Here is a 72,089-nt window from a genome sequence, read left to right on the forward strand (position 1 = left end):
TGTGGCTCTTTCCCCTTGAGACACGGGGTCGGGTCAGTCGGGTCAGCGGAGAGAAGCTCAGGATTTCCCGGAGGCCTCCTGTGGGCAGGTGGGAGAGAATGTCTGGGCCTATAGGATCAAAGGCCTCCTCTGCTCACAGGGGCGGCTTCTGAGTTTACTAGAAACAAAGGGAAGACTATTCTCATTTATTTTTGCTGAAGGGGAGAATGCAAATATCGGCTACTCTGTTAGCTTTACTTACAGTCGGATGTTGAAGTTCATTTCTTGGCTGAATTGTGAAAATTCCAAACAAACACATCTCTCTTCCCTTGACAAAAGGGGAAGAAGTGAGTCTATGTTTTGCTAGTTAGAGACATTTATGTCAGAGTTGAGCGCGTTCTGCTGATTTATGGGGGAAATTGTAGCCAAGGGGCAGACAGCGCATGCTTCGGTTTTTGTCACATTAAATGTGGAGTTGGGACCCTCCCAGATCGTGTACTCGAAGCTCTTTACCTTGATTTCCTCTACCTTCATCACCGTCCTGGGAAGCAGGTGAATGTCTCGGAACCTTCCACACTTCCGGTCCTCAGAGCCCATCTGTCCTGGGATGTCTCGGATCACTCACCATCCTGTATCTGGGTTCTTGCCCATAGATTAAAGCTCATGATCTAGCGTTCGAAAATAAGAGAGATGAGAGAAAATGGAGGATGCAGATGTGTTTTTCTATAAAAATCGTCACCACAGGGAAAACGCTATATTGCTATAAGATTCATTCTAAATTCAATGTGTACTTTGCTTAAAGGACCAAATTCTCCATTGACTTAAAAAATATATTGAAGTGTCATGACAAAGAAACTCAAAGATCCAAGTCAAATTGTATTCCCTGAGTACCTAGTAAATTTTAATATTTATCGCTGTTACATGGAATGCCTAACCCAGGTGATACCATTTAGATGTTACTACTGTGTTTATATTTTTGTTTGCTTTTAGTTGTTTTTAAAAAATTTTATTTAAATTCTTTTCGTTAACATACAGTGCAGTATTGGCTTCATACTATGGCATTTATTTATATATTTATTATTATTATTACTATTTGCTTGGAGCTAAGCATGGGATTCTGGCATTCACTGCACCTCTGTGCGTTACCAATTGATGGTCAACTGGAGAGGCTAGCCTTCAGGAAAAAGTGACTTGCGCTCTTTGCAATGCCCCGATGACCTCAGCGGTTTGAGCGCCGTGTGCCTTAGTCTCCCCTTCAATTCAGTGAAAGGAAGGCCAGGCTCACTATGGGACCTTCCTCTCCCATCACTGCTTTCATGATTACCCTCTTCCTGACATGGTATTATTATTGTTGTCATCATTGTTATATGCCGTTGAGGCTGGAAAACAACACCGTAGCGTGGAGGTGACCGGATCACTTGGTCTTGTGGACCAAGACCCCGGGGGACTGATTCTCAGTTGCACTGCCTGGATCAGCTGGGAGACTCTGGGCAAATTATTCAACCTCAGCTTATTCGTCTGTAAAGCTGGGACACTAAGAAGTCCTACTTCGCAGCTGTGTGGTGGGGACTACATAGTTACCATTTTGTAGAGTGACAAAGAATCCTTGCCTACTTGTCTGTAGACTCTAGAAGCTGAAGGTCCATCTGTTTTTTCACCCTTGAAAAATCACTGTCCCCTGTAACTCATCCTTTGGTTTTCTAACACATTAACGTTTCCAGTAAATGCCTTTCATTATTCCTTTCTCTTGCTCACCGCATGGACTGACCTCACAGTGAATGGACAATAAACCAAATTTCTTTGATTGCCAATAAAGCGCTCCACAGCCTGACCCCTCTCACAGGCTCCAAGTCTTCCTTTTAGAGGAAAAATGAGATCACTTGGGTGGTTTTTTTCAGTTCAGTGTCAGGGACAGCAGCGCCATCTACTGGAAAGTTTTTATTTATTTTTATTTTTATTTTTTAAGATTTTTATTGATTTATTTGACAGACAGAGATCACAAGTAAGCAGAGGCAGGAAGAGAGAGGAGGAAGCAAGCTCCCTGCTGAGCAGAGAGCCAGATGCAGGGCTCGATCCCAGGACCCTGAGACCAGGACCTGAGCCGAAGGCAGATGCTTAACCCACTGAGCCACCCCGGGCCCTGACAGTTTTTATTCTAAATAAAACTGAGCATCAACCTGTCTAGATTTGGGGGTACTTAAAGTATTATTAGATACCCGTGTAAGGCAGTGTTTCCCCATCCCAGCCACACGTCAGAATCACTCTGAGAGCCTGATGTAGATTCCTGGGCTCTACCCCAGCCCCACCTGGGAGTCAAGTGGGCAGTTAGCCGTAGAATCTATTAGAATTCTTCCTAAAGTTGTTCTGAAGCCATTATTCAGGCTTTTCCTGGCTGTTCATAGCCTCCTTCTGGAGCCTCCCCTGACCCATGTAGCACCTTGTGGTACGATGTCTCCTTCCTCTCTACCCTTTAGCAAAATGGCTTTCTCCATGTCTCCTTCCCTTTTAGAAAGCTGTACAGTTCGAAAGTAATATGTTAAAATAAGTAGTTTGAAAAAAATCCTCAATTTTAAATGGCAAGGTTTGAAATTAATTTATAGAATTTGAAATACATGATCATGAAAACAGAATCCATCAAGACAGAAGTGTATGAAAATCCAAAGCGAAGCTCCTTTCTTTTCCGCTCCCTGGTGTCCAACCCAACTCTCTATTCCCACAGCCACTGTCAACAGCTGGAATGCATCTCTTAGATGTTCTGTCTGTATTGAACACCAACCCATCCTCTATCAAAAATACCTTGGATGAGGGGCACCTGGGTGGCTCAGTGGGTTAAGCTGCTGCCTTCGGCTCAGGTCATGATCTCAGGGTCCTGGGATCGAGCCCTGCATTAGGCTCTTTGCTCAGCAGGGAGCCTGCTTCCTCCTCTCTCTGCCTGCCTCTCTGTCTACTTGTGATCTCTCTCTGTCAAATAAATAAATAAATAAAATCTTAAAAAAAAATACCTTGAATGAGATGTCCTTAGCACAGAATAAACAGCACATATTTAAAATGCATAATTTGATAGGTTTTGACAAATGCCCACACCTGTGACACCATCGTCACACAGATATCTCCCATCCCCCAACATTTAAAACAGGAACACCAGCTAGGGACCTCTAGCTCCGTGGAGATGGAACACATTTGACCCGTTTTTCAGTGCTTTTAAGAACAAGACATGCAGAATATTTCCAAATCCAAATTCCACTTCGCATACTTGTTGAGTTGAGTGTGTAAGTATTTTCTGTGTGCACTCTGCATTCCGTGGGTTTAGCATAAGGGAAGTCACGTTGGAACACCCAGCTGCTGGTGGACCATTGGAATTTAAGAGGTTGTCCTGCACCCTGACCATGCCTGAGACATCAGCATTTTTTTTTTTTTTAAACAAGGGTGGAGCTTTTAGTTTATTCATTTATTCTAAGAACCCATTTCGGCTGACAGAAAACAGCTATAAGACTGTGGATGAGAGGGTGCCTGGGTGGCTCAGTGGGTTAAGCCGCTGCCTTCGGCTCAGGTCATGATCCCAGGGTCCTGGGATCGAGTCCCGCATAGGGCTCTCTGCTCAGCAGGGAGCCTGCTTCCCTCTCTCTGTGCCTGCCTCTCTGCCTACTTGTGATTTCTCTCTGTCAAATAAATAAATAAAATCTTAAAAAAAAAAAAAAGACTGTGGATGAGACATGGAGATGTCATGGAGAGTAACCATTATTTCATTTTGAAAATCTTTGAAATCGTGGTTCTAGAACACACAGCTTAGATGAGACCAGTAGTGACGATGGGGTCCAGCTGTGTGTTTACGCATCACTTCCTAGTTCTTCAAGACCCCCCACATGGTCTTATTTGACCTTCAAGATAACCTTCAAATAAAGGCATTGTCATCCCTCACCTCCACTTCAAAGACAAGGAGACTGAGGCACAGTGAGGTTAAATTAGGTGCTTTGGCTTTAAAATCAGGACTTATGACTCCTCGTCCAGGGTACGTCCCATTATACTATACTTACCTACTCCAAACTCTCATTTTGCCCTTGAGAAAACTGGGTCGCAACAAGGCTAAGCAGGGTGCCTCAAATCTCGTGGTGAGTCAAGAGCCATATCCCGACAGGAGAGCAAGCCTCCCGACCTCCAACCCAACACGGGGACCCTAGCCCCTCTCTCACTCTGCCCAAACCCCAGCAACGCTGGCCTCGCTGATGAACGTGGCTGATGAAACTCCTGTTGGAATCTCCGCTCTGCATTGTGAAAGCGGGCAGGTGAAACCTGAAATGCTTTGCAGGTGATTCTGATACCTGCCAAGAGCAAGACCAGCCCCAGGCGGGGCCTGACCTTGAGGCTGAAGAAAGAGGCGGGGAGAGGAGGAGGCACCACTTGGAAACCTCAGGCCGACTCCCCGCATATTCCTGGGGTTGGCTCTGGCCCACATTCTCAGTCCCTCAGGACTCCCGGCCGAGGGAGCCACTCCAGTAAGGCTGTTTCACACCTGCCTTCTGACCTCCGGGCAGACCCTCTCTCCTTACTGCAGGAAGTAGGGAAACCGCGGTGGGAGCTATGGGTTTTATAACACTCCCTCTGCCAGGACTGAGACCTGCTTCCCGAGCAGCTCTTCTGATTTGAGCCCTGGTGCTCAACACCTTGGTGCGGCGAGTATGTCTTATTTCCTGGTCTCAATTCCTACTTCTGGGAGTTTTAATGAAGACCTGATCATTCTCTGGGGCTGAATCTTGGCACAGGAGCTTCCTGGAAATATAAAAATGTCACCTGGGCTTGCTTGCACTTAGGTAACCCTTGTTGGAGCAACTTAGTTTGAAAGAAACCAGGAGACCCTTCTAGTCCAAATATTTCAAACCATTTAATTCTCAACCTTGCACAAACTATTATGGCTCTTTTGCAGTTGATTAAATTTTCTAGGACCACAATTCCTGGAGCTTGTATTGCTTTATAAAACGTACTTAAAAGTGAGTGTTCATCTAGACTCCAAATTTAGCACTTTGCATTTTCCCTGCATTCTGTGACTGCCAGGAAATACTGGAAGTTTTCCTTGTTGGGTGGAAAAGTAGAGTTTTAAAATTACATTGTACGATTTTCTCTGCCTTTCTTATGTAAAGGGAAAACATTTTTTGCTGCATAAACATCAGTTCCAAATTTCAAAATCTGCATCATAGAGGATGGAGCTCAGCTGACAACCCCTCCGTCTGCATCCTTCAAGATGGCGCCTTGAGGAACGGCAAGGCCACGCTGTGGAGGAAGGCATGGCGGGAAGGTGAACATGCAATCCATAAATGAGGGTCAAGGAAGACATCAAGGGTAAGAGAAAATTAGTAGAAGGTCAATGTGTTCCATCCCATTTATAGTATTTGCCCTTAGGGCACCAAAGGGGCCTTAGGGGGAAGCAGCTGAGATGATCAAACTAGCAAACTTGCTGGGTTCATTGACTTAGAAAACAATGGGCTTTGTGCATGGACACTCTTGACCTCTTTGGAAGTCATTGTCCAGGGTGGCCAGTTGGGTACCAGAAAGTTGAACGGAAACGTGTTTGAAATCCAAGGAATATTGAAAAAATGGTTTAAATCTTCATGGAAATTTCTAGAAGAGGTACAGAAACAAGGGTTACATTGTTTGACATAGCAAAGCACCCTCAATTTTTCCTCAGTGATTTATCCACCACAACCTTATCCTCAAGGCAGGGTGACCAGATTAGCTATTGTTCAATTTGGGACACTTGTGAAAGTGAAAGGGGTCCTGTGAATGATGACACTGGAGTAATAGGCATAGGGCAGGCCTGTCCTTAGCACACTGGGATGAATGGTCATCATGGCTCCTGTCACGGATCCATCTTCCATTTCTCTCCAGTTCTGCCCTCCTCTGGGTCATCTGTCTTCACTGTCCCTCACAGCTAACTAATCTGTGGGATTTATTTTGTTTCCCAAGAGGAACCAGAGGGCAAGTCACTGGTCTGCCCATTACTGGGATCAGCACAACAAAAACCTGGTGACTGTTGGTCACATCTCTTGCCCTCATTCCTCTCTTTTATTTATATTTTAAAGGAAAGGCTTTTGGACTAGAAGGAGTGACACTCCAGGAGGGGAAGCACAGAGAGCACCCAGATCTTGTCTTCGAAGTACTATTCTCCTATAAAATGAATAAGACTTCCTTGGAGAAATGGCTGATTCTGGGGGTAGAGCGGGGAAAATATAAGATTTACCTGGAAAATCTTGTAGTGGCAGGAGATAGAGAAGTGCTCAAAAAGCAAAAGGATGGAGGCTTGTCAAAGGGACATAAACACCAACCCGAAAGAGCTCCCGATGGCCAAAGCTGGAACGATTTAAATAATTAAAAACTGCATAGAGTATTGAATTGTAACCCAAAGTATGAAAAACTACGCATGAGTGCATCCTGTTAGACATAATTGGACAAATCAATCAATCAATCAGTGGAGGAGATAAATCTTCCTTACAGAATACCACATAATATATGTGGTATTTCTATCCCCTGGGAAATGGAACTTAAACTTCTTACTCCCTTGTACCTCCCAATCAAGTGTGGGTTGGACGTACTGACTCATTTTCAATGCAGAGAATATAGAAAAGGAAAAATAGTAACTTTGTCATAGAGAAACCTTAATCAAAATAATCAAGGTGAGGGGCGCCTGGGTGGCTTAGTGGGTTAAAGCCTCTGCCTTTGGCTCAGGTCATGATCCCAGGGTCCTGGGATCGAGCCCCATGTCAGGCTCTCTGCTCAGCAGGGATCCTGCTTCTCCATCTCTCTCTGCCTGCCTCTCTGCCTACTTGTAATCTCTGTCTGTCAAATAAATAAATAAAATCTTTAAAAAAAATGATCAAAGTGAAAACCCCTGGTGAGGTCATATTGCCATCGTATACCCCTTGTGTAATGAAAAAGGGACTTCATTTCTGGGGATTCCCCAAATCCCATAACGCCATGCCTAACTAGGATTAAAACATCCAAGGATCCCATATTGAGGTATATTCTAAAAATTACCTGACCAGTACTCCTCAAAACTGCTGAGGTATGAAAGACATGGAATAACTGAGCAATTGGCAGAGTGGAGAGGCATTCAAGAACTTCTCAGAGCATTCAAGAACTTCTATGGCTATAGATTCAGTCTTTACAAAGGTAGTACTTACTCTTCCCCTCCACGTTGTTTCAATGTGATACAACTACTTGATGTTCTTTTTTTTAAAAAAAGATTTTATTTTGAAGTAATCTCTGCACTCAATGTGGGGCTCAAATGTATAACCCGGAGATCAAGAGTCACATGCTCTACCAAGTGAGCCAACCAGATGCCCCAACTACTTGATTTTCTTGATAAGGGAGGGCCAAGGCTCATTACTTTTCTTCTATTGGTATTTCCCAAAGTAGGATTTGTATACTATTGTTGGTATGAGTGATGTTGATGGCATATGTAGAAATGCTTTTATTTTGATATACATGGATTTTAATGTATATTAGAAAATGATATCATTAAACCTAGGATTTCATGAATATTACTATTGATACAAGTTTTGTTAAAACCGTGGATCAGTTTAAAGTCAATATAAAGAAAAATATCATATATGATATTATATGGTAATATAACTAGGAGATGGCCAAAACTGTGAAGGTGTTCCACGGAACCTGAAGTTTGGGAAACACTGTACGCTAAGAGTGTAATTAAAAAAAAAAAAAAAAACCACCTTTTTATTATGGTAAAATTCCCAATACACTAGAAGTACCCGGAAGGTACCTATCATTCAGCTTCAGCTACAATAGAGCAGGTTGCTTAGATCTGCCCTCTGGTCCACCACAATCCACTCCAGCTTAGTGAACCAGAAGCCCCCGTAGGGATTCAGTGCCCAAAGTCTCTGTTTCAAAACAAGAGGCTTTGATACCCACCAAGGAATTTGCACTTCATTTTATCTTTGGAAATGGGATGTCAGTGAGATTATCTGGATAGAGAAGTAGGGCTATGGTGGAGGGTTACCTTTCAGTGTAGGAAGGATTTATTTAGTAAGTAATGAAGTAGTATTCTAAGGCGCAACAGCTGGGATGGTTTTTATAAATCTGGGATCTATATACTTTTAATAGTACTGATTATTAAGGACTGTATCTTTTTAGTTGTATTGAGAGATCATTGCCGTGCATCACGGTGTAAGTTTGAAGCATACAGTGTGAAGGCTGATTTCCATATGTTGTGATATGATTATTGTAATAGCTTGAGTTGATATCCATCATCTCCTACAGGTACAATACAAAGAAAGGAAGAAGGAAATTGAAAGAATTCATTCTCCTCTTGATGAGAACTCTTGGGATTTACTCCAACAGCTTCCCATGGACCATGCGTCGGTGTCAGCTGTGGACATGGTGTTGTACATTCCCTCCCTAGTGCTTATTTATCTTATAACTGGAAGTCTGTACCTTTTGATCACCTTCCTCCAGTTCTCCTCCCCGCCATGTTCCCCCTCTGGTAACCACAAGGCTGATTTCTTTTTCTATGAGTTTGGTCTTATTTTTTTTTAGATTCCACATATAAGTGAGATCATACAGTATCTGTCTTTCTCGGTCTGACTGATTTCACTTAGCATAGTGCCTTCCAGGTCATCCCATGCTGTTGCAGATGGTGGGGTTCTCTCATTTGTTGTAGCCAAATAACATCCTCTAGTATGTATATGCCACAACTTCTTTATCCGTTCACCTGTCGACGGACACTTAGGTTATTTCCATGTCTTAACTATTGTAAATCATGTCGCTATGCACATGGGGAGGCAGATAGCTTTTGAGTTCGTGTTTTAATTTGCTTTGGAAATATTTCCAGAAGTGGAATCGCTGGATCATATAATAGCTCTATTTTTAATTTATGGAGGAGCCTCCACGGTGGAAATTTACAATCCTACAATGGTGCACAAGGGTTCCCTTTTCTCTTGCAACTATGCCAGCATTTGTTAACTCTTGGAGGCCATTCATTGTGGTCATGTAGCCATGGCTCCAATGAGATCTTAGCCGGGGAGATGTTCACGTCCTCTCTAGTATGATAGACACACTGGAATGAGCGGTGGGTGTGGTCCAGCAGCTTCAGGCCTGCCAGCCGGCAGCTCCATAATTTGCCTCTTTCTAGCTATAATGGGGAAGTCCTCTTAGTGCTGAGCTTTTCTTTTATTTAAGCATGGTGTTTTCTATACAGATCTAATAAGATCATGATGGCTGTAGTTATGACACCAGTCCAGAAACATCTGCTCACTTTAGACAACTGTTTTGGTTATTTGGCATTCCATTACAATGGCTTACCCCACCCGGGCCACCCCTCCATCCCTAACCCTCAGCCCCAAGTGAATAAATAACAGCAATTTGAAACTTTGGCCTGCAAGCCTCTTGCTCCAAGAGAATCAGCCGGTTATTCTCTGTTGGTTCCTGTGATGATGTGGAAATAAATCTTGATCGAGGGAGGGGATGCTATTGGTGAAGTTCCTTCCTTTGGCTGGCAGAAGGAAGAAAGGGCTGAAATGTGGAGCAGTAATTCCCCTGGCCTGCTTCTTGCAGAGGAGCAGTGGGACCTTGTTGGAAATAGTTACGCCTTTGGAAAGAGAGAATTTCTTCAACAAGAGAACATAAAACAGTAATGAGAATAAGCATTCGGTAAATTCAGGAAATCAGCTTCAGCTTGGGAATCCCAAAAGGGAGGATGTTTGATAGGATAGGGAGCAATTTTCCAGGGCTGACCCTTGGTGAAAGGAAACTTCTGATTTTAAGTTTTAAAGCTCCAAAGGACTAATTCAGAGTGGAGGAGGGAAAATGATTTCCATGGGGATGTCTGCTAAGACATTTGCGTACTGTAAACCAATCGCTTGTTGGCCGATGGGGTTTGAAATTTCGGGCCTGCACACTTTTTACATTTCCACCACCGAGTACAATTATTCCCTAAATCCACTCCTTTGGAATGGATTTGTAATGAAATCAATGTAGGCCAGTTTGAACCTCCTGGATGATTTGTAATGAAATCAATGTAGGCCAGTTTGAACCTCCTGGATGAAACCTTCATAATATTTCAGAGGAGGAGATCCTATAGTTAACGAGTAACGAAAAACATTTTCTTTCTCACTACATTGAAAATAGCACAGCAAGGATTTGCCAAGATCTGCACTCAGTAAAGAGTTCTCCTTCCTGTTTATATTCTGGTGCCTTCAGGAGGCTCACGTACAACACTTGGTTGGAAATTACTCTCAACATAAGCAACATTGCTAGGGTAACCAATTGGCCTGATTCATCAGAAATTGCCTTAATTTAAACACGACACATCAAGTAGGTTTTGCAGGTTCTAGAATCCATGGAGCTAAATGAAGGGGGGCAGAGAATGGGAATTTGACTCGATACCTTTGGAAAAGCATAGCTGGAAAGGATTCTACCCTTGAGCAGGTGCATTCCAATTTGTAGCACTCTGTTCAAATCCCTATTCTGGCTGCTCACTCCCGAGCACCTACCAATCTCCCTATCACATCCGGACCTTTCAGTGACTCTCCAGGGATTTCAGTTTGAGTCAAGTGAAGCCCTTTTGTGTGGCCCACCACTCCCTTCCCCTACCCAGGCTGCCTCTTAACCTGGTTCCCATTGCTCCTGGCCTTGAACTTGACTCTCCAGGAGACCAAATGATTGGTGCTTCTGGGCACACAGCATGACCTCAGACTCACGCCGTGCCTCCTGCAGCAGGCACCCTTCTCTCGTCCCTTCCTTCCAAGTGTTAACATGTTAATTCCCCTTCATCTTTCAAGACAAAGCTGTCATTCTGCAGGAAGACCTCCCCTGCCTGTTCGGCTGTCCTCTTATTCTTTTATATGATCTTGGGCCACCTGGAGTGATTACTTTTACTGTGTTATAATGAAATTATCTGTTGATTGTCACCTCCCCTCATCCTCCACCTGCTAACTTTAGATTGTAAACTCTTTTTTTTTTTTTAAGATTTTATTTATTTATTTGACAGAGACAGATCACAAGCAGGCAGAGAGGCAGGCAGAGAGAGAGAGAGGAGGAAGGAGGCTCCCTGCTGAGCAGAGAGCCTGATGCGGGGCTTGATCCCAGGACCCTGAGACCATGACCTGAGCCGAAAGCAGAGGCTTTAACCCACTGAGCCACCCAGGCGCCCCAGATTGTAAGCTCTTTGAGGGCAGGAACCACACCTTATTCGTTTTTTTATTCCAGGATCTTGACTATGGAAGTAATTTTTGATGGATTTTTGAAGCCAAGTTGGATCTTGTTCTCAAGCGGCTCAGGGTCTGGGAGGAGACAAGGAACAAGGAACAATGACAACACAGGGTCACAGTGACACGTGGATGGGGACATGTTGGAACACAGAAACTGGGCCCCTCCTCAGTGGAGCTGACTTTGACCTCAGTATGCTGGCATATGGCCAGCTTTTAGGTGAGACTTTTATTATTGCTACCATTGAATTATTTTGTTTTGCTTTGGTTTTATTTATCTTTCTCCATTTTTATTTTTAAAGATTTGGTAAATTATTTGGTTATTTATGGGGGAGGGATAGAGAGAGAAAGAGAAAGATTCTTTTTTTTTTTTAAATTCAACAAAGCTATTTATTTATTTAGTTATTTATTTTAAAATTTTAAATTTATTATTATTATTTTTTATAAACATATAATGTATTTTTATCCCCAGGGGTACAGGTCTGTGAATTGCCAGGTTTACAAACTTCACAGCACTCACCATAGCACATACCCTCCCCAATGTCCATCACCCCACCCCCCTCTCCCGACCCCCCTCCCCCCAGCAAACCTCAGCCTGTTTTGTGAGATTAAGAGTCTCTTATGGTTTGTCTCCCTCCCGATCCCATCTTGTTTCATTTACTCTTCTCCTACCCCCGCAAACCAACCCCATGTTGCATCTCCACTTCCTCATATCAGGGAGATCATGTGATAGTTGTCTTAAGAAAGAGATTCTTGGGGCTCCTGGGTGGCTCAGTGGTTAAGCCTCTGCCTTCGGCTCAGGTCATGGTCTCAGGGTCGTGGGATCGAGCCCCACATCGGGCTCTCTGCTCAGCAGGGAGCCTGCTTCCCTTCCTCTCTCTCTCTCTGCCTGCCTCTCTGCCTACTTGTGATCTCTGTCTGTCAAATAAATAAAATATTAAAAAAAAAAAAAAAGAAAGAGATTCTTAAGCAGACTCTGTGCTGAGTGTGGAGCCTGATGTAGGGCTCGATCTCCTGACTCTGAGATCATGACCTCAGCCAAAATCAAGAGTTGGACGCTCAACCGGCTGAGCCACCCACGGGCCCCTATCCTTTTTGTTCCTTATGTTTTCTTCTCTCTAATGTCCTATGAGGTTTTGGAACAAAAAGCTTCACTTATTGAAGGCTTCAGTTTCCTCATGTGTGAAATAAGAGCGAGTTTGTAGCTGATGAATGAAGTTCCTTCTAGACACAACTTTCACAACTTCGTGACTCTCCAAAGGCTGCAAAGTGGAGAGACCCATGGATCCAGGAAGTCTGTGGGAGGGGATATTAACACGGGACTCTGCGTCTAGCTTAGCCAATGCCCAGAGCTGGTGAAGGTTTCATAGATGGCACACCACTCCCATGGGACTTGTGAAGGACTGTTAACATGATTCTGTTACCTTTCACTCATCACCTACCTCAAGGTTATGGAAGTTGCTGGAGGTTGTTCCGAGAGAGACTAGAGGGTATGGATTCCTCTGGTGAGGGTTGTTGCCTGTTCCTATTCCTCCTCAGAGGCGTGGGAGCGGGAGTCCCTGCGACAGCCTCGGGGTTGAGTAAATGTTCCCAGGAGCTTGGGAAATACAGGCTCTGGTGTTTGATGCCCTCCTGTGTAAAATATAGTGTATTAACAGAAAATGTGAGATCTGGTAAGGCCAACAGATCAGGAGACTCTTGTCATTAAAAAGGCAGGCTGTTCCTTACAGTTCGCAAGAGGGACGGGGCGTGCCACACCATGGGGGTGGGTGGGTGCACACAGCGAAGCACCAGGACAGTCAGTGGGCAGAGGGACAAACCGTGGGTAAGAGGCTTTATTCTGGTTTCTGCACGCAGGAATGGGAACACAGAGTCAGCAGATTGGGAATTAGCCAATAGGAATAGTTTTAGTGGGCTCTGGGCCTAGGGGCTATCCTTCCTTGATTAGTACTGGCCCTGGAATGATTAGGGCAGTGGTCTGAGGCCCGATAGAGGTGTGTGGGCTCTAGATGTGTTGGTTCGCGTGTGACAGGTGCCCTCACAGGTGAACTGTTTATGATCTCTAGGAACTGGCTCACCCTAGGAGGCGCACCCAGTCAGGAAGTACTGGGATGTCCAAGCATCAGACAACAGAAAATGAAAGGCAAGGTTAATACCCCTCCTGGGGTGTCTGAATTCAGCAGGCGGGGGCTGGATCTGCACCTGTTTGGGGGGAGACAGAGATGTGTCGGGAATAGCTTCTGTTTGCACAAACACAGGGAAAATGGGCAGGTTTTCTGGGGCCCAGGGTGCGGCCAATGCAAGAAACTTTTCCTATAGGTATCCCTCCCAGGAGAACCTCCTGCAGGGGCATGGGAACTGCACAGAGGGGTTGAGGGCTAGCAACCCCATGCCTGTGGGCCTGTCACTGTGGGCCTGTCCTGGGGACAGCAGGAGGAGAAGCATTGCCCTTACTAAGGAGAGACCTTTAAAGAACCCATAAATGGGTACCTGGGTAGCTCAGTCTGTTAAGCATCTGGTTTCTGCTCAGGTCACGATCTGAGGGTCGTGAGATCAAGCCCTGCATTGGGCTCTGTGCTCTAGGTGAAGTGTGCTCAAGATTCTCTCCCCCTCTCCCTTTGTCCCTGTTCCTGCCCATGCGCTTGCTCGTAATTTCTCTTTCTCTCAATAAAATAAACAAAATCTTTTTTTAAAAAAAAAGAACCCACAAAAAATCTATGAAAAAGAGTATGCTAAGTGGCAAATATATAACTGTGCCTGTCAAAAGTGACTGTTTTGTACCATTTCTTTTCTGACTTCTTCCTGCGCCGGATAGCAGAGGAACAGCAGGGACCAGACTGGAGCGGACATAGATCGACAATGGGAAGCACCACCTCCTCCCGGATGGCCTCAGTGATTGTTTGTGCCTGAGCTGTGGGGAACAAATTTCCCATTGCTTAGGAGTGTGGATGTAATTTTTTTTTTTTTAAGAGAGAGCACAAGTAGGCAGAGAGGCAGGCAGAGAGAGAGGAGGAAGCAGGCTTCCCGCTAAGCAGAGAGCCCTATGTGGGGCTCGATCCCAGGACCCTGAGATCATGACCTGAGCTGAAGGCAGAGGCTTAACCCACTGAGCCACCCAGGTGCCCCAGGAGTGTGGATGGAATTTTAATCTGGACTGGTGTTGGCCGCTTATCAGTTATATGCTTTATTTTCTGAGCTGCTTGGGAAAGTTGCGGGAGCTCCCCGAGGTATCCTCTGGGGACGGAGAAAGGGCTTGGTCATAGGGCAGGTTTGTGGAGGCAATAGAGTGAGAGGATAAAACCAGGCTTTGGTTACGTCCGCGTGTGCCAACTCATTTGATGCACCTGTCCTATGAGCAGAAAGGATGAAGGTCAGTTTGACAAAGATTTTTTTTTTTTCCAAGCCCCCTGTGCCGCGGAGCAGATCCTGGGTGGGGGATGATAATTAAGTAGTCAGGACATCTGTCCTCAAAGTGTTAACAGCATTTTAAAAAAAAAGATTATTTATTTATTTGTTTATTTATTAGAGAGAGAGAGAGAGAGAGCGTGTGCACATGCATGATGGGGGGAGCGGCAGAAGGAGAGGGAGAAGCAGACGCCCGGCTGAGCAGGGAGCCTGACGCGGGACTCCATCCCAGGGCCCTGAGATCATGAGCTGAGCCGAAGGCAGATGCTTCACAGAATGAGCACCCAGGGGCCCCGAAGTGTTCATGTTTCAGCGGGAGGGAGAAACAGGCAGGTCCCTTGTAGCCGCCTGCCTCTTACAGGTCTCCCTGTCACTGGTTTCTCCCCACGTCCGTCCCCCTTGTCCCGCTGGGAGGGTTAGGAGCTCAGAGGTGGTGACTGCCTGCTTGAAGACCCTGGCACCATCCGCAGTCCGCGAGCTGCTCGCTGGGCTCCGGGCACCCATGCGCAGGTGGCCTGAGTCAGGGCAAGAGATCCCAGCCACGTTGTGAATGGTCCACGGTGCTCTCGGTCAGTTACTCCACGGTCCAGCCTGGACGGACCTGAACTCTGTGCCTCGGACTGGGATGACATGCGATGTTTGTTGGGTGTTGGCCAGAGTGCCTTCAGACCAAAACACTTTCCAAGGAGAGCAACTGTCATTAGCCTCCGTGTCCCTCCTCCCCTTCTCTGGCCGTGTCCCTCGGGTACCTGAAACCCCCTGCGTGAGTTCCAGATCGCTGCAGCCTGAAGACTGCCTTATGGCTAGATGCATCTATGGGAAAAGAAGTGTAGAATTTTTTTTTTTTTTTTTTTTTTTGGTAAAGAAAGGAAGGAGTAGGGCATGACATCATTCTTAATAAAACAGAGTGAAGCAGTCCAACTGGAAAGGTTGATGACTTTGTAGTAACTTCTTGTGTGTGAGTGTACCAGTGAGATTAGGTGTGCTGGACACGTTTATATTTTGCAGAAGGGAGTGATTTAACTTGCCTTTGTATACGCTGTCCACGAAGCAATTATACCTGGGATTTATAACAGCTGATCCATTTAGTGAAATGGGAAAGTACTTGAAAGAAATTAAAAAGCAAAAATGTGGTTGTCACTCCTTCAGCAGGTGACTTCCACTGCCCCTTGCCGACCTAGTGTAGGAAAATCGATTTTCCCAGAGGGCAGTCTGATGCTCTGAAGGCTGTTGCCTTGTTTTCTAGTGTGATTAAGGAACATCTTGTCTCTGACAGAGTGTCTGGGTCTTTAGGACAAGGATTGTCTCCCTCTATTTTTTTTTTTATATTGTTGTTTTCCCTCTATTCTTTGGTAATTAGATCACTTCATAACTATTCATTTCCTTTGTCTTGTAAGTGACTCTTGAATCATCAAAATTGGTTTAAAATAAGTCTGTGGTATTTTTAATGTTAATCTTTTTTCCACATCATCCTTTGAACATAACTATTTGAAAACTGGCCATCCTTGTATTTATTTATTAGCCAGAACAGTTCATTCTCAAATCCTCGCCCATACAACGGGGAGTTCCCTGCCTTCTTTTTATTGTTATGGCCCATAGGAGACCCGATGAGTAAATGGGCTCCGTCCTCAGACACATCTCGGCATTTGGAGTCACACAGATTCTGAAATTCAGAATTGGTAATTAATTTTAAGGTCTGATGTGGAAATATAGGCCCACTGAGAATTCTCCTGAGCTTGTTTATAGAAAATAAATATTAATTTTGTGAAATTGAATGCATTTGCGTTTTATTTCCACAAATCACCCCTCTAGCTTGCCCAACAAAAGGCACAGAGCGGCAGATGCTTCTCGATGAGCAACTTTGTTATTCCTCTCGGGGATGTTTTGTACAGAAACGTGTGTGTGTTTGATACATACTTATAAATTTGGGGAGGTATGAGTTTATACCGTCCATTGAAACGAGAGCTTTCTTCTTTGAGCATAATCCTTCCTGGTTCACTTTCATTACGTTGTCCGAGTAGGGGGAGCGGATGGGACAGTTGGTCGGACACGCAGGAGACGCGCTGTCAGGCCAAGGCTGGGCCGATGGGGCTGGTGAGGAGGAAACAGCCACCTTCAGGTTCAGACCATCTATTCCGTACCTGTCCGACAGGAGGAACAACAGGTGTGCAGCTCCCTGGGGTCCTTATCCCTCACACGGGAAGGGGCAACACAGACAAAGGGGTTGGGTCCCCGCACACGACGCGGGGACTCCCCATTGCCGAAGAGCCAATGCTCAATGGCAGCTGTGGGGATTTCCAGTTTGCACTTCTGCCGTGGGGGAGGCCCGGCGAGGACCCTGTACCTCGTCAGAACCTGGGAGGCGAGGCCGAGCTGTCTTAGGACAGCCTCCCAGGGGAGGCGGGGACGCGAGCCGGGGCCGGCCTCACGGCAGCTCCCGCGGGGGCCCATGCACTTGCCTTCGGGGGGAAGCAGGAGAGGTTTTGACATGACTCAGGTGCACGCTTTGCCTGCATGGCCTAGGGGACATGTGGAAGGTTGCTGGGACACCATGGTGGCACTTGCCCCCTCACCACCTTTTGGGAAACTGCCCCCTGCCGTGGACGTGTGAGAAGGACAGTAGCAGGGTTTTCGGTTTCATTCCGAAGCTCTGGCTTGTCCTGCTTGCCCAGTTTTCTCAAAGCTGGTTGGAATCCTTCGCAGAGTTTCCTGTGGCCAGATCTCAGTTACCGGCTAGGGGAGTGTCAGTCTCAGATGCTTGACCTCCAGAGGATGCCTGATGTATTAAGCAAGTCGAAGACTCTCCGAATGTTTTGCTACAGATTTTGCTGTACTCAGGTTTAGTCGGTAAGCACAGCCTGGTGGTGACCGGCTTAGATGCGGCAGCTGGAAGGTTCTGCCATTGACTTGCAGGGTGAGCTTCAGCACACTGCCTAGACTCTGTCGGTCTGCATTTTCTCATCTACAGAATGGGGACAATAGCACGAGAAGCTTGTATGAAGTAGTACGGGTAACATGCTTAGAATGGTATCCTAGGCACGGTGAGCACCCCATAAAAGTAACCCCCAAATTATCGAGAACAGATTGTGGTGTTGCCCTCTCTACCAAGCACTTGGGATAGGGGAGGAAGACAAGGAAAGAAAAGCCCTAAGATTTGTTAATTTACCATGTAGTTGGATTAACTGAGCATGGACCAACGGTCATAAAGCTGCCCGTCAATGAGCACTGACAATGGCTATAGAGCGGACTTTGCAAAAGGCAGGTCAATGGTCGTAGGAGTCATCTTTCGACCGGACTGTATTTATTGACGTCCTCGAATCGGCCCGGTGATGTGGCTACAGGTGGCGAGCAGCAGGTCCCCCAGTAAAGGCTTCCCTCGAGGAGTGCCTCTCCCAAACTCTTTGTGCATCATGGTCTTGGCCTGGGACCGTCTACACACCTCTCTTTGCCTTTCGTTGTCCAGCCTGAGGGATGCCTGCACAACCTGTTTGATCATTTTGACTGAAATGACTGGTCATTTCACATCCTACGGGATGTTTGCGGAGGACATTAAACACAGGTGTGTGCGGATCGAGGGTGAAGGCGCCACCATTTTCCAATTAGGGCTCTTGGTTCCCTGAAACCCAATCACATGGAGTGAACCAGACGCCCCTGTCTGGAGCTCTGTATTCAACCTAGGATCCAACTCTCAGTGGAAAATTAAAAACAAAGTCATTATTATATATTAGATTTATTAAAAATGCAACTATTACCAAGAGCCTGTGGGCATGTGTGGAAAATGCTGTAATTAAATTAAATTAAATTAAATCCAGCAGCTAGAAGTAACATTTTCCACTAAGAAGGAGGAGGAGAAAGAAAAAATAAGCCCATAAGAGAATTCCAGAGCAGAAAAGTGCAAGAAGTGGCCAGGATTCTTCCAGGAGAAGGAAGATGTTGTAACTGTTAGCGTTATTATTATTGCTGCCCTGAGATAATGGAAAAGTAATATGTAAATTTGGAACAAGATTGGAACTTTCCAGGCATTGGGAAATGATGTTTATTTGGAAGAAGGTGAATAACATTAAAGCCAGAAGGGGAATAGCTACTATTGTAGAGAGAGAGTTTATTTGTGGTGATTATCTAGAGTAATTGTTCAGAGTGACTCTCGGATCAGTGGGAAAGTGATGCTCTTTCCACAGGCTGCCAAGGTCAGGGCAGAGCAAAGTTGCTGGCAGAGTCAACTGTCATGCTTCATTTCGGGGAGAATTAGGGTAGGGTTAAGATGATAGGTGATGGGTAAGACTGGAGCTTTTGCTTTTTCTTGAGGAAAGTCCATGCTTCTTGTTTTCATCTGCGTGTGGTAGGAGAGAGTTGATGGAGAGAAACGGGCTGAGGGTCAGCAGGTTGAACCTGAGATGTATTTACATCTTGTTGCTCCTTTTTTGAGATTTGTTGTACAAAGAGGTTGGATGGTCCCCCACAAAGGCCCCGAGGCATATTGCCATGTCCCTTAGCACTTAGAAGCCCAGGAAGGCTTTCCAGGGGCTGAAGGAGCTCCCAGGTCCTTGTGTGTCTGGACCGGAAACGCGTGTGGCCAGATTTGCTGGCTTCTCCGGCAACATCGACACTGGTCACTACCATGCTGCTTTTTCTGAAATGAGGATGGTTCTGGGGTTTTTTTAACAAGGGAAGTGGTCCAGGCAGCCCGAGGGTGAGGTCAGAGGACAGTCAGTACAGAAAGGGACAGCAGCTCCTGAAATACAGAACCCAAGGGATCCCTGGGCAGCACAGCCGGAGTGACCGCTGGTCTTGAGGTCCGTGGGTTCGGGCTGTCTGGCTACCAGAGACGCTCCATTAGTTTTGCAGAAGAAACTGTTTTTGTCCCAAACCCGAGAAACTTGTTATCCTCCTGAATCCCACCAGGGATGTGTCTTTGCTGTCAGTCGACTCGTGCTGAGTTGGTCGAACTGACCGATCCGGTGAGAACATCAGCTTGGACTGATTTATTCCTTGGCCACATAATCTAACTTGAGTCCATCAAAATAATGGAACCAGTGGCCTGATGGTAACTCCAGATCATTACCAAGCCGCTCAGGGGTCGTGATCAAAAGTTCTGAGGCCCAGAAAGCACCCTAATTCTCTCAACGTGGCAATCGTGGGGCATTCTGCACAAGGACAAGATTCACTCTGCTCAGGGAGAAGCCCATGAGGACTTGTAATGAATTTTTGGATGTTCCTGATGGCGACCTCCTAAACTGTGGTTCTGAGGCTCTTTGGGGACAGGGAACCCTGTCTATAGTCACCAAGGCTCTTCGGTTCTGTAGTAGGGTTGCCTTTGTCTCTGGCTGTGAATGAAAAGGTCCTCAGTTTGTATTAAAGGGGCTCACTCATCCCCTGTGACCCTCCGTGGGAAGATTTGGAGGAATCAGGGGTCATTTAACATAATGTAATTTAAAGGAACACTCTCTACTCCTTTTATATCCAGAGAGCTCTAGGGCCAAATGCTGAGCTTTGAGTTGATTTGTTTTTATTCCTGTGCAAGTTTTTCCCTTGTTATTGGAGGCGTGAGGTCATTAGGCTGGTCACCTTGATCCAAGCCCCGGTTGCACAGTAAGTTTGTCATTTGTTTCTTTAATCATGGCAAAGCAGCCGAACTCCTGTTGGAGTATAAAGGGAATCCTACGTATAGTCACTTTTATCTACCTGGCTCAGATCTGTGAAACTACTCGAAAAACCAACAAGACATCCAACCTGCCACATGGCATGGGGAGAAGAATTGGTTTTACTTAAAAAAAAAAAAATCTTATTTAGCGGCATCTGGGTGGCTCAGTTTTTAAGACTCTGCCTTTGGCTCAGGTCGTGATCCCAGAGTCCTGGGATTGAGTCCTGCATCAGGCTCCTTGCTTGGTGGGGAGCCTACTTCTCCTTCTCACACTCCCCCTGCTTGTGTTCCCTTTCTTGCTGTCTCTCTCTCTCTCTGCCAATTAAATAAATAAAGAAAATCTTAAAAAAAAAACCCCAAAACCTTATTTATTTGAGGTGGGGGGTGATGGGGAGAAGGAGAGGGAAAGCAGACTTTCTGCTGAGCAGGGAGCCTGATGCAGAGCTCGATCCCAGAGCCCAGAGATCATGACCTGAGCCAAAGACAGATGCTTAACCGACTGAGCCACCCAGGCACCCTGAATTGGTTTTACATCTATGGCAGTCCGTATCATTCGCCAGTTGCGACTAGATAATTTCAAACGATGCTCAGAAATTTCTTTGTAGTATATCCCTATGTAGTTATGTTTCTCTCCACAAAAAAGGAGAAAAGAGAAGAAGATAATATCAGGAAAAAGAAATCACATTTCCTTCAAATACTTTTCTACCTATATTCTAATGCCAGTACTAGACATGCTGAGGAAGAATCCCAAGTACGGCTTGGTGGTTTTGAATGTTGGGTTTGCTCCATGATGCTCTCCTGAAGTCAGATCTCCAGACACAAACTGGGGAGACAGACACGGAAGTGTGGGGGCAGAGACAGGGATGTTAGGGAATTCGGTGCTATTTCCAAGGATGGGTATGATTTACAAAAGACACCGTGAAGGCTTTGGAACGCATGTTTCCATGTCCACCGTGGCACATGTGGGTGAGTTCAGGGGATCTGTGAATGCACAGCTTGAACACGGGGGCATCCAGTTTCTCTAAATATTATGAACCAGTTCTCATCTCAAATCTGATTTATGCAGAATGGATTGAAGGGTGGAAAACAGGGCTGATCTCTGCAAGTGGGAGCTTAGTCTAGGATGATTATATGTATGCCTTTCATAGTGGGTCTTTTGTCAACAGGTCTGACCATAGCTTTGAACAAGACCTCTTGTTTTGTTTTATTTCTTAGTTCTGTTAAAGGGAGACAACATGTGGTTGAGAGCATGCCCTCGAATCAACAGATCTAGATTTGAATCCCCAATCTACTGCTTTTTTGGCTCTTAGGTCCTGAGCATGTTGCTCAACGTTTTTTTTTTTTCTTTTTAACTCCCCTTCATTTACCCATTTTCTTATCTTCAAACCGAAGATAGGACGGTTCGTATCTGATATGGAGTTGTCAGGATTAAGTGATAGGATGATTTGAAAGCACTGTCCATTTTTTCAACTATAATCTGCTGTAGGAAATACATTCTTTTGTTGTTTGTTTGTTTTACTGGTTGGCATACCTACATAGATGCAGAGAGAAAGACACATCACTTTAACAAGATTTCATGAAGCCATGGTTCTCCTTCCTGTGTGTGGTACACTGATTATTACTGTCCTATGCTATTTCATATTTTTAAAATTTCTGGTCATGACCCATTAAATTAATGTCACAGTGCATCAGTAGGTCGTGATCCTCAGTTTGAAAAACACAGATCTAGGACTTCACACAGTGACAGGCACACGGGCTTTGGCCCGGAAGGAATAAGCACTTGTACTTGGGAAGGGGTGATGTCATGCGGTCAGCAGTTGGGGCCCCATTCTGTGGTAAGAGGAAGTTGTAATAAAACACTGAGATTTCTTAAAGCGAGTAGAATGAAGGTTGTCAGTAAGATAAAAGCACTAACTTGTTGGCCTGCTGCGTTCCTCTTCTGGAGACTTTTAGAACGAATCTGCCTCCAGACTCATTCAGGTTGCTGACTCAATTCGGTTCCTTGTGGTTGTAGGACTGAGTTCCCTGTTTCCTCGCGGGCTGTTCCCTGGGCTCTTAGAGGCTGCCGACCCGCCTTCTCGTGCTTTCTGTGTGGCTCAGCCATGGGTCTTTCCCTGTAGCCCAGTCCCCCTCACCTTTTAAAATCTCCCTGATTTCTCCTTCTGCCACGTTTCAGCTGAGGACATCTCTCTGCTTTTAAGGGCTCATGTAATTAGATTGGGCAAACCTGCATAATTCAGGATAATCTCTCTATCTTAAGGTCTGTAAGATGAATTATCTCTGTAAAGTCTATTGTATCATGGAATGTAACATATTCACGGGATCCAGGGAGTAGGGCATAGGGCACGGACATCTTGGCAGTGGGGGTGGTGGTGGTGTGTTATTATTCAGCCTACCACACTTGGTTTGGAAATTACTGTCTTTTTCAAGAAGAGCTTCTATTGTAAGATTTTTTCATGACTTTTAAATACCTAGAGTTTAAAACTTATAAAAATTTAAGATTCCTAAGGTTCAAGTTCTTCATTTTACAGACGATGAAATGAAACAGAGGTTGGTGGGAAGGTCAGCGGTGCATCCTGTGTTTCGTGATTTCTGATCCTTCTTCATGGCTTGCCGCAGATTATGTTACTGGGGTGGTGGGTCTTTAGGAGGAAATAAACGAGAAGCCCTAGCTGGGGGCCAACCACACTTTTTATTTCTTCCCTCTCCCAGCCCGACTTCTAGGAAGCATTTCTAAGGCAGAATTCGGACGGTAATTTGAGGGTTATTTATACCATCTCAGCATGCCAGCCACGTTTGAAAACTTTTTGGACAAGTCTCAGTTCTTAAAAACACCAGGGATATTTACCACATTTCTCATTCAGACATTTTCGATAAAAATAAGGAGAGTATTTTGTTTTTTCTTCTTCCTAGTATAGTGTCAGTATCCTTGGATCTGGGGTTAGTAACGCCCGAGAGAAGGAGGAAAACGTGGATGTGAGAGGATGAGGGAGAATGAAAACAACCGTTTCCAGGGGGTCTTCAGCAAAGCTCTCACTGTCGCGTCGGTGCCTTCTCGGGCTGAGGTGAACGTGCCAGACTAGTGGTGGTTTATTCTTGTGGACGTCAGTGCGAGCTGGAAAGAGGACCTATTGTCTATCTGTCTGTCTGTCTATTTATCTATTATCCATCAATCAGCTATCAATCCGTCATTTGTCTATTTGTCCATCCAACCATTAATTAATCTCCCGATCCCACTTCATTCAGTCCATACCTCCAGAGGACCTGTTACAGGCCCGGTGCCAGGCTAAGGGCTGGGATATACTGAGAGATCACACATGGCCTCTGTCTTGTAGGAGCACAGAGTTCATTAGGGGAGACAGATACAGGAACAGCTGCTATCCCAGAATTGTGACTAAAACCCCAGTCTGAAAGGAAGGGGCTCCAAGACGCCTACTTTTTAGGAAGAGGTTAAGAGAGGGAAGCCAAGAGGCACCTCCCTCCAGGGCCTCCTAGGAGGTGGCAGAATGTGTCGACCCTCATGCCACCCCATCCACACGGGAGGAGACGAGAGCAAGGGGGATGCTGTCAGCTTATAAAAGGGGCTCAGAGACAGGGAATTTTTAGTCATTAGCCTAGTGAGGAGTACAGTGTTTATGTTCAAAGGGGATTGCTACCTCCCCAGAGAGAGAACAAGGGCACTTTTCCTTCCCTCCAGTGCATCAGTAGGTCGTGATCCTCAGTTTGAAAAACACAGATCTAGGACTTCACACAGTGACAGGCACACAGGCTTTGGCCTGGAAGGAACAAGCACTTGTACTTGGGAAGGGGTGATGCCATGCGGTCGGCAGTTGGGGCCCCATTCTGTGGTAAGAGGAAGTTGTAATAAAACACTGAGATTTCTTAAAGCGAGTAGAATGAAGGTTGTCAGTAAGATAAAAGCACTAACTTGTTGGCCTCCTGCGTTCCTCAGACAATCATTTGTAAGGCTGGGGTGTGTGTGTTGCAAGGCAGGGAGATTGGCCTCCCTGGTCATCAGACTTGCTGATCGGCCCCTGAGCACCTGAGAAAGGGGGAAGCATTGGAGGGAGACTACAGGGTGTGTGTGGGGGCAGCGCTGCAGTGCCCCAGCCTACCGAGCACTGGTTCTGGGAGGGGGCCTGGGGTCTCTAGTGGGTTGAGTGTACGGGTGGGAGCTGAGCCCTTTTGGGGAAACTCCACATAAGTGGGCTACCCAATGGTGTGGGGACCCCATGGGCCAAAGCTGTTGGATGGACCTCTACTGGCAGGACTTGGGAAGATAGGAGAGATGGAGTTAGAGTAGGGCCCCACATCAGGGGATCCATGTGCTATAGCCCATATAGGGAGGAGAAGCCTCTGGTATCTTCCAGCCCATTTACTCATGAACCCCATAGAAGATTCCACTTGGGCTCTTGCCTCACAAGCCTCGTCTTACTGGCCAGTCAGTGTCGGGCAGAGAGACAGGTCTGGTGACTCCAGTGAAATGGGAAGCATTTGTCTTTCACTGATTCCTCCCCCCGCATCGCCCTTCCCCAAAGGATCTGGAGTCCGAGCCTGGAGGCGTGGCCCTAAAAGCATGTCTTCCTTCCCACTCCAGTCTGAGCTGCCGGTCTGACTTGCAAGGAGGGAGAGGGCAAGTTCTGAATCAGATATGAGCCCAGACTTGTTACAGGATGGGACCGAGTTTTAATGACTGCAAATAACTGGGGAGTTATGGGGCCTGCCCAAGGTGTGAAAGGATTTATGATCAAGCAGGGAAGAAAGATTTGACAGAGTGCGAATAAAAACAGGGATTAAAAAAGTTTTTGTTTATTTCCCACTGATTTGAAATTCCAATTCCTCAATATACTGGTTACAAAATAAATGCAAAACAGAGCGACTGGTAGCAGATACAAGTATTTTTCCTTTCTTGCACAATGTTTTGTTTTTGCTAGACTTAATGAAATTTTTTGTTAGGTTTCTATTTACATATAACCAATTCAATCCCAACCATTTACCCCAGTTGTCAAAACCTCTCAGTATGTTGAAGTACATAAAGTATTCTTTCATATTTACCTTGTTGAAAACATTTTTTTTAGAACCCCTTCTGACCAAGTATAAAATGGGAAGAGTATAAAAGTGGTTTAGAGATTTTAGGTGAGAGTTGATTTAATTGATAGGAAGTTCATTGTACCTCCTTTAGTGTAATGGTGGACACTAAAAACCCTAATGAATTTTTAAGGGCTTATTAATAAAGGCATAACGTTTACAGTGAAGGAGGTGATGACTTATTCTCTTTTGTGAAGCCATATTAACATATTAACTCATTTAACCCACACTTTGTGATGAAAAAAAGAAGACACAGGAAAGTTTAAGTTCTTGCCCAAGGTTGCACAGATGATAACTTTTAAAAATACCTTCAAATCTTTGAATAACTATTAAGATAAAGAAGAATTAGGTTGTTTCTCTCTGGCTCCAAGGACAAAGCTCGGACCAATGATTAGCAGCTATAGTGAGGCAGACTTCAGCTAAAGATGCAGAAGTCCCCTCTCCAGACCAGCTTTTCAAAGACTGCTTGAATTGTCTTGAAAAGAACTAGTTCCTTGGCATTAGAAGTATTTAAGAAGGAGCCTGAGTACTATTGCTAGAATTCAAACATCACTCAGGGGGTTGTATTAGAGGACCATTAATATTTAAAATCTTGAGATGCTAGGATTTTATTCATCAGGCAAAATGCTTCTATTTTGAGAAGGATCCCTAAATTCCTTTGATTTTGGAATAGAAGGTCATCTGAAAAGGTCATTGTAGTCATTCCCTTGGAGGCAAGTACATCTCTGTCCAAACCAATGGAAACAGTTTAAAATATTTCTCTCCTCCCTGCCCCCACTGCCTGCCTCTTTTGACAGTCTCCAAAGGGAAGCGTTAGGCTTATGAACATTTAGGATTGAATGGACAATTAGAGACTGCTGAGTGTGACACTCTCTTTGCAGAGGAGTCCTCCAGTAACAGGACTCTCCAAAGGTCACCCTGCTGGTTTGTGGCAGGGTGGGAACTAACATCCAGCCCTGTAGATTTTGAGTTCAGTTTTCTTTGCAAGTACTACACTGCCTTTCGCGTTCCCTTTGGAAATGTCTTCCTTGCTTCTGATGTAAATTGTTCACTGTGCGCTGCAATTCGGGTTTCCTACCCTGTTTTCTAGGAAAGGTGAGGGTTGGCCATTTTTCCTGGAGATAAAGGGTCTTTTGTCTTGAATAATGGACCGCTCCCTGTTAGATGCGTGTCCTATTCTCCCGGGCTGGGCTGGGGCCATGAGCATCTCACAGCAGCTGAAATCAGCAAGGATTCTGAAGAATGAAAGGCAAACTAGTAGTTACTGCTGTTTGCAGGCATTTCTCAGATACTGGAGACCAAGGATGAGGTCTGTTTCTCACATGCAGGGGGTGGGGTAGGGGGAGGTTGGTGCAGATGTCCCCTCCCCCGGGGGTCAGGCTGTTGACTCTTTCAGCACTGACTGAAGACATTGTTTCTAACTGGCAAAATCGTAGTGAGGTAGACAAGTCAGTGCTGGTCCAGAACTCAAAATAATAGCTTTGTGGAGAGCAATCATCTCCCTACTACTTCATTCCTGAATTTTCATGATACCTTGACATGCGGTTCCTCTTGAGCTGGGCTTTCTAAATAGGCATGCACCACCTCCTTGCCTCTTGGTCTATAAATATCATTTACTATACCCCTGCTTCCTTTCCTTTCCCCTCTTCCCCATCCGTATTAGAGCCCGGTTCACCGTGAGAAAAGCCAGGTGGCTATAACACCATAGAACCACCAGGGGGCAGGAGAGGCTAAAGAATGAAAAGAAAAGGCCCTTGAAGACAAACTCCCCTTTGTTCACCTGGAGGCCAAATCATCAAAGGATCTGCAAAACCTGGCAACTTTTTTTTTTTTTTTTAAAAGATTGTATTTACTTGTCAGAGAGAGAGAGAGAGAGAGAGACAGTCTGTGCACAAGCAGGCAGAGGGAGAAGGAGAAGCCAGGCTTCCCGCCGAGCAAGGAACCCACGATGCAGGACTTGATCCCACAACTCTGGGATCACGACCTGAGCCAAAGGCAGTCGCTTAACCAGGCATCCCAAAACCTGGCAGCTTTTAAGGATGCCAGAGAGGTGTTAATGCATCAAGTGGTCAGCTTGCTAGCTAGACCATCCGCTGGAAAGCGCAGGGGTTTGGGGCTTGTGGTTTACAAGCTTTGTCTTTGGCAAATCAGGTAACCCTCCTGAAAGGTCTCGGTTTTCTCCTCTGTAAAAATAGGCCTGATACGGCCCATCCCCAGGCTCACTGTGGGACTTAAAGAGCACGGAAAAGCACCTCCGCTGGCTTCCTTCCAGCCTTCCTCAGCAGCTGGTCCCCTGGTTCCTTGTCGCCAGCCACCGCTGCTCTGAGAAGCCTTCCCGATTCCCTGATCCTGGTCTCATACTGCTTCGTGTCTGTCTCCCTGGTAGTCTTTCTCACGCTGCGTTCTAATTATTTATTTCTGAATCCGTTTTTCTCCTTTGATCAGGGCTATTACAGGGCAGCTGACATGTATCTCTCCACCGGGGACTCAAGGCACCGAGGGGGTTTCAGCATCGCCCCCTCTTTCTCGCCTTCCCCTCCTGCCTTTCCTCATTCACTTAAAAGTTTATCGAGCCCAGCAGTATGTGGTCCCTGCAGACATGGATTTACAAGTTAGATAAGGTTTTCAGTAAAATTACTAGCAATGAAAGGGTCTGCCGGAGAGCCACACGATTCATCATGGGTCCTACCAAACTAGGCGGATGTCAGCCGGACGCGAAGGGGCGAGGGAAGGTCTGTCTCATCTGGCACATGCTGGGAGTCCCACGGTTGGTGGCTGTAGACAGGAAGACAGCTTTTAGGAAGACATACCGAGAATATGCGCGAGGAGGTTGGTTAGTCCTTTAATTGGGAATGAGCAGGTGAAAGAGGTCTCAAAGTCAGAGTGACAGTCAGGAAGGGGGTCAGAGAGGAGAGAACGGTGCTAACTGAACTCTTGCCAAGGGCAGGATGGTAGAGCAGAGAGAGGTCCGGGGCTGGGCTTTGGGGTCGGGCGGGGCCAGCTTCTTCATTTATCTGTGTTGGAGGGCCGGCAACGTACTTCACCTTCCCAAGCTCTGGCTTCCTGGTTGAAAAACAAAGGTTTCTGTGAGTGTTAGAGGGAGACGGTGGGGTCCATATCTGGCCCAGAAGACGGCCCTGGGAATAATCGTCCTCCTTTTTTGGTGCGTTTCATTTCATCTTGTTCAAGTCCAGTAACTTCCCACGGGGAGCACGAGTCTTGGGATAGGTGCCGGGATATCCCGGGAATGGCAGTGCGTTTCCCAGGGATGCAGGCTTGTTTTGAGCCCCTGACAGTGCGGCTCCGGGAGTCCTAGCCCCGTGCCGTCCTGTGTCTGAGGCCGAAGCTAGAGGATCAGAGGTGGGGGAGGGGAGTGGCCTGTTGGCCACCAGGACTGGGGGCCGTCCTCCTCACTAATTTTTGTTAAAAATTCATGATGAGTCTGCCGTTCTTTACATTATCCGAGCAGATTAGCTCTTATTTAAAATTTGGTCTTGGGAGGTGGCGGAGTCCCTTAAGCGGTTTCACTGGTTCAACAGTGGTCAGTTGGAACATGGGAGACAAAGGAAGCAATGATTTTCAGGTTGAAGGATAGATTTTAATCCCACTTCCCAGACAGAAATGCAACCAATAAGCTGGCCGTTAGCCATAACCATTATCACGGGATGTATTTGCAAGAGTCTCTACTAGAATGATAGGAACCCAGGAGCTCCCGGAGGTTAAATACAACTTCCAAGTTCTAGACTCTCCCTCCTCCATGTGGCTGATGGGCCCTTAGGGGTGGGGGGGGGGCTTTCCAGGCAGGGGAGGGCACGTGGGCCAGGTGCTGAAGTTTTCATGCCCATTCGCACAAAGTGTTCATGCTTCGTGTGGTTGTGGACTATGCCAGGGTGAGACCTTCCAGGAGGACATTTCCAGGTGAAAGCTGTGTAGCCCTGGCCATGACAGGAGTTATTCTGGATGATTCTGAAGAAGCAGAGAAAACATCCTTGCTCCTCTTACTGGGATTTTCCAACATAGGGTGGAGTTGGGTTTTGCTTTCATCTTCAGTAAAGAACCAGCTCTTCCTTGGCCAGAAGGTCTTGTCTGGGAGAGGCCGAAAGCCTTGTCTCTTGGGGAAGACTGATTTAGCTGCCAGAATGAGGAATCAGGCTATGGTGTCTCTACCGGATGGTGTGTCTGGGGAGGAAGGGGGGAGAGAGAGAGAGAGAGAGAGAGAGAGGAGGCCCAGACAGTAGCAAAGATAACTTCCTATTTACTCCTGAGTCTTGAGTTTAAATTTATCATCGGGTGATGTGTTTGTGCCAAGTGACAGGCATATGACATCTCAAAAAACTATAAAAGCAGGCTTTGTAATAATCTGAATAGAAGAAGGGGTACAGTCCTGAGATACGAAAAGAACCAGGACTGAAAATTCATCTGTGATTTCTTTTCAGCAAAATGACATTACTGGGCGCATGACATTAATGTAACTGATTTCAAATTCATTGCTTTTTAGTTTTATTTATATGTAACCAAGTTTATTTTAGTTTAGAGTTATGTATCAGGACTTATACACATTGGGTCAGCATTTGTATATGGTTAGGTCATAATAAAAAGAATTTTTCAGCAATAGGGAACTGCAAATTTTTTTTTAAGAGTTTATACAACACTCGTGTTTCAGAAATACTGGATTAAAGGAGATTTAAAAATGCTTTTCTGTATCAGGGTTCAGGTATGGAAGGAGAGCTGCCAGCAGGGAGATGGAATAAGGAGTTATTTTTTCCAGGGACTTGACCTTCACCTGTGGGAGCTGGTGAAGAAGTCCATAGAAGGCTGTTGTCTCTGTGCCTGGTCTGAGGGCCAGCCTGTAGCTCTGCAGACCTGGAATATAGGGAAGAGAGCTGGGCATGAAATAGCACAGTAGAAAAGGGCAAATGCACCTCACAAGGAAAATCTGGAACCCACGGCGGTCTCCTACCACTTCCAAATTTGAACACACAAGGGTGACCTATGGAAGAGAGCTGGACTCTTCACCCGTACTGCATATAGGACATGTGAATTCTGGAAGATTTGCAGATGGTCCACTGCCCCAGGCCAGCAGGATGAGTGAAGAGCTCGGCGACATCTGTATTTTGTGCCACACCCTACCCTTAAGGTCACCCCTAACCTGCAGCATGGAGAGGCAGGAATTCTGGGAATCTCAGCTCCCCGCTAGCTAAGTGGATACAGTGCATGGCCATCGCAGCAGTGAAGTTTCGGTTATTCTTGACATCAACGCATACGCGGAAGCTACCACATCGTGTATACTTTGACTTATTTCACTTAGTATAATGCTTTCATGTCCCACCCATGCTGTCACAATGGCAATGCTTCATTCCTTTTTATGACTGAATAATATTCCACCGTGTGTATGTCTATTATCTAGTGACAACTATGTAGCAGTCTATATAGATAGGTGTAGGAATTCATGCTGAGTACCTATCTGTTCATGTATCTGCTGGCCAACTATACGCCTTCTTTGGGAAAAATGTCCATTCAGATCCTTTGCCCATTTTAAATTCAAAAATTTTTTTTTTTGCTATTGAATCGTATGAGTTCTTTATAGAGTCTTTATATATGTTGGATATTAACCTATTAACCCCTTATCAAATATGTGACTTGCCAGTATTTCCTCCCATTGCCTTTCGTTCATTTCATAGGTTGCCTTTTGATGTTGTTTTTGGTTTCCTTTGCTCTGTAGAAGCTTTTCAGTTTGCTGTGGTCCCACTTGCTTATTTTTTCTTTTGTGGGTTTTACTTTTGGTATCAAATCCAAAAAATCATCACCAAGACTGATGTAAAGGAGCTTCCTATCTGTGTTTTCTTCTAGAAGTTTCAGTGAATTATTATTGAATGAATAAATGATTTAAGAATAATACAGAGCTTTAGCCTGTAACTTGGTGATCTCAGCTTGGCAGTTTAACACAGGGTTTGGAACAAGGTTGGTGTTCAGTGAGTATTTATTGGATGAGTTACTGAATGGTATGGTAGGAGGGACAAAGGGCTGCCAATCAGGAAGCTTTGGGGTGGTCACTGTTCTGCTACTAGTTAGCTGTGGGGGGACAGGGTTAATCCCTTCAGATCTATGACATCCGTTTGATGTCGGGGGTCAGATAAAATAATCCCTGTGTAAGTTTTTTGCTTAGAAATCTTGCAGTTCTAGGAGTTGATCAGATTGTCTTCCAAACCAGGTTCCTGAGAATCCCAGAGTGTGAGTGGTCGTTATGAAAAAGCAGTGGTGGCTGAGGTCCCGGGGCTGAGAGTCCTGGAATCCAGCAGGTTGCCCGAGGACCGGCTTGGAGGATGGTTGATGGAAGAGAAAAGGCAGGTGCAAAAAGGGGGATCACAAGAGCGCCTCTGGCCAGCTTCACCTGCTTGCAAATCATGCCTCATGCTGGCTCTGACTCAGTTGGTCTGGTTTCTCAGTCACGTCCGTTTTTCTGCCGAGCAAATTCTCCTCTATGACAAGGTTCTTTGTTGCATAGTGAGAGGCAGTGTTGTCTTAGATCGAAGGCTCTCTGGGACACAGACTCGTGCCTTGAAGAGACTTCTCTCTCCTTAGGCACCGATTTCTTAAAACCATCTCATTCCTGCCAGGTCTTCTCACATACAGGCTCTTTGTACCGAGCTCGGCTGGTGCCTGTAATTTTGAGAGCTTGATGAAAACAGGGTGGGAAGATCTATGTTAAAATTTCTGGTGCCCTTTCCTGAAGCAGCTGTTCTTTTCCTTCTAACGGTGTAAGATGTCATTGGTAGTCTTTGAGCACCAGACAAGAAGAATCTCTAGCGTAGGCCATAGTAAATGGCAACAACCAGGCACCCTCAATTCTGTGTCAGAGGAAACAATCATTTGCCCGTGCACATCACACCCTCGTTGCATCCCAAGACCTTAGCGCTTTGAGGTCCAATTCACGCTCAATCTTATAGTTCACCTAGAGCTTGATGTCAGCCCTCAACTGTTTAGTGAGTAGCTACTGTGCTGTGGGGCTAAAACGGTGCTCGGGGAATCCCGAAGTATAACCAGCCATGAGACTTTTCAATAATGAATCATATTTGGAACTAGAACAAACACTTGAACAATGAGGAAACTAAGATCTGTGATAGGTGGCTTATAATCCCGGCAGCGCTCAGGAAAGAGCTGTGCAAATCGATGTGATTTTCAGAGACATTTTCTTGTGGGTGTTGAGTGCAAAATTGGACTTTTAGCATTTGCCAGAAAAGAGGACTAGCAGTCTGGGCATGGGAGCGCTGGGTGTGGGGCCGCGGGGAGGGAGTGGTGGTGGGAACAGCCCCAGGAGACTACAGCGAGTCAAGTAAAGAAAAAGTCACAGGATTGCTGGGCAGCTGGCCTGTAGGACCTCTGTATGTTTTCAAACTCATCTTTCCCTGATACTTCTAGACCCTTCGAAGGCAAGATGCTGGACTGGAGTGTAAGAGCTCCCCAGCACAATCTCAGTCTTTGGGATACGAGTCTCTGTTCTTGGGAAATATTTTTAAAGAATTATGGTCTGAGATAACCCGTTTGGATTCCTGGGCCTAGGGCCACATTCCTACAGCCTTTCCTATTGTCATGGTGCAGACTCTCTCATCTGGCTTCTTTCCCTTCTAGCATTTCAGCTTCTGTCGGTTGTGACTCTGAAAGGACTTTGCAGGTGGCAGGACCAAAAAAATAAAATAAAAATAAAAATAAAAAAATAAATGCCTCCCCCCCAGCCCACAAAATACCTCTTTAATTTATGTCTTTCCATCATCTTGGATAGCTTTCCAAAAAATGAAACACATACATAAAGACAAATTACACCCCGTATGCCAAGCATGCCAGCGGGGAGACGAGCCTCTTGATCATTAACCGAGGCTCGGTGGAGGAATTAAGTTGTTTGATTCCTCGCTCCGGGCCTGGTGAAATAGGTAGGATTTCATTTCAATCCTTTGTGGGCTTCAGGCTGCCAATATCTGGGCTTTGAAGTGGTTTCGACCTCTGTGATGTAACGGGATCCCCAGAGCTGGGCCCGAAGAGGCCGTTTCTCACAGTCCCTTGTGCCTGCACTAGTCACTGGTGCTCTGCCAGCCCGTGAACCCGACCCGACGGCCCCTCTGGTTTCCAGCCATTCTCCCCGAGGTCCAGATTTCCTGCACTGGAGACTCTGCGGGATGGAGACCGCAGTGCATTCCGCCTGAATGGGGAGGGGGTGCCTGTGCATCTGAAGGGGCAGGTGCTGGGCAGCTTCAAGTGCTGTGAATGTCAGCTGGTCAGTTTCACTCTGATTTCACAGGGACCGCACTGACCCCTTCCTTTTTGTTGGGAGGGGATTGTTTCTCCATAACGACCTATTTGGGGCTCATTTGGCTCTTTAATTTCAGTTGAGAACAGTAGCCCTACACTCGTTTCCTGGTTGATTATTGAAGGAAATCAGTATTGCATTAATCAGAATCACAGACTGTCTGCACTCCAAGGGTTTTCCAGAAGTTCTAAAACCTGAACTCGCTCTGTCCAGTCTTTTTCCATGGCCAGCTGTGAGAACCAGTTTTTCGTTTCTTTAATTTTTTTTTTTTTTACAGAGCGAAATTTTTACAGAGCGAAAAAAAAAATTTTTTTTTTTTTCTCTTTTTTACAGAGAGCAAGAGTGGTGGGGGACGTGGGGGGAAGGGAGAGATTCCCCAGCACGTTCCATCACGCTCAGTGCACAGCTGGCTGCGGGGCTGATGTCGTGACCCGGAGAGGATGACCTGAGCGGGACGCTTCACTGACTGAACCGCCAGGGCACCCTGGGAAGGTATTTATTGAAGATTTTTGGAAAGAGAGAATTAGGCTTTCCACACCTCTCCTTACCTCTGAGTAAAACCATGTTACCAGAAGGCCATGGGCTGGGGACGTGTTTGGGTCCCTTGCAATAGAAGCTTGCACTGAATTTCACCCTGAGGTTGTCTCCAGACTCTGCAGACAGGTGATACAGGGACAGCTGTGTAACATATTATATTTATTGTAAGGAACTTTTGGAAAACATTATCTTACATCACACAGTGCCCGTTTTATCAGGATAATGACAACCGTACAAACACGTATAGCGCTTCTCTCCTGTGTCAGCATTAGGGAGAACAGGCTTCTCCTGAGCGGTGGTTCCTCAGCAGAAACAATTTCTTAGTAGATATAAATACAATCTCCTTGGATTGGTCCCTGCTGAGTTGAAATTATCTCGTAGTTCGTGCACGTGACTTTGATCTCCAAGTGACTGTGGAGTATCCTGGAACTTAGGCTTGTGGCACATGGTTTCATAATACATTGTCAAAAACCTTTCAGCTGGTTTCAAATCATGGCCTCGACCTTCTGCATCTGACCCATACATGCTCACTTGTATAGTTTCTGAAAGAGTCCAGGGGAAGTAGATGGTATTTACTTGAAAATGTGAAAATGTCTTGCAATTTGGAGATTACATTGGGTTTCTTCGGCTAGCCACCCAAATTATTTTTTCCTAGCTCTCTTCACACTAGGTGGCAGAAGTGGCTCATAAAGGAGCTTAATGCCCTAGGCAAGGACTCTGATGGCCTCTGGGGGTGGTGTAGGGGGGCTGGGAGGCAGGTTTTATACTGGACTCTGCCAGGTGAAGTGAGGGAGTGTGTGGCTTGGGGGGGGTGGTCTTATTCTAAGCCTATGGCCCCACACATGTGCTTTCTGTCCCTATTTTTGTGCCAGAGGGAGACAGAAAAAGAGATGGGGTGGAGGGTTGAAGAGAGAGGGAGATAGAGAGAGAAAGAGGGAGGGAAGGAGAGAGAGAGAGAGAAGGAAGGAGGGAAGTGGGAGCAGGGAGAGAGGAAGGCCAGCTTCCTTTTTCCTTTTATGAAAGTAACGAGAATCTCATTTGACAAATAACAAGGCAGATGAGAAGTCCCAGCCTGCATGTGAAGAACTGCATAAGCCCATGGTCTCTGTCACTGCTGATGTCCCTCTCCACCACGCTGAGAGGTGCCGTGTCATCCGCACTCCTGCTGGGAATACTGCTCAAGTATGGCCTTTGGATCATTTCAGTTTATTCAGTCAATGTGGGGAGGCGGCTCGAGAAATGGACAGAGGGTCCCAGAGCCTCCTTCTTAGACTTGGCTTGGTCTTGGGCAAGTCACTTAATCTCCTTAATGCTGTTTCCTCATCAGTGAAATGGGGATAATAATAGTCCTTGTTTCATCATGTGGTTTTGAGAATTAAAGGGAAATAATACCAGGGAAGTGTTTGGCATCTGGGAAGCGTACAAGATATGTTAGCTGTCATTTTTTTTTTTTTTTTCATCTTGGACAAGTCAAAGACTGTGAGCTTCAGTTTAATGACCCACAAAATGATAGCTTTGAATATTATGACTTCCAAAGTTTTTTGTAGCCTCTGAAGTCGGACACTTTGTACACTGTGTGTGCAACGTTTCTGTCGTTCCTAATGTCTCTATGGTTGTGCACACAATAGTTAGTTGTGTGTTTATTGAATGATTTTTGAATTATAACTGAATAGAAAGTATACTCTTTTAATGTGATTTATTTTATAGATAAGTAGATGATTAAGGCATAAATAATACATTCTATTTTTTCCCTTTTGTTGAATCATTTAATCATTCCTTTTAAAGATTTTATTTATTTAGTTATCTGAGGGACAGAGAGAGAGAGAGAGTATGCATAAGTGGGGGCTGGGGGCAGCAGACGGAGAGGGAGAAACAAGGTTCCCACTGAACAGGGAGCCAGATGTGGGACTCGATCCCAGGACCCTGGGATCCCAACCTGAGCCAAAGGCAGAATCTTAACTGAGCCACCGGGGCACCCCTCATTTAATCATTACTTTTAAAATAATGCACATTTATGAACCAAATCCTTACTACACACAGGAACTGAGTGAGAAGTTGTGAGGGATAGAAAGCTAGGATAGAACCCAAGTCCTGTCCTCAGAGACCTGAGCTCTGAGTGAGGAGGCAGACTCTTACAGAAGCACTGAACCACAAGACTGCAGTGTGCATGGGGTTCCCACCTGCCCGTTACAGCTGGGACTCGCAAGCAGTTTGGTGTAGCTGGTACATGGAGGGCTTGTGGAGAGTGTAGGAGACGGGGCTACCTGAAAACATTTCCTAGGTCTGCAGTGTGCCTAGGCTGTCGGAACAGCCACGTGTGAAGCTTAAATGTGAGTAAAATGCTGCATCTTCAATCGTTGGAAATATAATACCGGCTTTATTTTAACAATTTGTTCTAAAAATTCCCTCTCATAGAAATGATAATGGGAATAATTGTATTATATATTACAGTTTATAAAGCTTTGACATCAACGTATTGGTGAATCCTAAGAACAGTTTCTTGCATTTAATGAGCCCAAATTATTTACCAGGTACTGCATTTGGCCCCTGACATTGTTACCTCCTTTATTCCCAGTTAGAACCTTTTGTATCAGGAACCCAAGTTTACCACTAGGGGGTGCTAAGATGAGGGAGAATCGGATTTAAGCTCTGTGAGGTCAAAGAACCTTTCTTTTTCTTTTCTTTTTTTTTTTTTTAAAGATTTTATTTATTTATTTGACAGGCAGAGATCGCAAGTAGGCAGAGAGGCAGGCAGAGAGAGAGGAGGAAGCAGGCTCTCCACTGAGCAGAGAGCCCGATGTGGGGCTTGATCCCAGTACGCTGGGATCATGACCTAAGCCAAAGGCAGAGGCTTTAACCCACTGAGCCACCCAGGCGCCCCTCAAAGAACCTTTCTATACATCTGTCCATTATAGCCCTTGCCTCTGGCCTGGTGCCTGGCACATAGCAGGAATTTAAGTGGTATTTGCTAAGTAACTAAATGAAAGGACTTGTCCAGGGTGGTAAAACTAGTAAGTAGTGGAGTCAAGTACAAAAGTACTGGATTTTGACAATTTAGATAGGAAATAATCATGGCTAGAGAAGGTCTATTTTCTGTAACGTGGGAAGCAAATCCAGCTCCGTGTATGTCCTTTTGGCCTAGAGCCTTGCTGGAAAGGAATACACTCTCAATAGTCATTGGGTTTCCATTCATCAAGGATGTTGACTCCTCGGTGAGATGGTCTTGAGTTGTTAAGATGTTAAGTTATGATGGCTGAGTAGGAAGCTCCAAAAGTAGAAATAAGCATATTGTGTTTCTAAGAAATCTTCTCATTTTTAATCAAACAACCTCTAGTTAAAGACAGTCTATTATTTCTTCAGCTTCTGGTCTTGGAAGTCATTTTGATGGAGTCATTTTGGGCGTCATTTCCCAAAATTTGGGAAAATGTGCAGATCTAAAGGATATTTTTTGAGACTTTTCAGCTCACTCTCTTTAAAAATAGTAATTTTCTCCTTAATGAACTGGACTGAATAATTGAGCAAATAATTATTGACTGTTTACTAAATGCTAGGTCCTGTGTTAGGTGCTGGGACTACAAAGATGATAAGACACAACTCTTGCTTTCCAGGATGAAGTGGGAGATGGGCTTGGAGGCAGATCGTTGTTGTACTTGCTGGGCGCTCCCCTCAGTGGGGGAGCATGCAAGTGCCTATGGATATACAGGAAAGTTGGAAAAAGAGGCCCTAGAGAGCTTCCCATCATTGGCGACTTGAGGCCAGGAGAGTGCTCCAGACTGAATTTGTTCCCAGAGTTTGTATTTTGAAATCCTAATGTCTAATGTAATGGGATTACGAAGTGGGAACTTTGGTAAGGAGGGTAGGTTCTGGTAAGGGCAGAGCCCTCATGAACAGGATTAATGCCCTTCTAAAAGACACCCCACAGGGCTCTCTTCCTCCTTCCCGCACATGAGAATACACAGGAAGCCAGCAGTCTACAACCCAGAGAAGGGCCCTCACCAGAACTCGACCATGCTAGCGCGCTGGTTTTGGATTTCCCCACCTCCAGAACTATGAGAAATAAATTTCTGTTGTTTATAAGCCACCCAGTGGGACTGCCTTATAGGAGCCTGCAGGAGAGGGAAGACCTTCTGGAAGGGGCAAAATCACAGGGGGAATATTAAGGGGTGAGGAGTTTCCCACCCCACTGGCAGCAATCTCATATCTCTACCTCATCGCTTTGATGACCAGCAGCTCCCAGATTTTAGAACCAGATGTAATACTGTATTATTATGGTTTGTTTCATATTTACCAGCTGAAAAAGGCTGAATGGAATTGACCCAGATGGTTCTCATGTGGAGAAGTTGAAGCTGAAGCTTTCGTCTTCTTCTCCCACTGATGTGGGCACCTTCCATGTTCTCCTCAGATGGGGCTCTGAGGGGCTGATTTCTCTCTGGCCATTTATCTAGAGTCTGTGATCTCCACTGCTTCTGCAGCCTCTTCTTCCCTTTATTCTCTCCTGGTTTCTATTCTGTTGTTAGTCCCATACTGCGATGATCCCGTTTTTCTTCTAAGAAATGTGGCACAAAGGTTAACGCAAGCCTAAGCACAAAGACTTTCAGGCAGAACTTTTGAGTATCTCCATCTACTGTTAGAGATGGAAGGTTTTCTGGAGTAACACGTTCAGTAATCTGACCAACTCCATGCCCTTGAGTTCCGATTTCAGCTTAGTTTACTAGATGGGATCCATGACCATCAACACACCAGACCAATGTTAAGCCTGACAATGGCAGTATAACAGTGCGTCTCATGATTAGACACGAAGGGCAGGTAGCAGTCATTCAGAAACCCTGAAATGGCAAAGTTAGGGAATTGGGTTTTGAAAATGAGTCACCCAAACATTTTCTTTCCAAACATCTGCAGGTTGTTAGTCTGATTTATTTTGAATTAAAAAATCTTTTTGAGCTGGCTGACAGCTTATTTTAATTCCCAGCTGTTAAAATGTTTCAGCAATTGGAATTAGGGGCTGTGCCATGACTTTTGATGTGGTGGGAACGAGTTCAGCACTCAGGTACACCTGGGGGACCTGTCCCTTCTCATCATGGTCCTTCAGTTTTATTCCTTCTGTTTAAGAGCTTGGTGCTTTGAGCTCTTTGTTTACGATCTATTTGCCTTGGTCTTATAGCACTGGTGGCCAAGGGAGTTTAGCTCATATTCCAGGATGTGGTGGCTTTTATCCAGCACCTAGCACTTTGTGGCTGTCTTAGATTCTTTCTGGAACAAGTTTGGGGAATAAACAAATACATAAATAGGATTATGTTTAATTGATATTGCCTCCTCCTCTCCCAAAATATCCCCAAATAATTTTTCTACTCACAGCTGTGGTTCTTGTAAATGTTTTTAAGATTTCTCTGTAGATTATTAGCTTGGTAAGGGCTTTTGACTTGTCCTTCACTTTTCTCTGGTTGTGGGTGAGCACCTCTTGTTTTTGCTGAGATTTTGGACAAGAAATCTGGCGACTCAGTCTCTTCTCTCCTGATCCCAGCCACCACAAATAGTAGCCCCCCCACCTCCGTCTCCTACTTCCAATGCCACCTGCAACTACCACCACCACCAAGGAGTTATTCCTTGGCATTCCTAATTCCCTTAGCCTAGCATCCTAGTATTCAAGTATTCATATTACTTTTATTGTCCAACTTCCCCAAAGAATTATCTGTACTAGCTATTTTCACCTCTTTTGCTCATCTTTATGCCTCATTTTTTTCCCCCCACATCCACTGTGGCTCACTCTCACCACTCTGTTGAGGCTGGTCTGTCATACATCATCCGTTGCTGTTTAATTGAGATTCAGTCCTCGTGTTACCTGACTTCTTCACTTGTTCCCTGACCTCTGTGTATCTGTGTTAAGGGAAACTTTGAGACCAAACATGGGAATGACAGAGTGGGACATTAAATGCTAGGATAAGGACATAAGGGTTTATACTATAGGCACTGGGGGACCAATCCTGTTTTTAATCTGTATTCAACTAAGGAGTAACTAGATTAACCCAAAGATGAAGAAATGGTTGAAAGGTTGTCCCAATAGTCTAGGTGGAGAAAAGTACTGAGGGTATAAATTAAAACAATGATAAAGAGAATGACATGTCAAGCAAAGACTGGAGAGATATTGAAGACTCGACTAGAAGATAAGAGGGTTGGTAAAATAGGTGGAGGGAAAGTGGCTAGAGTGCCATGACCTCCCTTAATCTTGTCCCTCATCTTTGACCTTCGTGTTTTGACTTACAGTCTCCCTTTTTGTAATGTCCTTTCTTGGCCATCTATGTTCAGTTTCATGGTTCTTATCAGGACTCTTTAAAAATATTGTTTTTATGAACTCTTTTTTGATCACCCCGTAGATATTACCTCTAATTTCTAAGGATTCTGTAGTACTCTTTCTATCTTCACTTTCTCTTGATCTTAGGACCATAATCTCCTCACTCTGGTTTTAGGTGGGTGGCACGTTGTTAAGGGTGTGAGGAAGACATAGGAATGAGGAAGATGGAAGAGACCGTTGATAAGGAAAGGGTTTTATGGCCAAGGCGGAATTACAAACTTCATTTCATGGGTGGTGTGAATTTGGATTTCTACATGTTTTTACTCGTTTTATTGTAACGTGATGAAGTTGAAAGCTAAGTTCTCAAGAACTCTCGTTAGAATAAATGGGAAGCGCTTACCCTTTAGTAAATATGGCACACACTTCCCACATCTCTCAATGAACTGGAAGAGGGTGCTGATTCTTTTTCCTGGAAATTAAAAAAGTTTTCTGCTTGCAATTTTAAGTTAAACAACTTGCTACTATTATCTCCTGACCATCTTTCTGAAGAATTGATCTTGTGTGGCTGAGTGCAGCATAGTTAGTTTTCTAGAAATATGTGTTCAGACCCAACCCAACAATATTATTTCCCCAGTAAGCTTTTTCTTTTTCTTTTTTTTCTTTTTCTTTTTCTTTTGCAAAAGTAAGGATTTTCTTTTGCTAAAGAACTTCATGTTTAGACCCTTAAAAAAGAAAAAAAATAGGTAGTATTGAGTTTTTAAGTAATATATTGAGGCAAATGAATATTTTCTGCTTCTACCCTTTTATTTTAAATGTGACTAAACTTTGAGACTCATTTTAGAAGCATAGGGTAATATTTCTAATTGGATTCTCCCAGAGGCAGTTGAGTCGGGAATGAGTTACATGGGTGCTTTTTAAATGACACATTATGACACATCTGCACATTAAGAAGATGACTGGCTTTCTGTTTTTCCTCTCTCTCCATTAATACGTAAGCTCCTTTGCCTCTTTTCAGTGGTGAGTATAATGCTTTGTCTCATCACTTTTTTTTTTAACATTACAAATAGGATTTCACATTTAGAATTTATGAAAGATGCAAATTTTTGTGCAAAATGTTAATTTCAGAACTGTCTTCAAAGATTCTATTCAAGAGTTCAGACTGGAGCCCTATTTTCAATATCTATCACCGCCAACCCATCTTTCCCAGGGGACTTAGATGCCAGGGACTCTGGGTCACATGATCTAGCTGAACTTCCCCCCCCTTTTTTTTAAAAAAAGATTTTATTTATTTATTTGATAGAAAGAGAGATCACAAGTAGGCAGAGAGGCAGGCAGAGAGAGAGGGGGAAGCAGGCTCACCGCTGAGCAGAAAGCCTGATGTGCGGCTTGATCCCAGGACCCTGAGATCATGACCTGAGCCGAAGGCAGAGGCTTAAGCCACTGAGCCACCCAGGCACCCCTGAACTTCATCCTTCACTGCACGGTCAGTCCACAGTCTGCAATGGCTGTGGCCAAGAGGGAGCACATTTAGATTTGTAAGTTTCTTCCATCTCATCTCTTCCAAAGAGAAATTATAGGGCATATATCCAGTTACAGCTCAGTACATAGGAACCGAGGGGATTCTCTCAAGTTACCTGCCTTCATGACTTCAAGCCTCTTATCCTGGATTGTGACCATCTTGCTTACCTCAGGGAATCCTCAAATAGCCTTTAAAACAAGTAGTCTAAAGAGTAAATTAAAAGGAAAAAGTATCTCACATGGTATTCAGGTATCAGTGAAGGATTTGGGTTTTAATAACCCTGAAATTCTATAATTTAATAAAATATGCTTCTATAATATTATACTCTATGTTAAAGTGACATATTAAAATACAGGAAAACTTCTTTCTTTGAGACAATGTGCAGCTAAAGTTGTGAATTTACTTCTTATCTCCTCCTAGCCTTTCCTTTCCCCCTTTTGTGTGAAATGACTTGCCTTTATGATTTACCATGTTATTATTTTGGTGCATCAATATTACAATGATTATGGGTAACAAGTCTGGCTGTTGGCATTGTTCATTAACTCTTATAAAGGAAAGCAAGACAAATCAAAATGTCAGAACCAGTTTAATGATGGGGTCCTGGTTATAATTGTATGTACATCAAAGTTAGAGGGAACTAGACACTATTTATTATGACACTGTATCAAGTGTGCTAAAAACCTACTGTCATTTCATTTTTTTCTCATTTTATTCCTATTTGACTCATGCAAGTTAAGAGTTGTCATCATTTCAGTTTTACAGAGCAGAAAGCAGAGACTCATTGAGTAACCACACTGCCTGACAAGCCACCGAGGCAAAATACGCAACTCTGGCTTCCCTAACGTCAAAGTCTGTGCCTTTTTTTTTTTTTTTTAAAATCATACTGCATTGTTATGATGCTTAATTTAGTTTAGGGATAGCAACTGAATCAAAGTAGGTTTTGTTCTGATTCTGCCAAGGAACAGACTCTTCTCTCAACTGGCAGTTGCTTGTAACTGGCTAGGCAGACCTCATAGTTTCTAGGGTGGTCAGTACATAAAATTGGAGACTTGGGCAAAATCAAGGCAGAGTAGAAAGAGCTAAGTGAAGGGTTTCAGAGCCCTGATGGACACTTGCCTCCTGGGATAGTTCTGATCTCACTGCTTTTCCATCACCTCTTTCTTTTCGAGACTTAACTCATCCCCACCCTAACCCTTCCTACTGGTGGCTGTCCCATTCATAAGGGAGCAGATACCAGATGGGAGAAATTACAGAAACAGTTGTTGGGCGATTGTTCTTCTGAGTTATGTACTCAGGCTCTTGGTTGGAGGGCTCTGATCTGAAAGCTTGCTTCAAATCCACTGAGAATGTAGAGTGATTTAAGTGGTGAACTGGGGAGGGCTGGGGACTTTAAGTGGTGAGGACTAATTTGTTCTTTAAGTTTATCTAATGGTTTGCAAGGGTGGAAATATTTGCTAGGCAGATGTGATGGATTCTCCTAGGAAACTGACTTCACCAGAGAATTCTTTAGAAACTGTTTTCAGGAGCAAGACAAGTGGCATGAATCTATGGACAAAGGAAATCTGCTTGGTGTCTGTGACTGGGTCAAAGACCCAAGGCATGCCTGTCGTGATACAACGTGGATGTTTGTTCAGGGGGCAAGTGCTCACGCTGAGTGATTTTCAAAGCTGTTTGAGGGCATTTATCAGGCTTTTAAACTCTAGATACTCTTTCCCACGGTGTGACCGAGAGAAGGGATCCTGGGCTCTCTTCTCCAGCCCCCAGGATGGGAATTCGGGGGGAAAAGGTCACCTATTCTTATGCCACAAAAGAAAACGTATCCATCAGTTTTCAAGGAAAAAAACCCAGTGTCTGCAAATAGGGGCATTGCTAAGAGCTTATCAGCAGTGCTGCCCCTCCTTCCCCAACCTAGTGCTGCCATATGCCTTTGCGGGGGGGGGCGGTGGAAAGGGAGTGTTCTGGACTTCTTTTGATAAAACACCTTCCAATTCCAGTAAAAGCATGCACTCCAAAGCCATCATCGTTTTTACTATTTACTGGAGGGAATGGAGAGAGAGAGAGAGAGAGAGAGAGGGAGAGAGAAAGAGAACAAACAGCTGAAGTGGATTTACAGTCACTTCTCTGATTGATTTTCTTGCTGAAAAATATTTCCTATCACAGGATTTTCCTTCTCCTCTGTATTCTTGGTACACCCAAGATCTTCATATCTTTCTGAGTGCGATTAAAGATGGCACAGGGTGGGAGAAAATAACCAGGAGTAAATTGCATTTTAAAGTTTTGTCCCATTGGTAGTACCAGCAATTAAAACTCGTTGTGGTCCTCACCCCAGATCATAGCAGCAAGGCCATGAGGCCTCCCTGCTGTAAATTTATTTCCAGTCCAGCTAGCTAAGACAACGCTCCAATGAATTAATGGACCCTGCTGGACTTCAACTCCCTCTCCTCGCCTCACTGAGCTCCGTCTGGTCCCAGGCTTCAGTGGCTGCTTGCGTGAGCACACCACTCCTGCCCTTGACCCAAAGCACACACTGAACTTGGTGCACACAGGAACCACACTGCTCCTCCTGGCTGGGATGGCAGAACAAAGCTAGCCGGGTGCTCCTGAGGGTGTCAGGGGACCTAGCAACCACAGGTGAAGAAGGGGGATGCCCTAGTGAGGGCATCTCCCTTCTTCACCCCACATCTGCTCATCCTTCTGGAGTTTGTGCTAGGGCTGAGATCTGGCCTCTTAAGAGAGGTGAAATATGGCTTCATATTGCAAGAGCTGAGGTTTGCTCATGGAAGCAGAGGTGCTGGAGACTAAGCCTATGGTGTGGCCAATGCCAGCAGTTCTCAGTAATGAGTCTTGCAGACACATCCCGGGAGAGGAAGTTAGATTAGAGCAAGACAAGTGAATGAAATTGTTTAAAGGCTATATAGAGATTTTTTTTTAAAAAAAGGAACTCCTCTTTATTTAGGGTTATGAGATCCTCTTTCCCGGGCGACTTCGAGGGCAGTGTGGGATTAGGGCTTCCAGCCTTGACCTGGAGATTTCATGTCAGAGGAGATGGGGAAGGAGAGGAGGGATCTGCGTAGGAGCTGGATCATGAGTCAACATTGCTGCCTTTCAACTGAGTGTCTTGGGCAAGCCCTCCCACTGCCCATAACTGCGAGTCACTCTGGTGTCTGGGTGGCCTCCTGGATTTAGGGTCTGCTAGACAACAGGGTTGATTGCCCCAGAACAGTTGAAAATGGGCTCTTTTTTTTTTTTTTTTTTTTGAAAATGGGCTCATTTTTGAGGCTCACAACTGTCCTGTCCTTCCTTGGCTTCTACTCAGGGGGCACATACCATCTGGTAGATGTGAGATGGGTTTATTACTATAGGCAGGAAGGATCGGGAAGCAGTGTTTTTGTTCCTATCTGTGACTTCAGTGTCAGCTGAATTTCTCTAACTTCTTATTTCTTAAGAGACATTTCTCATTTTTTGTAGAGCTGGCATAATCCAAGATAATGACACCTATGGGGAAACAAAGCAACCACAACTCAAGATAATCCACCTGCATGAGAAGCTTTGGGTGGTGGGATCTTTATGTGAACATGTGTCTTGGGAAGAGCCCCTGGTCTGGTCAGGCTGATGGAAGTTGAGATGTGTCCTTAAACCTTGCCTGAGGTCCATGACCCTCATCAACATTAGGTACAACATCTCAGGTTGGTGGGATTTGGTGATACAACTTTTGAGAGCCCCTACATTATAGTAATTTCTAGATGGTTTAATACAATTAAAAAGAGGGAGAGAGAAAGATGAGGGGGAAACAGATTCCTCCCCACCTGCCCTGAGTAATGAGCTTCTTGGGTGCAAGACTACCTTATAAAGGTTTTTCTCTCCATTGTCCACTTCCTGTCCCCCAGATCAGGGTAGGGGAGCTCCCGAATCTGGTTAACAGGTTGGCATTTCTAATCTGAGCCCAGGCTCATCTCCTGCCGCATGTATGGGTTGTTGAGCAAACTGATAGCCTACGTGAGGGTCTTGCCTGAATGACAAACTGCACATACCAGCTTGAGCAGACCATTAACAAGAGCTGGCCGATGACTCCAGCCCCCCTGGATTTCCTCTCCCTTCCGCCCGTGGACACGACAGCCCAGGAGAAGGTGACTGGGGGCCCATGAGGGCAAATGGGACACGAGGCAGAAACCTGTCTTGAGACCTTCCAACTGGTTTGCATTTCCTCATGGAATGGGAGCCCTCTCTTGTAAGCTGGGAAGGCAGTGAGACCACCACACGATTTTATGGATCCGTTTTCACTTTTCCAGATGCAAAGAAAGGAGCCATAGTTACCTTGCATATGTTTTGCTAATGTCCCTTGGGCAAGAGGTAGGTATAACTCACACCAGATAAACTCTGATTTTGCTCCCACGTTGTCTCCTTTATCTGCAACATGGGGGTGTTGAGTGGTGCCACAGGCAGCTGGAAGGGCTCATTTATTTGACCTAATTATTCCCAATGTAGACCTGACTCATCGGAACGGGCTCTTCTTCAAAGGAAATGAGAGCCAGATTGTCTCCTTGGCAACGGTGGAAAACAAATGCTATCCACAGAATGGCTGTTAGATTGAAAAAGGCACAACTGGCTTTTGGGGCCAGCCGACATGTAACCACGTTACCAAGAATAGAGGACTTGAGAGAGAGCAGTGTCAACTTCTGACATGTTAGTGGTCTCAAAATGTTCTTAATAAAATTAACTCGCCCTTGGATGCCGTGGACAAAAGTAACCACATACTCAGAAGCCAGGGAAAAATGGAAAACTTCAGTGGGGTGTTTTTATTAATCACTGACTTAATCCCTGTGGGTACAATGGGGGACCTTTCACATGGGAACCTTATTATTTCTTGGTCCTCTTTGAGGCTCTATTGAAGAATTGAAATGATCTCTTCTAAGGGATGGGGAGATGGAGAAGGGGAGTCGAAACGGCCCTCCTGGTACCATCAGGCACTTCAGACACAGAGCGGGAACAGCTTGCCACATTCCCACTGTGAAGTAGACGGCCTTGGCTCAATGATGCATGACTGGATATTGAAACTTCATCTCAGACAACTGCAAATTGTTCATACTGACACACAGGTGCACTGAAAAAAATAATTTAAATGTTCCCTGGTCCCACCTTCCTGTTTTACAGTTGTAGTTAAGAATGTCATGACCCTAAAACATTCGGGAAAGATGCACACTTGGCTGATGCCCATGGTACAGTGTGGCTTTTGGCCTTCTGTTCCAGGACTGTGAAAGTGCCCCACTGACTACAGGGTTCCAGGGTCCACCTATTGTCGCCAGAGACAAACCTCCAGGAGCACCGTGTTTGATCTCAGCCTGCATCTGGTCTGGGAGGAGGAGAGGGCATCCCACCAGCACATAGGTAAGAAGATCCCGTTGTTCAGTCATGCCTTCTGATGCTGTAGCGATGCACACACGCGGTTGCACTTGGCATTCTGACTCCTGCATGGCGTGTTTTCATCTCTTCCCTGGAGGTGAGGCCAAAGCCTGAAGTTCCTTTCGACACAGCTCTGCAAAAACTCTGGCTTTGTGCTCTCCTGTGCTTTGCAATAACATACCAGCTCTGTGGTGTGGCCAATGTTTACTTAATTGGTGGGAGGACTTTTTAATATCAAAAGGAAAACATTTCTTCTGCATTCCACGTAGGTAAGATGTGGTTTGCTGTGGTACAAGGGTAAGGATTGGGGGTGGGGAGGGAATGAAGAGAGGAAAAACAGTCCTTAGGGCTAAAGTCAGGGGAGGGGGTGGGTGGATAGGAAAGAGAATCAAGTAAAGGGTGCAGATGAAAGATCAACGGCGTTGCTTTTAAGAGTCAGAGCTATGACTGACCATATGTTTGCTTTGCAGTTATTTCCAAAAATAGATGATTAGTAGTGAGAAGCAACTGCTTTCTGATGCGTACGAGGGGGTCAGTTAATATTATTTCCAACTGTTAGGGTAAGACACGGGGTAGGCTGTATATGCAACAGAAAGAAGTTGCTAAACTTCACGGTGCATGGGATTAGATTTGAAGGAGGTTTTTTACCAGCGAGACAACGCTGTTAGCTAAGGAAGAGGAATTTACCTGAGGATGTAAGGGGTTGGTAACTTGTAGTGGTTGCTGCAGAGATTCTGTATTTTATTTTATTTTTTAAGATTCTATTTATTCATTTGACAGAGATCACAAGTAGGCAGGGAGGCAGGCAGAGAGAGAGGGGAAAGCAGGCTCACCGCTGAGCAGAAAGCCTGATGCGGGACTTGATCCCAGGACCCTGGGATCATGACCTGAGCCGAAGGCAGCGGCTTAACCCACTGAGCCACCCAGGCGCCCTGATATTCTGTGTTTTAAATAGTGCAAATCTATCAGCAATCGAATAGTCATTAAGAAATGCGGGCCTGTGAGCACAAGGACGCACAGAGGCAACACGTTGCAGACCACTTGGGTGATGGGACGGGGCCCAATCGGGGGAATTAGTGCTCTGTCTTCTTCACAGAGTCCCGGATGTGTGGTGACTCCTAGGTCAGAGATGTCCTGAACCATTAACATTTCCTGGAGAGGAGAAGAGGTTGAGAGCCCTCTGTGTTCAGGGGAAGGCTCACCCTGCTGTAAATTGTGTTGCTGAGTAGTAAATGTGTATGCATTTCTACAACTTTGATTTATTTTGATTGTGATACTTCATGAAAGATGTTGTAGCCCTTAACTTTGCCAGTTCTCCCAAAGCAGAATCTGCCGAAGAGTTTCATTAGGATGCGCACCAAGGGAGTCCCCGCAGGACAGAGGCATGTAGAAGAGAACATCCCTGGTGGTGAGAATATGGCAACAAGAGATCCCAAGACATCAGGCACCAATTTGACTTCTTTTCTGGATGCCCATAGTACCTTCACTTCTCTCTAAACCTGGGGCAATTCTAGAGGTATTAGTTTCTTGAATTGTTCGCGAGTCCTTGCGATGGACTGCTGCCATTTGTACTGAGGTGTGTAGATGGGACATGCCCCGAATGGAAGGTTGCAGACTGAGTTTTAGTCCCGAGGGCTCACATTCCATCTTATGGATTACTCTATCCAGTTTTCAGGTTCAAGTTGAGCTCTGAACAGCTGTTGGGTCTTTGATGCTCATATCCCCAGGACCCCATCTTTCAGCTGACTGCTTGTTTCAGAACCATGTGCCACACACTCTGGGAGTGACGTAGGAAGTCCTAGCCCTGGTCTCCTTCGGCACTGGTGTGTAAAAGTTGAGGGTGAAGACAGACAGAGATATGGGTTGATTTGTTCTTTTAATGTGGTTTTTCTTTTCAGATCAAGTGAAACAGTATTATAATTCTTAGTAGATATTATAAATGTTTGTTGAGCATCTACCGTGTGTCAGGCTGAGCAGCCATCAAGGAATTTATACTTGGTGTAAATTTCTCTTCCTTCACTAGGCTCAGCTTATGAAGCTTGACATTATTTTTAGTTACCTTCTGATCTCTGCCGTCTAGCATGGAGTCTGATCCATATGGGGAAATGATGTGCAAAGAGCAGTTCACCTTGCTATTTTCCTTCTTTGTCCTCTGACACCTTTGCCTTACACAGGCCAACCGATGGCCTTCTTCCCATCAAAATACCAGAACATCTTTCCCTCTAGCTGTTTATTTCCTACTGCACCTCTTACAATGACTGTGAGAAGAAACAAACTTTTTCCTTTATGGCAAGGGTGACTTCTCACTAGTACGTACAATGCCCCATAAAGGCCGACCTGTTTTTATCCTTTTGCACGCTGCTGTTTCACCAGCACCAAAAATATTGTCTGGGACATTGTAACTACATGTTAGCTTATTTATAATTATTTGTTGAATGAATACATAAAATTAAAAGCAGGGCAAAGACCTTAACATGTTAGATAGGTTCGGTTAAGCTATGCAGCAGTAACAAGGAAAGCTGGAAATTTCGGGGGCTGAGCATAGATGTTTCTTTCTCTTTTTTGAGGAGTTGGCCATGGGTCCCTCAGCCTTCTGGATCAGCTCCTTTCCTGGTGTGAATGCCAGGATCTGGAATGGAACATATAGCTTTTGGGTTTCTCCTATAGAGAAGGGAGGGTGGAAGAGTTGCCTCCTGACTCATAAATACTTTTGCCTGAAAATGATGCATGGCCCTTCTGCTCATGGTCTTTTGGTTACATGGCTGGGAAATGTGGGTGAGCCCCTGAGTATCTGGTGAGCACGCTCCACTAAATGTGTTAGTCAGGCTGGCTAAGGGATGCTGTAATGTCCTAGGAAAGCAAGTGTTGGCGTCCCACCCTCACTCTGACCCCTTGAGTGCATGCCGGCCACCTTTCCAATGCGAGCAGCTTCTCTTCTTTGCCTGAAGTCTGTTTCAGGGAGCTGGAGCTTGCTTTGACCTCCACTTTGCTGTCAGCATGGGAGGCTCCTGGTGTCAGGAAACCACACTACATCAGGCTGAGATTAAGGTTGAATAAGACATAGAGCAGCCTTTGAGGAGTGTGGACCATTTGAATTTTTGTCTCCCTCACTAGGCTCAGTTTGTTAAAGGCAGGATGGACTTGATCAGTGACTGATGGGAATTAGTGTATAACTAGCTCAGGCAGGATCCTGAGGTGCACATTCTACACTGGCTCCCAGAGATAGCAGCAAGATGAAGCTCTAATTGTCCTCAGCAAAGACTTGCTTGATAACAAATTTATTATCAGCCGTCTTCCCTTCCCCATCTCACTTCCTCACTCTCCTGACAGTGTTTCTTGGGATTTCCTTTCAAATAAATTATTTACACTTGATTTTGTGTTTTAGGATCTTCTTAAGGAGGAGCTCTGAACTAAAATACAAAGTTGCCTCAATAGTTTGAATCTGTGTGTGTGTGTGTGTGTGTGTGTGTGTGAGAGAGAGAGAGAGAGAGAGAGAGAGAAAGGGAGAACACTGTATTGATTTGTGAAGGGCACAAGAGAGGCTTCCTTCCTGTCTTCACGTGCTCTGTAGGTATTTGGAAAGAGGGAAGTGAAAGGAATAAAAGGTAGGAGAATATCTAAGATGCCAGAAAGGCTTTCTCCTGTAACTAGGTTTTTAAAAACATAAAACCTGGATCCTTTTATTACTGTAACGGCTCCCTGAAGTCCTGGTGAGAAACGTTCCCATAGTCTTTCTAAGGTGAGCACCCTCTGGCCCATTAGCACAGAAGTCGGGGTGGCTGGAGTGCTCTCTTTTTCAGCACCTCTTGGTTGAGATTTCAGAAGTACTTTCAGGCAGTCCTAAAGTGGTGACACTGGTCTTTGGTTCTTCACCTCTGCTTTTCATGTCTTCTGCTCCTTTTTGGTGATCTCCTGTGTCCCAGGATCAAATAATGCTAAAATGACCTTACAATTTGTCATCCACATCAGGGCATTTTTTGTTCTTAGGTCCTTGCAAACCAATGAGAAAACTAAGGTGTCACTTAAACAAACCATTCTCACTCAGCTGGTGGCGGTGCCAGGGTGCGTGGGTGGGGGGCAGTGTGCTTCCTTAATGCACCACCTACTGTCCCATATTGACTAGCCAGGGGCTTCATGTCAGAGAAGGAGGCCTGTCTCCGGGGTAGGAGTCAGGGCGTGCATGCACAGTCTTGACTTTGTTGCTCACTCCTAAAGGAAATTTGACAAGTTGTTTTGCTTTTCTGGGGGCAGTGTTAGTACCTGTGAAGGACAGACCTAAGATTGAGTAAATAATAGTGATAATAATAGTAGCAGCCATCTTTCTTGTATATTTAGTGGCCAAGGCTTAAGAGCATGGATTCTAAAGCCAGAAACTTGGGTTTGAATCCCAACTCTACTTACTTACTTACTCACTTACTAATGTGAGATCTGGGCCAAGGTACTCCTCAGTTTTCTTAACCGTGTAACCATAGTACAAATGCCATATAATAAACTGTACCTATTTAGCAAGTACAGTTTTTAACTTTTGATATATGAGTATGCTCATGAAGCCATGAAACTATGACTACAATCGAGACAATATACCTATACATTCCCCCTCTGAGTTTCTGCTTATCCCTTTCCTAATAATAGTCTCCTCCATACCCCACCCCGTGCCCCGCTCCACAAGCAACCACCAGTCCTTCTGTCACTACAGATAAGTTTGCGTTTTCCAGAGATTTACATAAATGACGTCATGCAGTAGATGCCCTTTTTGGCTTGACTGCTTTCACCCTGCATTCTTATTGTGAAATTCATTCTGTGTCATATCACTAGCTCAGTCCTTGATATTGCTGACTAGTATTTCCCTGCGTGGATAAATTGCAGCTTATTAATTCGTTCACCTGTTGCTGGAAATTTAGGCTGTTTGGGACTTTTTTGGATATTACAAATACAGCTCTGTGAACATTTATATGTAATTCTTTGCATGGACATATGCTTTCTTTTCTCTTGGGTAAACAGCTGGGAGTAGAATGGTAGGTTCATATGGTAGGTATATATATCAACACTTTAAGAAACTGTTACATTATTTTCTGACATATTTTTACATTTTATTTTATTATTATTATTTTTAAAGATTTTATTTATTTATTTGACAGAGAGAGATCACAAGTAGGCAGAGAGGCAGGCAGAGAGAGAGAGAGAGAAAGAGAGGGAAGCAGGCTCCCTGCTGAGCAGAGAGCCCGATGTGGGACTCGATCCCAGGACCCTGAGATCATGACCTGAGCCGAAGGCAATGGCTTAACCCACTGAGCCACCCAGGCGTCCATATTTTTACATTTTAAATTCTAAAGTAAATTTTCCATTCCCACGATCAGTGCACAGTGTGAGAGTTTTAGCTCCTCTCTTCTCCTTCAAGACTTGGTATGGTCGTTATTCTATTCTATTCTATTCTATTTTATTTATTTTGGTATGATCATTATTTTAAATAGGTGTGTAGTAGTATGTCATTGGTTTTGATTCATTTTTTTTTCCTCATGAAGAAATGATGATCGACATCTTTTCATATGCATGGTGGCCATCAAGTATCTCCATAGATGAGGTTTCTTTAAAAACCTTTACCAGTAAAAAGAATCTCTTTTGTTTCCTTATGTTTTGAGAGTTCTTTGTATGTGCTAGATAACAAATCACTTACTAGATACAAGATTCTAACTATTTTCTCCATTTCTGTTGCTTGCCTCTTCATTCTTTGGCTGTGTCTTTCCCAGAGAAAAAGTTTTTAATTTTGATGAAATATGATTTATCAATTTGTTCTTTTATTCTTAATCCAAAGGCAGATTTCTCTTATTTTTTCTTCTAGAAGTACTACAGTTTTATGTTGACCTTTAAGCCCATGATCTACCATGAGTGAATTTTTGTATATGATGTGGTGTGAGGTGTGGATCTAAGTTTGGTTCTTTGGCATATAAATCGCCAACTCTTCTAGTACCCTTTGTAATAAAGATTATTTTTTTCTCTGCTGGATTGCTTTTGTACTTTTGTAAAAAAATCAATTGTCCACATGTATGGGTCTCCTGGACTTTCTATTATTTTCATTTTTTGTTGTTTGTATTTATATCAATATTGCACAGTACTCTAGGTTTATAATAAGCCTTGAACTAAGGTACTGTTAGTTTTGAAATTTTGTTCTTCATTTTTGAAATAATTTTGGCTCTTCTAGGTCCTTTGTGTGGCTATGTGAATTTTGCATTTGGTCTGACAGTTTCTACAAAAAAATCCTCCTGAGATTTTGATTGAAATTTTGTTGATCTTATACATTAATTTCAGGAGAATTGACATCTTAACAATATTAAGTCTTCTGGCCCAGGATCATACAAACTGGGACACATTTGAGAGTGAGAGGGGATGGTAGGAAAATTATGCTTGGATAGCCAGTATAAACCAGGGCTGTTCTGAGATATACGGTCATCCTATCGTGTGCCTTCTCATCAGCCCACGTGCTGACATCCCACTGGTGGCATGGTTCCCAGAACTCTCATCTACTCCTGTCAACTTCAAAATTTACTATGCTTCTAATAGTATTAACTACATTCCTGGCAGAAGTATCTCCATAAAGAAAACCCTAAAATCTCAGTATCCCATTGACGGCTTTTCCTGGATGGAAGGAATGACAATGGGTAGCCTGATAAATCAAACCCTAGTAAGAATTACATAGCAGATGTGTTAGTCTATTAACTTATTCATTCTTCTCACTTAATGAATGTAGCTAACTCATAAATTCTTTAACTTTTAAGGACTGATTCTAAAGGCAGATTAGAAAGACAGTGTTTAAAATAGTTTTCAAACATCTATGCCTGTGAATTATATTAAATAACAGCTGTAAAGCACCCAGTACTATTTCTGGTGCATCCAAAGCCATTGCTAAGTTCCCATCCCTTGAAGCACATCATAGCCTTGGGCCGTCCCTGCCTGCAGTCAGGAAGGGCTTTCCTGGGGAGGGCAAGGGGGGGAAGGATGTGAAACCTGATCTTCCTATATTCTTCTGGGTGGATCAAAAGCAAAGCTCATAAAAAGTTGGCAAAAGAAAACTCAAACTATATCATAGCAAAAAATCTGGAGTAGTTCTTCATGATATCACTGCCAGCAATCTTGCAAGATACTTGAGGACATAACCTTCACTGCTCTTTGCTGTCATGCACGCAAGGGTCAGGGTTTGGGTGGTGTAGGAAGGAGGTGGTGGCTTTGAAGCCCTCTGCCATTACTGTGAGCAGGAAGTGAAATATCAAGGATGTTATTCCAGAATTCTCTCTCTGCTTAATTCTGTTTCATTCTGGCTTCCTGTGTATCTCTTCTGTGCTGTGCTCCTTCTCTGCGAGGCTCTGAAGCCATTCAGGTGGTCAAGATGATGAGTTCAGTGGGTTAGGCTATGGGGCTAAGGAAATCAAGGGCACAGGTTCTGTCTCCATATGAGCCAATTAACTCTGCAAAGAAATTTGTCCAAGTCCTCAGATTGCCTTACTGACTCTCACCAGCTGGCTTGAAAACCCGTTCTCTGTGGCCTGGAGCACGGATGGCTAAATATCAGGCCTATCTCTAGTCCTGGAGAATTCTCCCTGGAGGAGTCCTTCCACACGTTAGAAATCTCTCATTAGATTCTGGGATCGTTCATTAATCTGGCAGCACTTTACTTCAAGGCCTGGTGTTTATCTTGAAGTAATTTATGAGTGACTGAGGATTTTGTGTTTCTGTAAAAACTGATCGTTGATAGTGTACCAGCCTGCTTGATAAATGATTCCTCGCTTCAGCATGCTGGAATGCAGAGTCAGCTGTGTCAGACTGCTGTGGGGAGGCCAAGGGGTAGCAAGTTGGGGCTTCAGATGTTGAGTTATTCAATTAAAAACTTCCTTTGAGTGTCTTCCATGGGCCAGGCACAGTGTGGGGTACTGGGGATACCGGGGATATAAGTATTCATTATTTCCACATATGTTTTAAGGCCTCTTCCATGGGGGGCATTCTAGTGGACCCAAAGGGCACAGCAGAGAATGAGACACTGCTTTCAAGGTGATCTGGGTTCAGGGCATGGGGTCTTAACCTTTGTGTCATGGACTCCCTTAGCAATCCTGTGAAGTCTATGGAAGCCTTCTCAGAATAACACTTTTAGATGTTTAAAATGAGCACACGAGTTTACAAAGGAAGCCGGTTATAATACAATGCAGTTGTCAAAATATTAAACAAATACATCCATGCTAAGTGCTGAGTACCCATGGTCCATGTCTGCTCATAGAGACCGCCTCTCAGGGCTCTCCTCTTCAGGGACCCTGTACCAATCTCAGCTGCTGCATGGAGGTGGTGTGTAGGGGGATGTTGTTCTAACCAGCCATGCTTTAAACCACATGTCTTGGTCCTCCCAGGCACAGCTGAGTAAAGACAGGAAAGCACTGACCCGGAGGCTGCTGTTCTATCTCGAACTACTGAGACATTCTCATCAAGAGAGCTGTCCTAGGCAGCAGGTCATTCTTAGCAATGTGCATTTGGGAAGCAGGACCCATTTCAGAGATGGCTGGGGACTAAAGATGAAGAAATGCAAAAAGCAGACCCCGATGTAGTCATGAGATGTCTGGAACAAGGTGAGGGTCTAAGAGGCTGAGCTGAGGACCAGGCAGAGCTGCCGAGACAAAGAAGAGTTAATGAGTCACTTGCTGTGGGTAGAGAGGCAGACTGATGGGCAGAGAAACAGAAAAGGTCAAGGAGCTGAGTGGGGTTGAGGGCAGAGCCTTAGAGTGAAAATCCAGAAATCTTTCTGCAGAGATGTAGAATTGCTTTGGATGGATCTAGAAAACCCTTCAGTTTGTGTCTCCACTTCCATTACTCCCAAGGGGACTTGTGGTTCATCTTTTCCTGAATCGTACAGAAGGGCTCGCTTCCTGGCAGACATTCCCATTTTCTTGATTACTGTGTACATTCTTACAATAACTTTTCATGTCCCAAGGCAACTAGTAGATCTCTGTTGCTTGTTATCAAGAGTCGAATGCAAACATGGCAGGGAGGGGCGAGTCTCCAGAGGATAATGGGGGCATCTGACTCCCTCAAGCAGCAGGCGTGGGCAGAGAGTGCTTCCCAGCATACTTCTAAGTTGAGTTTTGGATTTGTCGAAGGCTAACAGTACAAAATTTTGTCAGAAAATTCTGTGGTTCATTAAAATTTTGCTTCTTTTTTATGTTGGGGACATTTGAATTCCATTACGGTATGCAGTGTTTATAGTAAAAACTTAGTTTTGTGTGTTGGGAGAGGGGTTTGGTAAAGGGACAAAGTCAGGGTCAGTAGAAAATTCAAGGTAACTAAAAGTAATATTTAATAATGAAATCCCATTCATACCTATTTTGCTTGGCAATTGGTAGTAAGGTGAGAAAAGCCAATAATAATCTTAAAATCTGAAGTTGTGCATGGATGGCTTAGTGGAAAAGGAAGTGCAACCCCAAATTAGATAGGATAAAAGAGGGTATGGGGGCCAACCAAATAGGCATTTATTCATTTATCCACTCAGTGCCTCTTACAGATCAGGGAAAAGCAAGACAGACTGTCCTCAGGAGCTTACATACAATACATAAAAATAAATGAATAGGTAATAATGCATTGTGAAATGTGCTAAGAAGGATATGAAACAAAGACATGATAAGTGAGGAACTAGGTGGGGTGGGGACTAGTTCAGACAAGACGGTTTAGGAATAGATCACTTCCTACCTTTGTAAGAAGGGGCATTTGAGGGGCACTAGGGTGGCTCAGTGGGTTAAGCCTCTGCCTTTAGCTCAGGTCATGATTTCAGGGTCCTGGGTTCGAGCCCCACATGGGGCTATGCTCAGCAGGGAGCCTGCTTCCCCCTTCCCCTCTGCCTGCCTCTCTGCCTACTTGTGATCTCTCTCTCTCTGTCAAATAAATAAATAAATAAATAAAATCTTTAAGAAAAAAAGGGGGGGCACTTGAGCTGAGACTCGAAATTTACATGTCAGTCTTGGGTGTTGCTAAAGGAAGTTCCTTCCAGCCATACGGGACAGGAAGTGCACCTTAAATATAGACTGGGGCTTAGGAGGTAGAGAGCGAGAGGGAGAAGAGTTTGAGTGAGGCTAGAGGTAAGCAAAGACCATTTGCTTAACAACAATTCATGCAAAGACTTCCAGGACTGTGATGTTCCAGGCATATAGCAGTGAACAAGACAGATAAAAGCCTCTGCCCCCAGGGAGCATATCCTTTAGAGAGGACCTGGTCATAATATGTCTTGTAATAAAGGGTTTGAACTTTAGTGTAAAGACAATGGGGAGCCTTTGAAGTGGTCAAAGCTGGGGAGTGACATAGTTGGATTTGCATTTTAGAAAGCTCAGGTCTGAGAACAGTGTGGAGAATGGTTGGGGGAAGGCAGTCTAGAAACCAGGAGATGAGAGAGCTCGGTGCAAAAAAGAAAGTGTTATTCTGTTTTTAGATAGTGCAGTAGGTTGGAAATAAATGGAGAGATTCCAGAGGTATTAAGAAGGTGTAATGGACAGGATCAGGTGGACAGGTGAAAGATTAAGAAGGACACAGACATGTGTGGTCAATTTTCTGACTTCAAGAATTGGGTGGGTGTTGTTGGCATTAATTTTGGGGGGCAGCACACAAGAAAGAACAGATTTTTTTTGAGGAAAAATTAAATGGTATTATTCCTGTCTTTGATGAGATTTATACTTTATTGAAGAGATAAACATGCAAATAAAACCACTTTATCAACCAGTGTGTACTACTCAGTAAATCATGCTGTATTAACAACCACCATAATGATGTTTTCATACAGCAAAGATTTATTATTCTGTCATGTTGCATGTCCAAAGCCAACAGGGTGGGGTGTACCGGGGAAGCATGGAGCTCTCCTCATTGTAATCAGTGGACTGGGGCCAACAGAGTTTCCATCTTGATACAAGCCTCTACCCACCAAGACAGAGTTAAAAAAAAAAAAAAAAGAGAAAGAGAAAGAAATAATGAATCTGGCTCTTAAATCCTCTGTCTGGAAATGATCTGGGTTCCATCTGCGCCCATTTCATTGGCCAAGTCATAGGTCATGCCTAACTTCAAGAATCTGAGGAAGGACAATCACACTATGTGCTGGGAAGGGAGGAAGATGACAATTTCTTCTTTTCAGTGCATCCTATCAGGTGGGGCACATTTTATTTTGTCCTTTATGGATGGCAGTCATTTTGATAGCTTGATGAAGTTGGTATTTACCAGACTTCTCCACTATAAACCTTTTTCCCCTTTGTAATTAATAAATATGTTGTAGGGAATTACTTTGAAACTACCTTCAGTAAATTTTTAATTAATTAATTAAGATCTGAAGGGACCTGTGGTTTTCTCTTTATGCAGTGGGTTATCATTCATTACTATAATTATTTATTTTCACACTCAAATCGTCCCAGATTTGGCCAGTGGGAACCCCTTGAATCTGACTTTTGTGTCTGTTTAGCATGTTCCTGCATACTTTGAGTATTTCCTTGCCTCTGGCTGCAGACTTACCTTACACTTCGCTTGCTCCTACTCTAGCTATGGAATCAGTCATTTCTCCAAGGAGCCCTGATTGTTTTTAGTGGAGAAGAGCATTTAGAAGATTAGAATGTTTGGTGTGCTATTTGCTTTGGAGATGTTGCTGCTTCCAGGCCCTTTCAGTGGACAGAGCAAAAGGATACATGTATGCATGTACACACACTCAGATACACACACACACACACACGTACACACACTCACATCTATGCTCGTATCTGTATCTACTATATATATTTATTTTGGAATCTCCAATTCCAGTTCAACAGCATGGAGTATATTCTGCTTTTTTTTCTTTCTGTATTTATAAATCTTTGCTTCTACACTGAGCACATTGGCTCTCATCCTCACATATTTCTTTAGTTCGTGAGTCCTATCCCACCCTCTCCCCATCCTTCCCATGTGGGTACTCTCCCCAGTCCACTTGGCCTCCAACACCATGCCAAGCTACCCTCCTCACTACTTAGGTTCTGACTTCCCATCCTGGGCTAATGGGGACAGTGGCCTGTTAACAAAGCTTGCAAGGTGATCTCCCTGTACCCTACCATGAATCTGTTTGGGGCCCATTTTTATAGGTAATGTAATGTGTGGCATTGAGAAAGGATTGCAGACAACTTAGAGTTAGAAGTCCAGGTCTTCTGAGCCCCATTTTCCTCCCGTTCTAAAGCCCTGGGCATCAATAACAATTATCAGAATCCATGGAAGATTTCTTTGGCTTCTCTTTCTCAAATTCATTCCAAATGGATTTACTTTGGAAAGTAAGTGAACGTCCGCTTACCCATTTCAGAGTTATCTAAAGGTGGAAAAAAAAAAGCTATTTTTTTTCAGCAGTTCAGAGATTTTTCAAATACTTTTTTGTCTTTGGATTACTCAAAAGCAGCTTTGTTTGGTAATTTTAAACTTGGCATCTCTGGTACAAAACCCTGAGTAAGGAATGTGTGCTTTGCCTTGTTTGAAGAAATTTGGTTTTGAAATAACACAGTTATGGATGTTTAAAAATACTGCACTGAGCAGACACTGTGTGTTATTTTCCTTTGCCTTTGAAACATGCTCTATATTGTGAAGCCGATAACTTTCATGGGTGGAAGAATTTAATAGCGTATACTTAACTGATGCAAATGTGAGATCATTTTATAAGTCACATGGGAATCTGGTCGGGTTGTCTTTTTAGCTTTTATTCAGTAAATTCACATGATCTCCAAATAGCTTAGAATCCTTGGGCACACTGCCTGTGTACATATCAGGTGCTCCATAATTGCTGAGCTGATGTGAACTGAACACGCTTGTTTTCATTTGGCTGTATGGTTCCCCTCCAGCTTTGAGGGCTTAAGTATGGTCTGAAACAGGGTTTGGCAAATTGTGGACCATGGACCAAATCCAGCTTGCCACCAGCTTTTCTACGGCCTGCAGGCTGAGCATGTTTTTCGCATTTTCTAAATGGTTGAATAAAAATCAAAAGGAGACTAACACTTCGTGACATGTGAAAATTATGTGAAATTGAAATTTCAGTGTGCACACATAAAGTTTTATCAGGATATAGTCATGCTCACTCACGGATGTACCATCCAAGACAGCTTTCACATGACAATGGCAGAGATGGGCACTTACAACAGAGACCGTATGACCTGCAAAGCATAAAATATTTACATCTGGTCCTTTACAGACAAAGTTCAGGGAGGGACACCTGGGTGGCTCAGTCAGTTGAGCATCTGCCTTCGGCTCGGGTCATGATCCTGTGGTCCTGGGATCCAGCCCCATGTCTGGATTCCTGCTCATTGGGGAGGCTGCTTCTCCCACTCCCTCTGCTGCTCCCCTTGCTTGTGCTTGCTCTCTGTCAAATAAATGGATAAAATCTTAAAAAGAAAAAAAAAAGATTGTGGATGCCTAATCCAGAAGATAGAAGAGGTTGCCTACTCATTTTTAGGATTTTTGTGCTCTAAAACTTAAAGCCTTTTTAATTTTCTATCCCTCATACTTCCAGTCTGCCTCTTCACTGGCATTCGATTGAATTCCAACCTCATTTCAATAATAAAAGCTATAGTCAAAGAATAAAATTATAGAGTATAAAGTCAAATATAATTTTGTTGCTTCTGTGCTTTTTGTTGTTTGTTTGCACTACTGTTTATATATTAGATGATGAATAAAGGCAATTACGAGTGAAAGGACCTAAACGATACCACCTATTTTATACATTGCTGTGTTTGTTTCCAGTTGTTGGTTAATTTTGGTTTCTCAAGCTCTTTCCAAACTCCACAAAGGTAGGGGGATGAGCTTTATTGCTTCTTTTGGATTTCAGGCTTGTAGTGTGGTACCTAGAGTTGGGAGTCACAGCTATCAAAATCATTGCCTATACTTGCCATCTGCTTGTTCTCCCCTCAACCCAGTCTAAGCAGGGTTAGACTCCCACCACGCATGACACTGGGCAAAGTCATCAATGACTCCATCTGCCTAACTCTCATAGTTGATTTTCTGTTTTGACCTTATTTTGCTTACACTAGCTTAGAGTGTGGTTGTTTACTTTCTCTAGTCTTCTAGGGCACCACACATTTCCCCTCTTTCTCCCACATTGTTGGTGACTTCTCCTCTCCTTGGATAGTCCCTTTTATTAACCAGGTCTTTTTATGTTGATGTTTTGGTATTCAGAGGCTTGCTGAGAATGAAGAGACTCTTTCTCCCAGGATTCAATAATAAACAACTCAGTCCTGAGTGGGCCTTTCAAATGAAAACCACCTCATCCAAATCCCATACCCCCAACCAGCTTCTTTCCTGGGGTCTCACACAGCCCTTACACTCCAGGGTAATATTCTCCTGACATAATCACCTATGGCCTCATACCAGACAACTAGGGAGCGCGCCTATACCCCAGAGCCACTGATCTTCTTCAAACTAGCCAATCCTAAACGGGCTTCCCCTGCCTTGCCCGTTCTTTTGCATGGAAACCAGAGAAAAAGCTTTTGCCTGCATTTTCCTTCCAACTTCCTCTGCCTCTTCCTCTGCCTGCTGATTGACTCCGTGTGGCCCTGCACAGTGGGCCACACCTCCTGTTTCTAGGGCTTTGTGAGTGTAACAAACTTCTTTCTTTGTGACAGTCATTTCCGTGTCTGTTTGTGTTATCATACTTGCTTAAAATAAATCCTGGATGCCTTTAAAACACTCTTCTTCTTTCTAACCTTTAAATACTGAAACCTCTCTGGGATCTTTCTTGCTCTTCCTCTCTTCTCTATTTACCCACCCCCTGCCCCCAACCCCCCAACTAAGGATGATCCAATTTATGCTTATGGGTATGGCCTTGAATGCCATCTACATTTGCTAATCACCCTCAAATTTAAATATCCAGCCTGACCTTTATGTATCCAGTAGCTTAACTGACATATTTATTGGCTGTCCAGTAGACACCTCAAACTTAGTATGTCCCAAACAAACTAGCTGTTTATCCTGCCCTCTCTATCCCAATCAGATCTGTTCTTCATACACAAGCCTGTTGCATTGAAAAAAATGAACTCACTTTTTACCCAAGTGTTCCAGCACAGGAGACCTAGTATTCAACCTATAGGTCTCTTTCTCTTCTATCCTACAACTAATGTGTAGTAGGAGGAATTCTACGATGAGTCCCAGGGAAGCACATTCTTATATAATCCCCTCTCCCTCGAGTGCTGGTGGAGCCCATGATTTGCTTCTAGGCAATGAAATATACCAAAGGTGATGGTGATGCCTGGGATCTCATTACATTGTATGTATCTCTGACTTAGACTGGAGCAAGAGATTCTCCCTCTGGTCTTGAATAAGTCAACTGTGGTATCATGAGAGGGCTGTGTGATGGAATTGCAGAAATGTCTATGAGTTTAGAGTGGTAGCTGGTGAATAGCCGGCAAGAAAACAGGGATCTCAAGCTTATAACCGCAAGGCAACAAATTCTGCCAACAACTACACAATATTAGAAGAGGACACTAAACTCCAGAAAGGAATATAGCTAGTTTAGTAGTTTGACTGCAGGGCCTGAGCCCAGGACCCCACCAAGCTGTGCTTGCTTGAACTTCTGACCTATAGGAACTGTGAGATAATAAGTAGGTATGTTGCTTTTAAGCTGCTAGGTGTGTGGCAGTGTGTTATGCAGCAATAGAAGACTACAACTCAATCTCTCATTAGGTTCTGTGGTTCTATGTTGAAACCATCAGGATCCAGCCACTCCCTAGCATCACCACTATGGTCTTATCCACTTGATGGTGTCATTTCTTCACTGCATTGCCAGTGTTCTCTCTCATCATCCTGCTGCCACTCTTCTCCTCCTAAGACTCACTTACCAGTTTCCAGAGGTCTTTCAAACATGTAGATCAGATGACATGACAGTCATGTACAAAACCACCCAGGTTGACTTTTGCTTCTCTCTGATTTCTTCTGGCACCCTCTCCCCATGTTGTTGTCATATGGGTCCTGTTGATTGTGCTATTCCCAAGCATGCCAAACCCATCCCTGTCTCTGGACCTTTGCATTTTTTGTCTTGGCTTCCTGGAACATTTCCATGGCCCATGACTTGTCTTTTCACCACACTTTCCCCTCATTCAAAGTGAAGCTGCTTTAAGCAAGCCTTTGCCAATAAATAGAGATATGAAGTAGCCATCTTGTTCTTCATTCTGTAACTGGTTGTCTTATTTTTCTTATGAGCTCTTGTCACTACCTGAAATGAATTATACATCATTTATTTCTACTCTATAGATTATTTATGGTTTGTTCCTTTAGAATTTAAGCTACAAGGGCAAGGATTATTTGCTGTCTCATCTCTGTTTCATCCCCAACAGCTAGCACGGTGCTGGGCACAGAGTTGGCCTCAGAAATGTCAAGATCTCTGTGTTTGCTTCTCTTCTCCTTGGAATGCTTATCCTCCAGACCTCCACTTGGCTGCTTTTTATCATCCTTCAGATTTTAGTTCAACCCACTTCCTCAAAGAAGCATGTTCCTGTCGGCCTTCCACTCCCCATCCCCACCCCTGTGACTCTACTGTGGAGGTAGGCAGATCTTTTCTGTACAGTGTCCGATAGTAACTATCCACATCCACAGCTTTGTAATCCCTGTGGTGTCTATCCACCCCCTGCTGCTGTTGTAGTGAGGAAGCAGCCGTAGATGATTCATATGTGAATGTGCATGGCCCTGTTCCAATAAAACTTTATTTATGGACATTGAAGTTTGAATTTTGTACAGTTTTTACATGTCATGGAATATTAATCTTTTTTTGTTTTTCCCAATCATTTAAAAGGTTAGTTTGTGGGCTACATCCAAGTAGGTCTTGGCCCAAAGGCTATTTTTAACTTGCTAACTGCAGTTTTAGTTTGTTTCCCTCCTTCATCTCCACAGTGCTGAAAATTGTCTTCTTTGTTCATTTGTTTTTGCGCTTAGTTTTCCCCTGTTAGGATACGGCCACTTTGAGAGCAAGAATTCCATCCTCTGTGCCTAGAACTCTGCTTGGCTACCTCCCACCCAGGCTAGAGCGTCCCTCAGCAGGCCTTGCCCCCTCCCCAGAACCTATTTCTCCAAAGGCTTAATACCTTCCTCAGTATGCTGAAAGCCTCCCTCTTAGGAAGTCAGGGCTCATCTCAGAAGAAGGGGCCAGTAATTTGGCATCTGGTTAGAATAAGAATCTCAGTTTTCAGTGATGAAGGGACTCGTTTATCTTGGTCATGGCTGAAATTATTCTAATCACATCCCATTCACTTCAGTTACTAAAGGAGTGATTGCCTGCCACAAATAGTATGTGCTAGTCATACACTCAACCCCTGACACTGGACGGGTAAGAATGACAGCAATTTACTAGTTACATATATTCGCACGTTGGGGGCACAGGACACTCTATGCCATGCAGGACCCCAGGGAGGCTGCATCAGGAACAGGGAACCAGCAGGGGCTATGGGAGGCAGGCTTCGTAGAGACAAGCAGATGAGGTGACCCTTGTTTTCCCCGGGAAGATGCAATTGGCTCACTTGAATACTTCACAGGCGAGCAGAGAGGAGAAACCTGTTAGGTTAAGGACTGGGTGGAATGTTGGTCTGGCTGATAGAGGACATGGAGGGTTGGGGGAGGCTTTCTCGGTGGTGAGGGCATATTTGGTAAGAGAAGAGAACTCATAACTCAGACTTTGGGGACCTTGGGAGGCTCAGAGATGTAAAAACTGTCACTGGAGGTCTTAAACTTTACGAGCACAAATCTTCAAACAATAAATATTTGTTGAGTGAAGGAGTGATTTCACTTACCTTTCATTCAGAACCAGTTATGTACCCAGATCTATGTTAGCTGTGGTGGACAAAAAAGAAGACTAAGACACAATTACATTAGAAGATACTGAACAGTTACAGGAGAGATGCTGGAATAGGTGTAGGTCCCAGGATTTGTCAGCAGGCTTCTGATGGGCCAGCATCTGGATAGAATGGAAACAGAAGGGAGGTTTTTCATTGAATTAGTTCTATTTTTTTTTTTTTTTTTTTCTGATCCAACCATCCGCTCACCAATCATCCTGTGTTTGCTGAGGGTGTCTCATGTGCCAAGCTAGGTAACTGAGTTTTGGTGTTCTAAATCTAACCCAGGAGACAAACTACAGCAATTCAACAGAAAGGACAAATTGTGACTAATATATGAAGGACACACTAAGGTGGTTCCTGAGAATTGCAGGAACATGGAGACAGCACATACTGTGTTCTCACATGGGTGTGGGGAGGGCAGGGGGACACCTGGAGGGCTGCTTGGTATTCAGGGGAACAGTGTACATGGATTGGCAGGAGGGAGAGGTAAGGCAGATCAGGCGTGTATCATGCTCTGGTTGGTTTCCTTGCTAAATAGATTTTTTCACAGGGAAGAGCCATCTCCTGTCCGACTACTTTTCCCTGTTGGATTTATGCAGCAGTGGACCACACCATGCCTTTGTGTATGGGAGTATGAGTCTGTGTATACAGCTGAATTGTCATCAGGCAGAGCCTTTCAGGGTCCAGAGCCTGGTCATCACCATAAAATGGAGGCAGGAAATGGGAACTACAAGATTCCGGCTCTCCTAGATTGACTTATTTTGATAAGACTATCTAGTCTTCATTTTCTTTTTGTGTGGTGGGAATTTGGAAGTATATTAACTTATCAAACATTTATTGAGCAAGTGCTTTCTACCAGCCAGAAAGTCAGGGCCGGGTAAAAATGTTGGTAACAAACACATCTCTCTCTCTTTGAAGAACTTGCAGTCTGATGGGGGAGAAATAACAGCACAACAAAAAATAGCAAATAAAATTCAGTGTGATAAAGCATAAGGCACTGACTGTTAAGCCAGAGAACTCAAGGTTGGGTTTTTTTTTTCCCCTTTATTTAGATTTATTTATTGGGGCACCTGAGTGCTTCGGTCCATTAAGTCTCTGCCTTTAGCTCAGGTCATGATCCCAGCATCCTGGGATCATGCCCTGTGTCAGCCTCCAGGCTCAGTGGGAAGCCTGCTTCTCTCTCCCTCTGCCACTCCCCCTCCTTGTGTTCTCTTGTTCTCACTTTCTCTCTCTCTCTTTCTCAAAAAAAAAAAATCTTAAAAAAAAGAATTATTTATTTTTAGAGTAAGAGAGAGAGAGAGAATGGGGGGGTTTGCTGAGGGAGAGGGAGAGAGAGAATCTCAAGCAGCCTCCTCAGTGTGAAGCCTAGTACAATCTTATAACACTTGTTCAATCTTACAACACTGAGATCATGACCTGATCTGAGATCAAGAGTCAGATGCTCAACTGACTGAGTGACCCAGGTGCCCGAGAATTCAAGGTTTTGATTCAGTCATTTTATAGCTGTGAGTTTTTGGGAAAATAGGTTAAACTGCTCTTTTCTAAAAAGAGAATAATAGTACCCCTACCTCATACTGTTATTGTGAGGATTAATATTGTAAGAACTTTGTGCAGAGTCTGCACATAGCACTCCTTATTTTTAATCTTGTTATTGTTTCACTGTGTTAGAGGCATGTTCAGTGTGCAAGGAGTGCATAGAAGGATGGGCGCCTAATAAGCTGGAAAGGATTCATGGAAGTTTTCTTATAAGTGGTGATGCTTGAATTGAGTCTAGACAGAAGGGTAATGATAATAGCTAAAGGGTACTGAGCACTTACAACGGGCCAGCTACCATTCTGAGAATATAGCATGGATGATTTCATTTGATTCTCACAATCCTCTGAAGTATATGTAAATATTATCTTCATTATTACAGATGAAAGACAAGGGAGGCTTAACCAGGCAGAGAAGGGGACTATGGGCAAGGCATTCTGGGCTGTGGTTCTGACAGGATGGTCCAGGGATATGGAAGAACAGCAGATTAATGGGACTGGAAGCAGTTCAGAGTGGCTGGAACAAAAATGTTGTGTGGGCAAGTGGTATGAGATGAGGCAGGCCTCACAATCACTGTCATCTGGAGGGATTACTGGACCCCCAAATGAATTGTCTTCAACCAAGCTCTGGCCATCCACTTCCGATTGTATTGATGGGAAGCAGATTCCACTGGACTCTTCATTGGAATATGTGCTCTTCCTTTATAAAAACACATAGCAAGGTTCTTGGGAATTAATGGGAGGAACCATTCCAGAAAAGACTGGACAAAGAGACAAACACATGACTGCTGGTATCTCTGTTTTTCATTGTCCAGTTCAAGTGATTTTAAATCCAAATATTAAACTCACCTAAAGATGAGCTTGATTTCAAATTCAGAAACATGTGCACAAAAGAGGTTCTGTCTTGACTCTCTGATCTTCTCTGAAAATTGCTTTCTTCCTAGGCCTTGTTCTGACTCCTTTTCAGTCACCAGACAAGTGACTGAAATACTGTCACTGAACAGGACTATGCGTTTTTCAGACCCAAAACAATGACATACTGACCTGACTTACCTATAACCATAAAATGTATAAACAAGCACTAAAAGGCATTTGAACCAAGATATATACAAGGAAATAGACAAAAGGAACAAACTGACAGCAACAAACCCACAGAGAACTGGAACACAAAAGCCCAACACCTAGGTCATGTCCATGATTTAGTGTTGTTACTTGAAAGGCACAGGGACCTTCTAACTGATAGGAACCCTGAAGCCACTGGACCAGGTAGGTAACACATCTGAGAACAGACAACTGGACTGGCCTGGTTCAAAGTACAGTTCATACTGCAGGTGGCAGATTACCTTGTTCATGGAGATCTTTGTCACCAATTCTGAAGTTCTTAGTCAAATTATAATCTTCATCACTAAGTAAATGCTAGACCCTGACATTCAGAAGAGGGAACTATTATTACCCTTTAATTGGTGATAATGCAGAAGTTCAGGGAGGTTCTAGGTTGGCAAAAATCACCCAGCACACCTGGCATCAGCCAGGAATAAGAACCAGATGTGGGAGAGCTGCCTTGTAGATGCCCATGGCGGGTAGGAGAGATGACAATGAGTTGGCTGCCCTGAATGACTCAGCATGCAAAACAATTAGCCTAACCCAGTGCTGACATGAACAGTGGGTGATTTGCAGTTGCTAAGACACTGGTGAAGATCAGCCAAGCCAAACAGTTTCTTGGTGAGGGAGCCTTGAGGGGGTGCATGCCAGGGCGGTCATACTCTTCATTAAAGATGAGACGGGCCAACATGCGGAGCCTTACTTGGAGATGAGTCCAAATCCTCCAAGGAGACTCTTCCTAAGAGAACCAGGAGGCAGAATACATGTTCGTGTTGTTAGTTCATGGGATGAAATACATAGAATCAAAGTATATATATATATATGTAAGTATGTTAGAAAGGGCTTGTTTATGAGTCTTGGAAGCTGGTGTGTTTGCTACTGTTTTCACCAAGTGATTTTGAACTGTTCTCCTGTGAATCCAACATGATCTCAAAGAAGCTTTTTAATTAGTGGGGGAAGAATCAATTAGGCAAAGCATGAAAATGGCACAGGGACTTATCTTCTGCTGCCCGTGTATTAACTCAGTAGCTCAGCCAAGTCACGATCATGATGTGTTTCTCTGTGTGTGCTTGTCTATCTTTAGTCCCAACATTGAAAACTCTGTGTACAGAGATTGTCTCTAAGCTTTCTTACTCAACCATTTTGCATAGAGAGAACTCAGCACTTGGTGGGTTTGATGAACAGAGGGTCTTGGAGTGCAGAGGCCCCAGGACCCTGGCAGAGGCTGAAGATGGTGGTGATGCAGAGAAAGCTGGTAGGAGCGTGTGGTTGGTTGGAAGAGAAGAGCAGACTTGGCACACAATGCTTTGTACGACCTACATGATTTTTGTTCATTTTTTGATTTCTATGTCCCATCTCCCTGAATCTGTGCTCAGCTTCTCAATGGTAGGGGCCTTGCCTCCTAGCTTTATTCCCAGGGCCATACCTATGGCTGCCAAATGCCCAGGGATTAACAATTGCCTGGGAAGGCCACAAAGCAAAACCCGAAATTGAGAAATATACAGGTAATTGTAATTGCCTTTCGTGCTCCCCTAATGACGTGGTTCTTTTCCTTCCTTCCTTCCTTCCTTCCTTCCTTCCTTCCTTCCTTCCTTCCTTCCTTCCTTCTTTCCTTCTCTTTCTTCTTTCTTTCTTTCTTTTTCAAAGATTTTTAAATTTATTTAGAGAGAGAGAAAGAGAGAGCATGAGTGGGGGAAGGGGCAGAAGAAAAAGAAGAGGGAGAGAATTCTCAAGCAGACTCCCTCTTGAGTGCAGAGCCCCATGCAAGGCTCTATCCTAGGACACTGAGATCATGACCTGAGCTGAAATCAAGAGCTAGGTGCTCAACCAACTCAGCCTCCCAGGCTCCCTGAGTGACTCATTTTCTAATAAGGGATTCCCTAACTATTCACTTTTTCTTGGTAACAGCAGTTTAAATATAAGGACTACTGGGTGGGCTTCTACCCATTTCAGGACACTCCCCACTTCTGGATTATTCTGGCACATACTAGGCACTCAATAAATACATCTTATGAAACACAAATATAATATTAATTTCAAAAACAGTGAAGAAAAATAACATCTATGGAACAGCAAGTGTGTGCCAGACACGGTGTTGAAGCCTCCATGTATTTTTAATTTACTCCTCACTGGAACTACCTGAGAATAATGGTGATGTGCCGAGGAGGCCACGGATCCAAGAATCTACAAGGTTTTCTGAAAATACCTCCACCCGTGGAGCCAAGTTTTGGACCATACTTTGTGTTCCGGTAAGGTTTCAGCCAAGGTCTTGCCAACATGGTGTGTAGCCAACCAAGCTGATAAGCTTATGTTTACATATTTGTTGCATTACTGGTTGTTGAACATTCCAGCCTGTATGTATTATGAATTCCTGGAATGCAATGTGTGTAACACAGAGCTTGTCCTATTCTTTTCAAAAGTCTTTATCTCCTTTTAACTGCCATAATTTGGCTTAAAGGTACTACTTTTCTTCCCATCACTCTAAGGCAGGGTTTCCCAGCCTCAGCACTGTTGACATGGGGCTGGATACTTCTTTGCAGTAGGGCGCTGTCCTGTGCCCTGGAGGATGTTGAGCTATGACCTTGGCCTCCGCCCGCTAGACGCCAGTGGTACCTCCAGGATTCCGGTCGTGACAATCAAAACTAATTCCAGACATTGAAAAATATTCCCTACAGGAGAAAATCACTCCCAGCTGAGAACTGCCTTATAGTGAAATTCTTTTTCTATGCATCCTCTTTTTTCCTCTTTTAAAAATACTATATCCATTGCTCAGTCTGTTGCATCTCTCCGAGTCTCTTGCATCCGTCTGTTGTGGTTTTTTTTTTTTTTTTTTGCTCTTAACTCATACCCTTATCTCTTCTAAAAGGGTTTTCCTTGCCGTTGGTATTTATGACTTCCAACTCATTCTGTACATGGGTGCCAAATTAATCTTCTTATCAGTCATGACACCTATCTGCTAAACATCTCAAACAGCTCTCTCTTGCTAACTGAACATATTTTCGACTCTCTGAAGTTGCTGGGCTGTGCCTGTAATTAGTGGGTGAGTTTAAATGTGGGAGGTTGGCTTCATGTAAACATTGTGGAAGAAGATCAAAGCTACTGATGGGCTTCATCAGAAACAAAGGTGATATTTTATATCTTCACTTATTTTATAAAACCCAACCTATAAATCCTTCCCTTCCTTATAGTTTCAGTAGGTTTGTCCCATAAAAACTCTTGAACCTGCTGTCCACTGAAGGGAAGTACTTCAGATGACCAATTCTATTTCTTTCATGTGTTTTTCATTTATTCAGGTTTCCTATTAAGCAAATTTTGGAGATAGTAGATATTATTTATTATGTATAATGTTACTTATATGTATTTTTATTATATATGTTATATATAATATTTACAGCATATATATTATAGGATAAATACATAAATCATATTTAAGCTAAATTTTAAAAATATATTGGTATAAAGCTTTATGCATAAGTTCTTTTGATTTTCAAACCTCTGTTCTATATATGGATATGTCCTTTTTTCCTCTAAATATTGTTTAATTGTAGCTTTTCTCTACTGTTTTTGATACATTGTGCTAAATCTTTTTTATTGTCTTTTGGAAGCATGAGCTTTAGTTTTGCTATTCTTTTCTTTGTTTTATTTATTATATATTTTTAAATTTTTACTTTTTATTCTACTTAGTATTTCTTTATGTTCTACTTCATTAATTATTGTTTCAGGTTTTTTTCTTCTATTGTTTTGGTTTTTGGATTTAATCTCTTTTTTTTTTCTAGCTTTGTGAGTTGGATGCTTAATGCATTATTTTATTCCTTTCTATTTTAAATAAATGCATTTTGAGCTACCAGCAAATATGGTTTTAGTTATATTCTGCAAGTCTTTTTTTTTTTTTTACTTATATAGTATTTTTATCTTCTTGCATTTCTAAAGATTTTGTAAACTTCATTGTGATTTTTAGGTTATTTAGGAATATATTATAAAGTTTCTCCAACATATTTTTTTTACCTTTGAATTTTTATTTCTAATCTAACTTCTATCTGATAATCTTTGCATATTAACTCTTGAACTTATGTCATTTCATATCATTTGAATTTTTTTTATTTTAATGACTAGATTTTTTTTTTATTTCCAAAAATTCTCTTTGGTTCTTTTTCACTGCTACTTGTTATTTCATTTTTTTTTTTTTTTGTCTCTTACAGAAATTTTCCTATTTAAGAAAAATGGATACTATGCCATTTTTTATCCCTATTAGACC

Source organism: Neovison vison, chromosome 10 (genome assembly GCF_020171115.1).
Source record: "Neovison vison isolate M4711 chromosome 10, ASM_NN_V1, whole genome shotgun sequence".
NCBI classification, from domain to species: domain Eukaryota; kingdom Metazoa; phylum Chordata; class Mammalia; order Carnivora; family Mustelidae; genus Neogale; species Neogale vison.